At 36.1% G+C, this 72,089-nt stretch overlaps 2 protein-coding genes across 2 annotated transcripts; both read right to left on the bottom strand.

Annotated features, from left to right (window-relative positions):
• Window positions 1-17,459: 17,459 nt before the first annotated feature.
• Window positions 17,460-32,893, bottom strand: LOC135153579 (uncharacterized). The gene is made up of 7 exons (XM_064096855.1): window positions 32,782-32,893; window positions 32,405-32,515; window positions 31,894-32,021; window positions 24,034-24,229; window positions 23,630-23,773; window positions 23,214-23,329; window positions 17,460-22,251 (listed from the first exon to the last, which is right to left on the bottom strand). Exons 3-7 carry the CDS (start codon window positions 31,957-31,959, stop codon window positions 22,156-22,158), a joined length of 618 nt encoding a protein of 205 aa, XP_063952925.1. The 5' UTR covers window positions 31,960-32,021; window positions 32,405-32,515; window positions 32,782-32,893; the 3' UTR covers window positions 17,460-22,155.
• Window positions 32,894-58,400: 25,507 nt separating this feature from the next.
• Window positions 58,401-70,785, bottom strand: LOC129283916 (fibropellin-1-like). The gene is made up of 9 exons (XM_064095961.1): window positions 70,058-70,785; window positions 68,734-68,872; window positions 67,227-67,384; window positions 66,933-67,101; window positions 66,507-66,603; window positions 64,902-65,898; window positions 64,435-64,601; window positions 61,254-61,514; window positions 58,401-58,474 (listed from the first exon to the last, which is right to left on the bottom strand). Exons 2-9 carry the CDS (start codon window positions 68,860-68,862, stop codon window positions 58,401-58,403), a joined length of 2,052 nt encoding a protein of 683 aa, XP_063952031.1. The 5' UTR covers window positions 68,863-68,872; window positions 70,058-70,785.
• Between the last annotated feature and the right edge of the window lie 1,304 nt (window positions 70,786-72,089).

Genomic DNA, 72,089 nt, shown 5'->3' with positions numbered 1-72,089 from the left:
CAGTCCTGATTGTCTCCTCACCATGTTCGCTACAGGCTGAATTAACATTCACATTGGACAGGGGTCAAGCCCAGGGGTCAAGGTGGCCAAAATGACCAAGGTAGTCAAAATGCTTTGGGGATGTTCAATTTCAAGGTTTCTTACACAAATGTTAGATCCTACAGCACACCCTTGTTACGATTCTGGTAACATCCGAAGTATTTTTTGATAAAATGAACTGATGTCATTGGTCATTTTGAGGGCAATAAGTGGCCAAAATGACCATAAGCTGTTGAATAGGGTAATTAGGATTGACATATTTGGAATCAGCATAAAATTTTACAAAGGTTAGAACCTTAAATGCATTCCCATCTTATAAGAGAAGAATATAATACACGCTGAAGACTTCAAATCTTTGCCTATTTGAACAGTTTATTACGCAAAACTGAACGAATGGTCAGTAATGTCTAAAGTACCCAAAATGACCCTCAAATGTCAAAACTGATGGAATTAGTTACATGAGATCAAAATACTTTTGAGATGTTCAATTTAAAGAATTAATACACCAATATTTGGTGTCACAGCACACCCTTGTAACGATTCTGGTAACATTCAAAGTATTTTTTGATTAATTGAACTTATGTTATTGGTCATTTTGAGGGCCATAAGTGGCCAAAATGACCATAAGCTGTTGAATAGGGTAATTAGGATTGACATATTTGGAATCAGCATAAAATTTTACACAAGATAGACCTTAAATGCATTCCCATCTTATAAAGGAAGAAAATAATACACGCTGAAGACTTCAAATCTTTGCCTATTTGAACAGTTTATTACGCAAAACTGAACGAATGGTCAGTAATGTCTAAAGTACCCAAAATGACCCTCAAATGTCAAAACTGATGGAATTAGTTACATGAGATCAAAATACTTTTGAGATGTTCAATTTAAAGAATTAATACACCAATATTTGGTGTCACGGCACACCTTTGTAACGATCCTGGTAATACTGAAACATTTTTAGATAACTTGAACTGTTATTGGTCATTTTGAGGGCCATAAGTGGCCAAAATGACATAAGCTCTTGGATAGGGTCATTAAGACTGATATATTTGGAATCAGCATAAAATTCTACACAAGATAGACCTTTAAATGCATTCTCATTTTATAAGGGAAGAATATAAAACAAGCTGAAGACCTCAAATTCCTTCCGATTTGCAGTTTATTATGCAAAACTGAGCGAATGGTCAGTTATGTCTAAAGTACCCAAAATGACCCTCATAGGTCAAAACTGACGGAATAAATTACATGAGGTTGATTGTTATGATCTAGCGCACATTTTGAAAATAAATGTGGATTTCTAAAGACATCCAATCGTAGTTCTGATCAATATTTGTAACACATTTCGGACAAAAAATTCATGAAAATTGTCAATTTTGGTCAAAACATGGCCAAAATGACCACTTCTATTGTGATTTGGCAAATGAAACCACTTTATCTGGAATCTGGGTGAATTTTTACTTAGGATAGACCCTTTTAATTGGATGTGGGCACATAAGCATTCTGTTAAGGGACCATTTTCCAAAGCGTGGTCAAATTGGTCATTTTTGGTCAATAATTGGCCAAAATGGATAAAATGTCGTGAGTACGGTCAATAAGACTGACATTTTTGGAATCAGCACACAATTTTACCCCAGATAAGCCTGTCAAACCTTCCCCACCAAAAATTCTGAATAAAGCCCCCCATCTCCTAGACTAGTCCGATTTTGATGAAATTTTTAATGCTATGCTTGTTTAACATGTTTAATGTTTCTCTTTTTATTCAAAACAACTTTTTGTTGGGGTGGACTTGTCCTTTAAAGTGAATTTACCCCTAGAGAGGGGTAAATTTGAGGGTAGCGCGATCAGTGGGTAAGTGAAGTGTGAATGAAAAGCGTGTAGTGGATGGGGTGCAGTGAGAGTGGCGGGAAAAATTAACGACTCGAAGGTCTAGCATCTAGACTAATGGGGGGGGGGGCTTGTGGCCATAAACCCTCATTTTTTTCATGACCATGAAAAAAAGGAAGAAAATGAAAGAAAAAAGAAGGGAAATGGCGTGAATATCTTAGTTTCAGAATGTTATGTCATAATCTATCACAAAATGATATTTTTGTATTTAAAAAATGTCAAATTTTTAGCTCGCTTTGTAGAAGGTTTGTCCCATCAGCCATGTCTGGTTCCGTCAAAATGTTTGGTTCATTACGCCGTACTGATTTCGTCACCCATGCACGTTCATAAGATTTATTCTCCAGGCTTATTGTTCGCACATTGAATAAATACATAGTTTCTATTTTGGTAAATTTTTATTTACTTTGCGATGTACAGATGGAGTACTCGAAATGATATAGTGGTAATAAACATTCAAATACGCAACCCACGCAAAGAACTATTGAACCAGTTCATGAAAAGCAAGCATAAAACTTTTGAGAAAGACTCTGCCATGTTTGAGATTATAAGAAAAATAACACACTTTGGAAAACTAAAGATGAAATTCGTCGTTCTCAACAGGTCATCCTTCTCCTCTCCCCTTTTTCAACACCCATTCCTCCCCTTTCTCCGTTTTTTTCCTTATTTTCGTCCCTCCTTAAAACAATCTTCCACCCTTCATTCCCCCATATGCAGCCGTAGACTATTTCCTTCCAACTCCTCCTCCCTATCAACATGGCCACAGTCGCGTCATCATCTTCTCCATCACTTACAAAATTTCAACATAATCTCAAAGCAAATGTGATGTTCTATCTTCTTCTCAAACAATTTCCATATTTGTCTCTATTTTAATTACGCATTTAGAAATTGGAAAATCAATCCATTCCTTCAATAGAGGGAAGTCGAATTATGTAAAAAAAATATATACTGCTACTTCAAAATGATAGTTCATGAATATTTTATTTTGTCATCAGAAGATAGAATATGTGATTTTGGAATACGTTTAATCCAGTCGACAGACTTGATTTTGCCTAGCTTAATTGTCTCTACCGATGAATAAAAAGTCTTCTATATAATTATGTCGACTGGATCAAGGTAATAATAGCCGGTTTAGAACACCCGCCCCGCCCCAAATAGACCCAGGGGCGGTGCCAGGATATTTTTGATAGGGGACAAGAAAATCTTTATTTTATTCTCAATTGAATTATAAAGGTTATCTGGAGTTACACGATAATGAGTATGTGTTTATGCTCTTCTCTCTTATTTCTTCATCTTCTGCGTCTTTTTCATCTCTTTTTTTCACTACTTGAAGAATCATAGAGGGCTCATGTAGTCATTAGACCATTGTAATTTATTTCTATTACATTCGCTCTACTTTCTATTTGGAACCCCCCCCCAAAAAAAAAAAATGAAAAAATGAAAAAAAAAATAACGGTATAGATTTTTAGGTGAATGATTGTCATTCTAAAATATGATCGACTTTCACAAAATAAATGATTAAAGTATGGTAATGTTATCACGACTATCATGATCACAATAGCAATCGAAGGGTTTTGTTATGCTTTGTGTTGTCTAAACATTGAAATACAAGGGAGAGGCATTGGAGAAAGAAACACGCCGGGGAAAACATATCATTGTTGAGAATTTCGTTATCATTGTTTTTAGTAGATGTAATTGTCATTATCAAAAATGATATCAGAAGTAATAGTACTAGCAGCAGCAGCATTGTGGCATGGATGATCACGAGATGTTCTCAAATTCGATTTGTGCCACAAAAAGTTACGATCACATTAAATAATTCCAGATGTCAATGGAGCAATTAAAATAAAGAATTGCAATACAATTAATTGCAATATGACTTTTTTCCATTAACATGAAAACTGTTTTATAAACATCGTTTTAAAAGGATGGTCCCGGCTGGAAATATTTATATCTCAATAAATAGAGTAAAATTCACAACGCAAAATGCTGAAAATTTGATCAAAATCTGATCACAAATAACGAAGTTATTGAATTTTAAAGATTTGCATTATTCCGGTGAAACAGTTCTAGGCATGTCTTTATGAATATTCATCAGGTGGGCTGATGATGACATATCCCCACTTGTTCTTTTGTGTTTTATTATATGAAATTTGGTTTATTCAAAAATTTTCTACCAAGAACTATAAAACAAATGGATTGACAACTGATTAGGTGTGCTTGCCGCAACTTATTTCATCATAATGGAGACACATCATTAACATATGTGCATGAAAAAATGAAACATTTATGATTTCATGTAATAAAACATAAGAAAAAGGAAAGTGGAGATGTGACATCATCAGCCCACCTAATGGATATTATTTTCACAAAATATTGATAAACTTTAAAATTCAATAATTTCGTTATTTGTTATCCGATTTTGATAAAATATTCAACATTTTGCTCTGTGAATTTATTTAGATATAAATATTTTCAGCTCGGACCATCCCTTTAATCAATTTTCACGTTAGATTAATGGAAATTCATTTTTCTCAATGGGGTTTACTGCAACACGTGTAGGATTATGTCCATCATCATCATCATAGTCATGTTTCATCAACATGTTTTCGTTTGTCAAGTTGTCAGACTTAACAACTTTTCCTCATTGTGATTGGCTGCAGACTGAGTAGAGTTAGAGTAGAGCTACGCGAATCTTTCTTTGGTATTTCTTTTGGGAGCATCTTTCTCCCACTTTTAATCATAGGCGGCGGAAGCGGGGGGACGGGGGACGTGTTCCCCCCCCCCCCCTAAATTGTAGGTGGGGGACGATCCCCCTAGATTTTTGGTTGATAACTTTTTTTTTTTTTTTTTTTTGCTTGTCAAATTTTTTTCTGCGTCCCCCCTAAAATTTTTGGTTGATAACTTTTTTTTCCCTTTTTTTTTCTGCTTGCTTGTCAAAAATGTTGGTGGTCCCCCCTAAAATTTTTGGCTTCCGCCGCCAATGCTTTTAATTGTATCCACTACTGGGAAATGCACGGGGAGTAATTGCCCCCCCCCCCCCCTCTTTCCCGTATAGCGCCGCCCTGAGAAGTTCACCCTATAATGGAAACAAAACTTTGTTGTAAATATAACAGAGAAAATAAATAGATATTGGTAAAGGTGTGAGGAAAATATATCACAGATAGAATTTTAAGTTGATTTGTGACGTCATACAAGCAGTAGCCCCATGCAATATGTAAAATGCATACATTTCAATTTTTTAAATGTTCTTGATGACTTTTTTTTTTGCAGTAGCGGGTGTGAATATCATTTGTTTGTTGACTTACTGAATGTACAATAAAAAACATTTCCATTTTTTTTAAATTACTTTTCAATTATTTTTTTAACTTCACAATATGACATCACAAAAAAATGATTTAATCATTTTTGATGGATTATCCTGAAACCGTGACCGATATGTTTTATCATTTATTTCTGGTATTTTTACTACAACTTTGTTTTTGTTACGGTGAACTTCACTTTAATGCCACGTTCTTTTCCAGATTGTAATGACACTCTACCATCATGACCATGTACATATTGTGTCGTGATCCGAATAGAGTGGCAATAAGAATCAGACGAGGTGCACTCAATTCCACAATATATCGTCCCACATTATAATCGACTATAAAAGAAATGAAATAAAAAATTCAGTCAACAGCAGCGATATTTGGGGCGGATCAGGAATGCCGCATTGTTCATATCAGAACCACTCATAGTATTTTGACCTTGAACTGTATTTAAAGCTTTAGAGCAAAGTCAGGTAATGGCAAGTTTCTATCAACTAAACAAAGAAAGGTCAAGACGACGATTTCAACGAGTATTTTGTGAAGATTGTTCAATCGAAACAAATGACGATAGAGCAAGGTAATTAATGCATATTCGATTGTTTTCATTATGATGTCAATGGAAATTTCATCGTCATGGATTGTAAGTCAATGGAATCATACATCATAACAAATTTATATCATGTATAGGCTTATGTATTTAATTAAAACCCGGTTAGGGAAGAGTTCCTTGAAGGCAATTTTGATAAGACTGATTAATCGGGATATTCCTAACATAATATCTGTACAATGTTCGCAATAGGCCGATATCCTACTCCATCATGTCCATCATGTCCATAGACATAAATATAAATTAATGTAGTGCAATATAGAACTACCCAGAAGGAAATGAAATAATCATAACCAACAAATCAATATCAAACGGTGGCGCCCATGAAAGAAAAATAATGAAAGCCATTCTTATTATGTCTTATAATTTTAAAATAAACATTATGTCATCTACCATTAAGTAGCTATACATACATGTATACATACAGTTATGCAATGTTGATATGGGTGAAAGTATATAGATCTTCTTACCTGCATTATAAACCCAGCGAGGAGAAGGCCCCTCAGTACTGCGTAAACCCACATCATCTTGAGGTCTATTATGGAACAAGTGCGAGTAAAATGAATTTGAAGGACTAATTGGAACGAGTGCAAATGAACATAATCGACTCGAGTTTTTCCCTTTCCAATGAATTAGTTTCTACAACAGCTACAGTTCGCAGGGTGTGTTTCACCATAGACGGCATTGAGCAAAATGAACTACGATCGAATCCGAGAACACAAACATCATGAAGAAAAGAAAAACGACTTGGACCAATGCACACCTAACAAATCCCCTGTTTTGTGTTTCCACACGGGGAGCATGGTCCGCACTGCGTCACCCTGGACTCTGACAGTACGATTGAAGCCACTACTGTAGAATGACAAGGTCGTATTAAATAGAGCCCCATAACATAGGCTAGATAAAATGTATACACTGGGGTTGCATTGATGTGGTTTGTTTGTTGAACATGATGGAAGGTTTTGTTCTTCTCTCTTACTTTGTGGTTAAATTGATATTTATATGATTATCCCTGGGAATCAGTCTATATACGAGTGGACTCCGGGGGTGGACTGAAGCATGCAAATAGCCATGTCAGAGAATGGATGAACTTCTCCAAACTGTCATCGCCCCCCCCCCCCCGACCAGCTCACTCTCAAAGTTGGTTTTTAAGAATTTTAAGGCTTTATCCCTGAAATCCATAAAACTTTTCCTTCAGGTAGCACGCATAGTTTCAGAGATATTCTCTCATAATTTTGTTTTGTTTTGTCTGTTATTGTTATTGTTATTGTGTTGAAGTGTGTGGGAGATATGACTCATCCTATTGTCGATCCGTCGGCCAGTGATCAATGATGTCACATGTCTTTGTAATGTCCCATGATGTCCGAAATCTTCCCATCTTCTCATGAATTACCATCATCAGTTTCGACACGTTTTTGTCACTTGCTTCGTCGTCGTCAGACTCGCCTTTTCAGTTTATTGTCTTCCATTGGCCCGAATATTTTGTTATTGTTTTGTCTTCAATACAATGTGAGAACTCGAAGCCCCGAACATATATGATTCATGTATTTGAAGAAAAAAAATCACCCATCTTTGTAAACAATAAACCCTAGGCCTACACTTGGATTTTTTTTTTCTTTTTAAAAGAAAATTTGATATCAGCATTTTTTTTTCAGATGATGAGTTAGTTTTTTTAGGCATATTTAGAATCGAAATATATAACAGCAACATTAAAACGAACATTTTTTTAAATATAATTTTTAATATGTCAGTCACGGTTATATGATTCAAGGCACCTTAAACAAGCTGTTCTGTTGGTTTTAGGATGGTACCGTAGTATTTATAGTGGAAATCGTTATAATATCGGTTTTTCATTTTCACTTTTTATACTCATTCAGTTTTTATTTGATTAAATTGCTTCGCTGCAAATCCGTTTTATGTTATATTCTGCATTTTTTAGACTAGGTATTTACCTAGTTATAGAATACTTGAATGTTATACTATGGAACTTTTATAACCCACCGTATGCTTTTGCTCAATTGCAATTATGTTCTTTTTTAATGTTCCATCAAATTATGTATATTTTTTTTTAACTGAATGATCAATAAAGACTATTAAATATAAAAAATAACAAAACATGAGCATGTTATTCATGTTTATGTCGTATAAACTCCACGGATCATGAAAACCTTGTCAAAATGTATGTATATTATGTAAGCCTACATCATTCTACCTAATACACCAATCCATAACATGTTCACCGTATAGGCGTATTTGATTTGAGTAGAGTGAAATATTATACGTCAAACAGGTTATTATATTTTGGGGCTTGATAAAGGGCGTACGTGGCAGTGACATGTTTGCCAAGTTTTATTGTCGTTGCCGAGGTCCAGTAATTAACTTTATAGGCTGTTTGGTGACGAATACCGCACTCACAATGGTCCTAAAATAAAATCATTCCAAGTTAATTCATTATGGTTTAATGATTTTAAATGGAAACTCATTTCAAATCTCTCTTTGTTAGAGACAGCAAATTACGGAACCCCCGCCCCCCCAAAAAAAAAATATTGGACCATACCATGATTGAGCAAAAGATATAATAACATAAAATCACGTAATTCAAAGTGATTTCCGATCAAGATCATCTAAGAATTCTGAGCAATGGCCATTAAAGAGAATTATTACTATTCTTAGAACAATAGGACTATAAAGTCATCAATATGAACGATGCCATGAATTGTATCATGACACAAAGGTTTTATCACGGTAATCGTAAACTGTTGCTTATGGCGCAATAAATTGATATAATTATCATTGATTATTTGAATTCCAAAGAATAAAAAGGGTTTTAACTTTTATTAAATATTGAATGTCAAAGTTTGTTATACTTTTAGATAGTGGTGACTCCTTCAAGTGACTTGGCAATTAGACTCAAAAGGGTTTCTAGAACATAAATCATCCATCTTATCAACTAGAAAGTACTCTCACCGGAGTTTATCTGGAAATATGAACTTAGTTTTAATAACATTACGATAAGATTATTTTACAAGTACTACCATACCCCCTCTCTACCTCTCCCTCACACACACAATCTCACATACTTTCTCTCGCTCTTTCATTCATTTCTCTCTCTTTTACACTAGCTCCACTCTCTGCCCCCCCCCCCCCTTGTACGTTTAAGCAAAGTGATCATGATGATACAGCATGCGATCACCACAAATCATTTCAGTTGTTTGAGTTCCGGGTTATTTTTTTTTCAGCACGATCTGTGAACTTTGATTGTATACAAATTTGATGGAATATATCGTACACTGTATGAAAAACACAATGAACAATTTCTCGTATTTGGTTTCTCTTTCAATACCTCTTACACGCTTTTTTTCATGAGCACTAACTTTCATACTGTGTTTCAGCATCACGGCCCCATCACGGGCAGCCATCACGGGAGATAGGGAGTGCCCCCCCCCCCGGAAATTTTGGATCTTGTACACCAACCAATGAGAGAGTGACGACTCACCCCAACCCCATGGTCACCATATCTCTCGAAAGCTTTCGCCTTGTCTCTCCTTTCTCTCCCCCTTCTCTTCCCTACCCATCCTCTCATTAACCATTCATCTACATCTCTCATCTCTTTCTATTCTCTCTCTCTCTATCTCTCTCTATATATCTATCTATCTATCCCAAATTCAGTTTTCAAGGGAATAACACATGCGTATATATTATATATATATATATAAGAAGGTTTAATGAGTACCCATTAAATGATTTATGAACCTAAAAATTTTGATTCTGATACGTGTTTTTTTTTCCTCATAGAAGCGTGTACGAAATGCAGTAATGTGTTGTTTTTTAAGATAAATGAAAAGATTTCCAATTTTTCTGAGAGAATTACGCGCTATAGAATCGATATCACATAATGCATGTAATGTATAGGAGGTTGCTCGTATATATATGCAAATACATTGAAATACAAAACAGAAGAGAAATTAATCTATAACATTGTTTTTCTTTGATGTAGGTTTGCCAAACCCTCATTCGAGTGTTTCTCTCATGCCTCTCATTTATCAAATTTTATCTTCACTTCAAAGTGTACTTCCCAAAGGTGTGGTCATTAAACGTTATGGCTCGAATTCACAAAGGTGGTTTTTGCAAAAACCATGGTTTTAAATGAAACCGCCTTTGTGAATTCGGGCCTATATTTTTTAAACGTCTTTGATTGGCCCCTATTTTACCAGGAAAAACATATATATTCTCTCTCTCTCTCTCTCTCTCTCTCTCTCTCTCTCTGAGGCCCCTTTGAGTTTGCGCGACAGTTTTGACCGATCATGCTGGCCACACTTTCAGATATAGTGTCAACACAGTATCCCTACCTTCCCCCCTTACTAGCAAATCAACTCTGAATTATCAACCCCATGTTCCAACATAGAATTCGAAAGAGGGAATACTTGGGGTAATATGATGTGATGGTTCGTATTTTCTTTTATTTCATTTGTACAATAACATAGCCATTGTTAAAAAATATATTAACTTATTATATAATGTACATTTATAATCTTGATCAAAGCACATCATCTACTTGTTGTGTTAACTAATATCAGTGCAATGCTTTTTCTTAATGACAATATTATTTACAACCCGGTCTATGTGTTAATATGAGTATCCTGGCAATTTCTTGATAAATACGACAAAGATCAATGTGACTAGGCACTCACCTCACGATCAATAAAACTTCAGCAATGAATTTTATTGTTCTTTCATTCATTTTTTTTAAGTCTACGGAATATCAGCAGATTCACCTCATAAAATTTCCTATTTTGTCAACGAAACGTAAACAGAGTAAAAAATAAAACGATGGGTGCTCATGGTGATAAGCATTTGAATAGGTCCATATTTTTACAAAATACACTTCCTTCAATCTGCGATGCAATCACATCTAAGTTAGTACTTTGGACACTAATGTAAGTAGTTCTTTGACAAATATTAAAATTAACGACAATGAGACCATTATGCCTTGGCTTGATCACCCCGTTATCAATATTTACAGCAGGTGAATGATAGCAACATAATATCAACATTATGTTCCACACTTACCTTCTGACAAATTCACGTCATGACAAGAAAATGCAGATCTCAAACTAGTAATTATACACAAACGAAACCAAGCAATATCATTGAGTCAACTGTTGATATATAAGAGAGACTAGTTATAGGGTATATTTCACAATTTCTGAATAAATATGTTGATACTTGTTGGTAAAAAATATTGCAAAACATAATTAATCTTGAAATACCTCAAGACAGCAATGATTTATTTTTTTAATGACATGAACTGAGATTCCTTAACTTCAGTTAGTACTCTATGAAATAAATGAAATGATTTAAAAGACGTCATTTTCGTGCCCTAGTCCGTTATTCTGTACCATCTCTATTGTCTTAAACATTATTGCCTTAAAGAAACCACCATCGTCGTTACCATCACAACCACCACCACCATCACCATCACCATCGTCATCATTATCATCATGACTACAACCATCATCGTCGTCATCAAAGCTGTTACCAGTATATTTTGATTGAGGAGAGTGGAATACATTGCGCCTGTCTCATTACCCTTTAATCTAGTATAAGTGCAAGTTTTTCCTTTTTCCTATTCCATTTTAAAATATTCATTTTCCCCTTTTTCATCTTCAGAAAACGTATTATCACCGCATCAATTCAATTCGCGAGAAAGGTTTGTTGACAGCAAGAATGTTCATCGGTTCTTAAGTGGGAAGGATCCTCCCTTCTTCATCCGGTAAAACTCCTCATTTCTCCATGTCCATTTCCACTTGAATCTCAGTTTGCCAGCAAGTTACATGAGTATTTAAAAAGCTAAATTAGCAATGAATCAATTCGAGCATAGCTCGGAATCCGATTCAGGAGGGCCTTTGATTGTGCCAATGTTTGCATTGGAAAAGTTACTTCCAACGAAGCAAGACCCTCTGCTTCTGAACACTACTGTCTAATGTTCCTGGATTAATCCAGGAACACTACTTCTGTCACCATTAGAGCGCCATCTACTCTCTGTTGGACGTTATTTGCGGGGTTATTTGGGCATGTTGGGGGTGAACAACGCTGCATTGATGAAGCGAATGACTTCACGATCCAACTCTGTATGCTCGTAAACTTCGGATTGTTTTCTCCCGAGATCAAAAAGAAATTTCAATAAAATTATAAGATAAAGAATAATAATTTGAGAAATTAATCACTTAATTGGAAGATGATGAGGAATCGTTCGTCCACGTTAATGCAAAGTATGCATACCTGTGTATCCTTAAAGGACAAGTCCACCCCAACAAAAACTTGATTTGAATAAAAAGAGAATAATTCAACAAGCATAACACTGAAAATTTCATCAAAATCGGATGTAAAATAAGAAAGTTATGGCATTTTAAAGTTTCGCTTCATTTCACAAGATAGTTATATGCACATCTCAGTCGGTATGCAAATGAGGAACTGATGACATCACTCACTCACTATTTCTTTTGTATTTTATTATCTGAAATATGAAATATTTTTATTTTCTCGTCATTGTCATGTGAAATGAAGTCTCATTCCTCCCTGAACACGTGGAATTCCATTATTTTAACATTTTGTGCTTCAGGCAAGGAGGTCCTAATCGTCAAATTCGTAAAAATTGAAATATTGTATAATTCAAACAATAAAAAACAAAAGAAATAGTGAGTGAGTGACATCATCAACTCTCTCATTTGGATGTAACTGGCTCGTTCATATAACTATTTTGTTAAAAATAAGCAAAACTTTGAAATGTCATAACTTTCTTATTTTACATCCGATTTTGATGAAATTTTCAGCATTGTGCTTGTCTGATTTTTCTCTATTGATTCAAATCAACATTTTTCTGAGGTGGACTTGACCTTTAAAATTAGCAGGCAGTTTATTATTGACTTACAGGCTTTATGCCACTTTTCAACTCTCCAATGTTACAAAAAAAATCTATCCCAACTTCAAACTAAGCAAGGCTTTGTTCTCAAAACACACAAAGGAGGTAATTTAGGAACGTCTAAAGCCCCTTTCACAATTGACGTACGACCACTTGCGACCTTTTGGTCGTGCGACAGGCTGCAACAGGCATCAATCGCCAGTCATCTCATAATATCGCACATAGGCTTTCACAGTTGCAACAGCTGTCGTACAACAAAAACAACCAGTAAAACCCGTTGCACGAGTAAGTCGATTATGATCCTATTGTGCTCGTGCGATCACATGCGAGTGTTGCACGAGGGATTGCGAGGGGAACGGTCGCACACAACGGTAGTGCAATGTTGTAAGCCGTTGCGATCGGTCTTGCAACAGTCTTATGGCACATCATATTATCGCACCCAGTCGCAAGACAGGTCTCTGTACATGTAGGTCGCTAGCACATGTGCAAGTGTTGTACGACCTCCAGTCGAGTAAATGCGACTACTTAGTTGTGCCACCTCTCGCACCAAGTCGTGCAACGTTGAACAACACTCCCACGATGATCGCCCGACCGATGGTACGACCCCGGATACGAGCTGATGCGAGTGAATCGGTCGTATTTGATCGCGTTCGGATTTTGAACATGTTAAAAGTTCAGATGTGACCAGTCACGACCACCTCGAGTTCGTGCGACCGTCTACAACGACTGCGAGTGCTCGCAAGTCACCAAGAGATCGATCGTGCAACAGCAGAAAAAAACTGTTGCAGGCGGTCGTAAACTGGTCGGATGTCAATTGTGAAAGGGGCTGTACGGTCGCATACATGCGAATGCAACGGTAGTGGAATGTTGTAAGCCGTAATTTCGATCGGTCTTGCAACAGTCTTATATTATCGCAACCAGTCGCAAGACTGGTCTCTGTAGGTATCTAGCGCATGTGCAAGTGTTGTACGACCTCCAGTCGACTAAATGCGACTATACGTAGTTGTGTCACCTCTCGCACCAAGTCGTACAACGTTGAACAACACTCACACGATGATCGCCCGACCGATGGTACGACCTGATGCGAGTAAACCAATCGTATTTGATCGCGTTTGGATTTTGAACATGTTCAGATTCAGATGCGACCAGTCACGACCACCTCCGACCACCTCAAATTCGTGCGTTCGTCTACAACCACTGCGAGTGCTCGCAAGACACCAAGAGATCGATCGTGCAACAACAAGAAAAATCTGTTGCAGGCGGTCGTAAACAGGTCGTACGTCAATTGTGAAAGGGGCTTTAAGCATAACAATGTGGATGTGGGCGCTGCAATACCATGGAGCTAACATTATAGTCCTAAGTTGCATCAGCGTGATTTACAATTCTCCCATATCGATCTAATTAAAACTTCATTAAAACAAAAGCCAGGTTTACGTGCTCTCAATTACATTTATGCTTCAGACCAGTGGCGTACCGTGGGTCACGGCATTGGGGGGCATCAGCAAATTTGTTTAGTCACTCAGTCTTAGTTGCCAGGTATACTGACCTAATAGAAACATTTTAAGGAAACACTTGTAGTCACTTCATGAATAACATACGCATCTCTCTAATCAAATAATGCGAGAGCAAAGCTAAAGCTGATTTTTTTTATATTCAGAGCTAAAAATGGACATAATTAATTTTTTGTAATTATGATACGTACCTGTCTCGCAAAACAACGCGAGCGCGAAGCGCGAGCTGATATTATTGTATATATTGACCCCAAACAGGGATATTTTAAGGACTTTATTTTAGGAATCCATTAATAGTATACATATCTAACCATAGTCATGTAATACGAGTGCCAAGCGTTTGCTGATTTTGTTAGAATTACATTTAAACACATGAAGCACTTTTTGTAGTCACTGTATTCATGATTATCATACGCATCTCACTAATCAAATATTGCGAGCTGAAAATTTAGATAATTCAGACCTGAAGTGGGGCATTCTAAGGCTTGTTTGTAGGAATTCACTATTAAGACCATAGGTATTTTACTTAACCAAATGATGCGAGCGCGAAGGACTGATTTTAGGAAGTCATGGAGAGCAGACATATCTCACCAATCCACTAATACGAACGTAATCACGGACAGGAAATGTGTTATATTAAGATCACTTTAAGGTAAATAAGCATACGTCACTACACAAAACAATAACTCGAAATGCGAGGAAATATATTTGGTGTATATTGACTCAAAAACGGGAGATTTAACAGGATTATATATCTCGTTAAACAGACAATGCGAGCACCAGGAACAATGAAGACACAGGCCCTGAGCAAATTATGTTTCATAAAGTTATGATAAAAATGTTTCTTAAATAATATAACATAACATAATTATGATATAATATAACAAAATGAATAATAATTTCTTCTTTCCCACTACGTTTCTCTTCCTTTCTCCCTCTTTTTCTCCTTTTTTTGGTCAGCTGATGGGGGGGGGGGGCACGTGCCCCCCCCCCCCTCCCCGTAGTTACGCCACTGCTTCAGACGGGAGTTTTGGTTTGATCGGATTTGAATTTACTTACTAATATCATTAATTAGGAATTAGAGTTATGATTCTTCCACTTACCACGTGCGGACAGTCCAGATTATGTATGCTGACTCAGGCGCGTAGCCAGGGGGGGCGGTGGGGGCGGTTGCCCCCCAAAAAACGTCCCCAAAAAGAAAAGAAAAAAGAAGGGAAAAAAGAGAGGAGAAAAGGAAAAGGGAAGGGAGGAAAGGGAAGAAAGGTAGCTTTGTGTTTTTTTTTCTTTTTATTCTTTTTTTTTCTCAAAAGAGAAACTCCTTCACTCTTGCTCTAAATTTATATATGAATTTTGCTTCCGCGCTGCGCGCGGTTAAATGACAATACTGAAGTTCTCCATTGTTTCCCAACACTGTTTTTTCCACCTCAGCTATATGTGTTTCTTCCCAGTTAAAGTTCAAATGTATACATTAGGGCATGGAATTAAAGTAAGGTTAGGCCGAAGTATATATGAAGTTATCTATTTTTTTTAATTGATCGCGCAACTTCTGGTCGGGTCGGCTCCGGGCGTGTAAAATCTTTATATCTATTTCTGCCGTCACCTCCATAAAGTCAACTTCTCCCGCTTTTCAGCTCATTACTAAACAATCATAATTTTGGGGCAAACAGGTTCCTAATTTTAAAAGAGTAAGGTATAAAATTCGTGTCGTATTAAAAAAAAAAGTACAATATTTTTTATCAAATTCTATTAAACTTAATGACATTTCCCTGCACATTCATCTCCTGTCCTGTTTTGCGCCCTCAGTTAGAAATTTTGAATGACACTTAAGTTTCTTTATATAAAATTATAATTCAAAATGAAGCGCTTCAGGATAAATCAAAGAAATTAGGCATCCTTTTTTATATAATTTCAATAAATCACAGAAGTTTCAACTTTTTGCGCACTATTTTCCTTGTAATGAAGTTCAATAATCTTAGAAAATCAATTGAATTAGAGCCGATGGGGTATTAGAGATATCTGCATTTGATGAAACGTCCGCTCTTTGAAATTCCAGAGTTTCATTGCTCTGCGCAGGGAGGAATATCTTCCTCCCGGCATATAAACCTTTTCTCCTCTGTTTTGCGAGTTAAATATGTGCACTGTCGCTAAATTGTTTGTAATGAAATCTGATCTTTCCAAGTCAAGTATTCAATATAACATTGAGAATACCCTTTTCTCTGGACCCTTTTCATGGCAAAAAAAAAAGATAAAACGCTTCAGCTTCTGCGCTTCGCGCGGGATTATTATTATATTAATTTCCTCCATTGTATTCCTTTTTGGGCGTTCACAATCACTTTTGAAAACAAGGTTCATAAAAAACAAGGTTCAAAATCACAATATAGTCAACTGAATTGGAGCTGATATAGGTACTAGAGACAAGAGAGACGGCTCCTTTTCATTTTAATTTATGAAATACCAAAAGCTTCGCGCTTCGCGCGGGAGGGGGAAACTCCCCCTCCTTGCACCCACCCCCAAGGGAGCGCGCTTCGCGCGCTCTGTAAGTGTTTTTGTTGGCCATAGAGTTATATAAACCTAACTCTATGGTGTTGGCACGCTTCGCGTGCATTTACCGCCCCCTCCAAAATGAAATCCTGGCTACGCGGTTGTGCTGACTTGGGCGCAGATCGGCTAAGCTAATTACTCGAGTGTTTTTTTTTTTTCACATTTCGGTAGTAATAAATGTTATTTACGATGTTCGCGAAATCACATAAACTGATAACAAGTGGAGCGCCTCCGGCAATCTCGCCTGCATTACGCGATTCAATGTGGAAGCAGTGCTTACTTTGAAAATGAATATAAAATGATTATTACAAAAACACCATTCATATAATAATATACTACGTTCATTGACCCCAAATGGCATTTGGCCTTGATCAAGTGACCTACGACTTATGGAAGATGCTCAGCGATAATTGATTACTCTTATGCCCTAGTTTTATGAACTAGATTCATAAACTTTCAAAGTTACGATGACAATTCAACAAATACCCCCAACATGGCCAAAGTTCATTGACCCTAAATGGCCTTTGACCTTGGTCATGTGACCTGAACCTCGGGCAGGATGTTGTCACGTGGGAAGTGACTTTTTTTAAATTATTTACTTACTGCTGCTTGACACCGAATAAAGAATACGTAGAACTGATGAATACAGTTATTAAAAAGATTTAATCAAATCTCTCTTGTCATTCTGTGGTTTTCTTTTGATTCTTTTATAATGATTGTACATGAAATATACATGGTTATAACAAAATATAACTTAACTTAAACAATAGTTGAATAGAGCCCCAGTCATCTGTTCTGGCTTGACATGCCCCACTCGGCCCTGGTGGTCGGTCCAGTTCCTGGCCTCCGCAGCTTGCGATGTCTCTTCCACTTGGCCTCGGCCTCCGCAGACAGTTACCCCCTGATGAGTAGCCCTCAGATCAGAGATGTGGCTTCAACGAATTATTGGACGAGATCGAGCCCCCAATGATGACATGAATTTTGACCAATCATGTCGGTGGAGAACCGGCGGCAGCTGGGGTCGTTATCTCGTCACCGACGTAGTCCCTCAGTTATAACTTAGACTGCCTACACGAACATCTGTAGTCTATTCTAGCTTAAGTGGTTCTCTCTGAATTACCTAAATTAACCTCCTAATATACCCTACCGTTACTAGGACTAACTGTAAGATTTCTATAAAGTAATCCAAAGTATTTCGATAACAGATGAGTGCATAAAACAACACATTCCTATTAATAAAAGACACTTCCTGTGTATCTATACATCTACACTCATCAATGCTAGATCACTTTTGGTTATTTACGACACCTGTATGAAAATGCTTCTCATAAAGAAATATTTCGAACACCTGTATAAAATATGACATAAACCTGGTACACTTGTACTCTAAGGGGGGGGGGGGTATCAAGCGTTTCCAATGCTTGCTTTCAAAGTATTCGAAACATATGTACATGCTTGTCTACATGCCTACCCTAACCTGGACCAAATAACTATTTTAAACACATGTTTGAGCTCTAACTGAAATACATCTGTAATTAAATTTCTATCCTGACAGATGTTCAGTTTTACTTCATTACCCTTATGTGTAAGTTTCATGAACTATTATATAGGTCCATATACTTTCTGAGTTATGATGACATTTCAAAAACTTAACCCTAGGTTAAGACTTCGATATTGAATCCCCCAACATGGTCTAAATTCATTGACCCTTAATGACTTTTGACATTGGTCGTGTGACCTGAAACCAAAGCAGGATATTCAGTAATACTTGATTACCCTTATGTCGAAGTTTCATGAACTAGGTCCATATACTTTTTAAGTTATGTCATTAATAACTTAACCTGAGGTTAAGATTTGGTGTTGACGACGCCGCCGCCGCCGTCGGAAAAGCGGCGCTTATTGTCTCGCTTTTCTATGCAGGCGAGAATCCAGTCATCCAGTGCACTTAAAACAATAACATACATAATTATGATCCAAGGGGAAAAAACAAAGTAAAATAACAGCTCCACACAGTGGCGTACCGTGGGTCACGGCATTGGGGGGCACCAGCAAAACAAGACATAGGCCCTGAGCAAATTATGTTTCATAAAGTTATGAAAAAAATGTTTCTCATGTAGTGTAACATAATTATGATATAATATGACATTATTATGAACAATAATTTCTTCTTTCCCACTACGATTCTCTTCCTCTCTCCCTCTTTTTTCTCCTTTTCCCCTTTTTTTTTTTTATTTGATGAGAAAAAAGGGAAATCAGTCAAAATGTTGGGGCATTTCGTCCTCAAAAAACTTTTCCTTCCCTATTTTTCTTGCTTTGGAAATTTTAGGGGTTTTGATTGAACTCCTTTGGCTACGGGCTTATATAGGCACATCCCCTCACTACCTTACAATATGTTCAAATTGAGAATGAATTACAGGTTCTGTTCTTTAACCCTATCCAGGCCGGTAGGGGCCTCGGTGCCCCCCCCCCCCCCACGATTCGGGCAATATTTTCGCCGCGCGATTTTTTTTTACCGCGCCGCTTGCTGACTTTTTACTTTTAAGTCTTGCGCAACTTGACCAGTTTTGCGTCACCCGGGTACGCTGTTCCGAAATTACGCAACATTATGTAAGTGTATGTCAGACCAAAAATTACTCAAAAACGTGATTTTGTGTACAAAGTCAATGCAAATTGTGTTTTCAACCAAAAGTCATAAATGTATGAGTATTTTTAGTTTTGCTGGTCTAAATGTATATATTTTATGTTATATCCCTTACTTAAGATTGTTGTATTGAGAGTGTACACAAGGAGAAAAAGAAAAGTTTTACTACGAAAAATGTTTGCCATGAAATAGTTCATTTTCCTTGCTGACGTCACGCATAGTCCATTTTTTCCCTAGGGAAAAAGTGAACTATACGTTTTTTTGACCCCCCTGCCTCGCGATTCGCGAGCTGTGCAAGGCGATGCGAGAAGAGCGCTGCTCAGCCAAACGGTACTCTCCATCGCGTGCCACGTCAAACTTTCGGCGAGCTGCCCTAACCAGGTGCGCTCGCTGAATAGACGATCCATATACGGCAAGACTTTATTATTTTCTCGTTTTCTCAACGATTGTTCTATATTGACTTATTAAAAACCGTTTCGCTGTAAAATGGTATGAGTGGAAGGGATATAAAACAAATATACAATGACCCATTCTCTGAGATGGCCCTCGGGAAAATAGTACTAAGTGATGTTCCTTCGATGCGAATAGTTTTAGCCAGATCCTCGAGTGTCATTATATATTTGTATACTCAGAAGAGTCCCCAACAAATTTCATTAAAAACAAAGACAAACAAGAGTTAAAAAAAAAACAAGGAAATACATAAGAAATTGCATAAAACAATATAATATATAAGAAATTGATCTGATATCGCAAAAAAAAATTTCATGTACACTTGCTAAAAACACCACAAAGAGTTTTTATACCAAAAATAAAAAAAAATTGAGCTTTATTTAGGAAGTTAGTGGGAAAAGTATGATTTTGCATACTAATTAGCATAATCATACAATAGCATTTTGCATGAAATAAATTACTATACAATTTTGAAGATTATGTCCCAGACAACCTGCGTGCCAATTTTCGGCGCAATCGCGCGGCCAATGGCCGAGATCTCAAGGGGGTCTAGGAGGCCCCCTCCCCCATCCCCCGCCATATGAACTCCCGAAATATCCCGGCCTAGATAAGGTTAAGTATCTCCATGATTAGAATTCATATTAAGGGAGGTAAACATAAATAAATCCTAATTGCTTGTTATTTTTAAATCTCTAAGACATTTACCCTTCATATTTCATGCGAAATATGACTTATATATAAAAAAAAAAAAAAGATAATTCCTGCAACATGCCAATAACTTCTACTTCGCAAACTGTTAGAAAAAACAGGAAAATTTACAGAAGAAAAATTAAAATACAGATTTTACAGAAAGAAATATTCAAATCATTCTGTAAATCGTTGTAACAGGAATATTTTCAACACATTTTCTACAATTTTACAGAACAGGTCTGTTTTGAAAAAGGAGAAAAGTTTTGTTACGATAAATTTGTAAGGTTTCATACACCAAATACCAATTTTCTGTAGTTTTACACAAATGTATGTAAATTTATACAGTACAGTAAGATTACAGGTGTCCTCGAGACTCTGCCGCGTGAATGTTGTTAACTATATGCAGCGCGAATCCTTGGCTGAATTAAAACGTTATAGTATTTGCACTTCAAGGCCGTACTTTGTCTAAGTGACCAAATCGTTCGGGTTTAACTAGTGTCGAAAGAAAAGGCAATATTAATATAACTCACAGGATGCAACAAGTTGCTTGTTGCCGGATTAAAAGAATGCTATAATTACAACTGTTTGGATATATCTGCAAATTCATTCCACGAAGATTTCAAAACATTGGTTATTTCATAAAAATTGGTCAAAACGAGCCAGATATTCTATCACTTAATGTTGGTTCACTCCCAGTTGCCATATACGGCCTAAAGAAGTGGTCACTTTCTAAGGAGTATCGGGTATGAGCATTAGAATGGTGTTTGCGTGCATGTGAGGGCACTTCACTACGGCTGAAAGCAGATCGATCATCCTCATAGGCCATCCTTAAAGGGGAATCCAGCCTTGGCCATCAAATGTTGTGTTGGGAAGGAGAAAAATAAATTGAACGGAATGGTGAAAGTTTGAAAGAAATCGGACAAGCAATAAGAAAGTTATAGCTGCTTTGAAATTGAGATCACTAATACTATGTAGATTTCAAATTGGCAACTGGGTAAGTAAATTATGACAAGGGGCAAGGACAACTTTCTCATAGGCCACGTACTTTATTTCTCCTAAGTACCCATTCCCCTGGGGCAGTAATCTAAATATAACCCTGGTAGTATATTGTTTTATGTCCTCATGAAAGAAAAATATAATTTGAAATAAAACTTTTGGGAAAAATGACATTTTAGCCATAATATGTATTGGAGTACATGGAAGAGTAGTCCTTGCCTTACATCACTATGACATCCCATATGGGGCCAATTTGAAGTCTCCATGGGTATAGTGATTACCAATATTTACAACTTTTAAAAATTAATAACTTTCTTGTTGTTTGTCCAATATTGTTCAAACTTTCAACTATCAACTTGTCCGATTTTTCTTTTCCTTATAAAAACAAGTTTTTACTTGGGTTGGATTCCCCTTTAAGCTATCAGCAATGGAGTGATGAGATTGGTTTCTTCTCGAGGACCTTGGGTGTTTTGAATGAAATATTTTACTGGGCATCTCTATCATGTCTATGCTTCTCCGCAGTGAAACGAAGTGATGGCTTTCTTTTCGAGGACTCTGAGCGTCTAGAAGAGGTCATGTTCTATGAACCGTGTGCCGCTTTTCGAGTGTGGTCGACGAGGCCTGTATAAATCGTCAGGTGTTTGGCTATCATAGAAAATCTAGGATTAGAAACAATGAAATCATGATTAAATATCACTGAAAATATAACAGTGGTGCATTCTTATTATGCCAAATTGTACAACACCTACTTAGCATGTTGTACGCGAGCAAATGAGAGGCTGAATGTCAAACATTTGTAACGTTGCACATGTATACAGTCCAAAATGTACCGTTAATAATGTACGGTTGCATGGGTTAGGAAAAGGTGACGTCGCAAAAAAATGTGATCATCGCAATGCAGGTGCAGGGATCCGGCTTATAATAGCTGGGTCCTATTTCATAAAAAAGTTGCTATGATAACAAATCTTGTTGGAATGTCAACGTACATTGGAAGAGCCAATCAGGAAACATATTGTGCACTATTGTCATGGTAGTTGACATTCCAGCAAGAGTTGCTATCATATCAACTTTTTTATGAAATGGGACCATGATGGGCGGCTGAAAGGATTTCCCTTTCGCCTTCAAAATTTTCTTCCTTATTTTCATAGATTAACGAAGGAAAAAAACAGATTATTATTCGTATTTTTGCTAATATCCGAGGTGTTGTATAACACAAATAACAAATATTCTTATTCGTGCAATGGTGCGACATTTCGCATTCAGTGAAAAAATGAGACAATTAATTCAACTCGGCTACGCCTCGTTGAATAGAAAAGCTTTCTTTCACATTATGCGAAATCTCGCACCATGTCGTTCATATGTCTATTCGCTAATTGTATACTGGAAGATGTCACCAAGAAGGAATAACATATTTTCTTCCATAACATTACATTCTTCAAGCCGATGCATATACTGAACCTTTTACTAGCATGACTAGTATGAGGATACAGATACATATTAATCATGCTTTCCTATTTACATAGTTCGGAATAATTGTTACAAAAAAATTTTTTAAGTCAAGGGCGACTTTTCATGTTTTTCACAGGAAAAGTAAATGGAAATGTATGATCAAGATGCTTACAGATATGTTTTGTTGATATCTAGACCAGCGACAACACAGAGCACCACAGCAAACAATAAATAGAGTGAAGCCAACGGCGACACATATCATAGCGATCAGAATACCTCGATGAAAGACTATAACGAAATAAGTACAGAGACGAGCATTTTAATAATTGGGTAATACAGTTACGTTCATTAATGCATCATCATAAACCATCATTCATCAAAAGTTAAAACAAAAGTTACCTCATGAAGGAATTGAACGTAGTTATTTGTTAATGTAAGTATAAATATTTCGTTTAAAGGCATTTTGCACAAGACCCGGTAGAGACAATTGAGATTTCTCTATGATTATGACTTTTTAAGATTCGTTAAAGTTGTGTTATGTTTATTCAATTTTATTACTTTTATAACAGGTTACAAGTCAATACTTACCGCATATCCTTCCGCTGCCACTCTGTCCAATGGACTCGTCATTATAATTTGAATAACAAGTGCACTCATAAGATCCAACTGTGTTCCTACAATTGGCATTTAGCGAACAGTCATTTGTTGTGGCATCAGCACATTCGTCAAAATCTGTATGGAGAAATTGAGAGAGAGAAGGGAAGGGGTAATACAATAATGCGGCTTTCTTTTCAACAAGCTTCTTGGAATATTCATGGAATAACAAATCTTTTTTTTTAATCGTAATAATCGTCGGTGTAATTTAAGCAAGCACAATCCGTGTCAACATGGTTTCAGAACAGTATTGTCCGTGTTTAATATATGGTTCCTCAAGATAACGATTATGGCACTGAATTATGAGTGGCATTGACTTATTCTAATAATTACCATACCTGAGATTTCTGGAACTGTGTTTGGCGAGATAATAAGGTCGCTTGTGCTAGAACTTCCTAGCGCTTCCTGGAAATCCGATAGTACGACCGATTCTCCAACTGAGACGTCGACAAAGCTATCGAAAGTAAAGATGACGCTTCCCGATTCAAGTTTAACGACAGTTATATCGTTGATAAATGAAGTGATTGAAAGAACCTGATGAAATTGAAAAAAAAAACAATAATGTACTCAAGTTTTATATCCTTTGAAACCTTATGATCGCCAACTCTTACCCTTAGGCTCAATACACCAACCTAGAATTTTTTTTTTCCGATGAAGTTTTTTCTTGATTCGTGTTCCTATGGGATCCTAGAACAAATTCAGCTTGTTTGCCTAAAGTTGCCGTTTGAGCAATTTTGCTAATTGCATAAATCCAAAATGACCGCCAGATGCCTTCTTGAAAACCTAACTTTTGAATCCCTATGATGAGTAATGTCTCTTTTTAGGGGTTTATAGGGGATGTGTAAAACCGATTTCTGTTATCATTTTTGCAATATAAGGTCATCTTCAGGTCAAATCCAAGATGACCGCCAGATGCCATCTTGAAAAATTGACTTTTGATCCCCTTGCCCCAGAATGACGAGTAATACTCCTGTTTAGGGGTTTGGGGGTGTGTTGAATCTCGTTCTGTTTTCTATTTTGCAATATAATGTCAACTTCAGGAAAAATCCAAGATAGCCGCTAGATGATGTAATTTTGAAAAATTAACTTTTCAACCCTTTCCCAGAATCATGAATAATACCTGTTTTCGTGAGTTATTTGATATGTTGATTCCATTTCTGTTAGTATTCTTGCAATATAGGATCATCTTCAGATCACATCCGACATGTTCAAGATGGCCGCTAAACGCCATTAAAAAAAAAAAACTTCCCGAGACTATTGAACCATGAAAAAGTACTCTCCCTAATAGCGTACACGCTTTAAGTTACTATTATGTATAGGAGCTGATGTATTGGGGATTTCAGTAAGAATGATTCATTTCTTTTAATCACTCCATTGTTAGCTCTAGGTCAAGTCATGTCTAAGATGGTCAGATGATTGATAGATTTAGTTATTAACCGCTCAATTTTAGAATAAAACCATTCAAGATTTGAATGATTTGATGATCTATCTGCTATTTCGGGAGTTCTAATCCTTTTTTTTATGTCCAACCATACTTTTCTAGTAAAAGGACTTCAAAGTATTATTTGAATTAAAAAAATGATTTATCCGTATTTTTCAAAAATTACTTTACTTCCTTTATATATTTATCATTGGACTTTTCGTCCTGACAAGAGCAATTGACTTGGTCAGCAGGAGTGCACTATTTAGCCTCCTGCAGAAGATAGGCTCCCCAAGACTGTTCCATGGTCATATCATTCCATGAGCACAGTTTGCTACAACGCTGGAACATCTGGAAGCTTCCCTCAGCAGCGGCGTAACAGGGGTCAGTGGCCAGGGGGGGGGCAAGAGCCAAACATTTCCCGGTCATATCATGGTATGAACAGGGGTAATGGTGTAATGAGGCGACTATTTTGAGAAGGCCAGATATTGCGTATCGGGCAGAATTTATCTTTAAAAGAAAGTTGCGAGCGAGCGAAGCGAGCGAGCAAAAATTTTGACCTTTTTAATACAAAAATCCAATTTTGTGACAGATTTTGACATGATATCCAGAGAATAATATATTTCACTCTTCTTTTCGGCAGTAGCGTGAAGAGAAAAAAAGAAAAACGAGGGGCGCAGTATAGCATATGAGCTAAAAAGCTGCTTTATATAAGTCCAGATCAAGCGAAGAGAGCGAGAAAAAAAAATCACCTTTTCATAATAATAATAATACTACTAATAATACTTCTCTTATATAGCGCATAATAAACTGAAAGTTTCTCTACGCGCTTTACAATAAAGGAAACAAATACACATACTGCAAACAAAGAAGAATCTAACTTTGAGCTTTTTTTAAATATTATATTCAGTAAATAAAATCATATTCTACACTTTTCCTTTGCTTTTCTTTCCTCCTTCTTTTTTGTTCTTGTTTGTAGAACTTTTTGGGGCCATGGCCCAACCCTTCCATACGAAGTGCTGTGCGGTTGGGGTCCGGGGCGGAGCCCCCGGAACTTCTTGATATCAAAGCCATTTAAACCTCGCAGATTGCCGCTATTTTAATCAAATCGCGGGCATGTACAGGATATAGCTTTTACACAACACATTTATTCAACCCAGTTGCGTAATGAACCAAATATTTTGAGGGGCAATATATAGTAATGTGGGAAAAATCTGTAAAAATGTTGAACGTTGTGGCCCAGTGGATTAGTCGTCTGACTTTGAAACAGAGGGTCGTGGGTTCGAATCCCAGCCATGGCGTAATTTCCTTCAGCAAGAAATTCATTCACATTGTGCTGCACTCAACCCAGGTGAGGTGAATGGGTACCTGGCTGCGGGGCTAAAGCCAGGGTAATAATATCCAAGTCCTTTGGAAACGCATAGGGACGTTATGACATAATGTGATATGCGAAATAAAAGAACTGCGTTATTATTATTATAAAAAGTCGCCAGCGTGCAAAGCGAGCTGGAAAAAAAATTGCCTATTGAAATTACATTCTAATTACTAGTATGTGATAGATTTCCATTATATTCAGCAAATAACACGTTTCATTGTTTCCATTCATTTCATTATACGTTGTCTCCTATAATTTCTTTTATTTCCTCTTGGGTGTGGAAGCGAGACCCCCCCCCCCCCCGCCTGTGCAGTGATTGAACGTGATTGTGAACGGGGAATTAGAGCCATTTGAAGTAGTAATTTGAAGGTTATAAATGAAGAGCCCCTACTGCGTGGGGTCTGGGGCAAAGCCCCGGTAGCTTATTTGCATAACATTTAGCATGCTTATAGCACTATGTTGTATGCAGTCTATCTTTCTTCCCGCTCTTTAATTTCAATCATCGGCAGCCCAGTCGTGTTATTTTTTTTTTCTTGTCCCTTTTCTTTGTTTTCCAAAAATTAGCTTTTGACTAATTACATTCTACCTTCGTTTCCCGCTATTGTTTGCCATTTTGTCATCTTTTAATTTATTTCCCACCGTGCTATTGCATTACATAGGCCTATTTCGGAATAATTTGTTCTTTCTCAAATGTTCGTCTTTCGTACATTTTCCCGCTTTCCTTCCTTTTCTTAAAAAAAAGTTTTTTCTTCGTTTCTTTTCCCTTTTCCCTTTCCCTTTCCTTACCTCCTTTCCTTTTCCCCTTTCCTTTCCCTTTCTTTCTCCCTCCTTTTTTTTTTCTTTTTCCCGTTTTTCTTTTATCTTCCCGGTGAAATCCGCCAGGGGGGGGCAACTTGCCCCCCCCCCCCCTGCCCCCCCCCCCCCCCCCGCCTGTTACGCCACTGTCCCTCAGTTCCTATGATCAGTGGCGTGAAGCAAGGCTGCGCCTGGCCCTGACACTCTTTTGGGATCTTCTTCTTCTCCATCATGTCCATGCTTCCCCAGTATGTATTTGGCGAATGCACAGAAGGCTTCTATATCCATACCAGAGCACATGGGAAACTCTTCAACATCGACCGACTACGTGCTAAAATAATGGACAGGGTGGTTCTCATGAGATGTTGTCGGAAACGATGTCGCCCCTGCCTCTCAAGAAGCGGGAGTACAAGACCTAGTCATACAGCCGCCTGTCCTGTGCATGGAAGGAGTTTGGATCACCCATCAGCCTGTGAGACAGAAATCCTGATCGACGGAAGACACTGACTGTCCTCCAGGGGTGGTATTCTGAAAACGTTCTTATCTTTGTTCTTATCTTTTATCTTATCTCATTGAGATAAGAAGACGCTAAAATCATTGCAAATCGGTATTCTGAAAATCTTCTTAACGCGTTCTTATCTTTGTAAGGACTGCCTCCTTCTTATCTTCAACACGCCCATTTTTAGGATATTACCAATCAAAATGCGCTTTATATTGGCAATTTAACCAATAGAAGCGCTCCTTATGTCAAGAGAATATCATGGGCGCTGTGCGTACACTGTTTCTGGCGCATTGCGCGAAATAGGCATTTTATACGCAATGATTGATTATTATTTTGAGACACGTGCACAAAATAAAGAAAGAAAAAAAGTAAATAAAGCAGGTACGAATAAAGAATAAAATATGAAGAAAGAAAGTAAGTAGACAGAAAGGTGTCAGAATGAAGCAGAAATTAAAAAAAAAGATGAAAGGAACAAAGCAGAAAATAATGAAAGAAAAGAAAGAAACTTAAAGGAAAAAAGTAAAAGGACAAAATAAAAAAAGATTAAAAAAGGATAAAATGAAGTAATGGAGAAGCGAAAAAGAAAAAAGTTTGAAAAAAAGACAGTGTGAGAGAAAGAAAAAACGAAAGAATAAAAAAAAATGTAAAAAGTGAAGGAAGAGAGGAAAAGGAAAATGAAACAAAGAAATAAAGATGAGAGAGAAAAAATGAAAGGAAAATTGAAGCAAAAATAAAGATTACAGAAAGATAAAAAGAAAGAAAGGTAAATTCAAATAAAGAAAAGGAACGAAAAGGGAAAATAAAAAGTCAAGAAAAGTGAAGAATGAATAAAAAAAGAAAACGAAAAAACATTAATGGAAAGAATAAAGAAAAAAAAAATTTTAATTGATAGAAGACACAGAGAGGAAAGTAAAGAAAGAGAGTAAATAAAGAATGAACGAAAAAGAATGAGCGAATAAAGAATAAAACACAAAAAAGAAAGTAAATAAGACACAAGAGTGTCAGGAAGCAGAAATTGAAAAAAAAATGAAAGAAAGAAAAAACGAATGAACGAAAAAAGAAAAAAAGAACCCAAAAATAAAAAAAATAAAAAAATAAGGGGAAAAATAATATTAAGGGAAGGAAGAAAGAAAGAAAAAGGGGAAAAAAGGAAAAGCACATATAAGGACGAAAGAATGAAAGAAAAAAATAAGGAAGAAATAAAAAGATTACAAAAATGTGACGGAAGAAAGAAAAATGAAAAGAAAAGAAAAGGAAAGGAAGAGAGAAAGGGGAAAGAATAAAAGCAGAAATAAAGACTTATTCAAGAAAAGAAAGAAAGGGATAAAATGAAAAGGGAAAATAAAAAAGGAAGAACGATGAAGAATAAATGAAACAAAGCAAAATAAAAGTTAAGAAATTAAAATATTCAAAAGAATAAAACAAAAAATATAAAAGAAGAATGAACTTAAAGAAAGGAAGAAAGACAGACACATAGAAAGGAAGAAAGACAGACAGATAGAAAGGAAGAAAAAGAGAAAATAAAGAAAGAAAGAAAGAAAGAAAGAAAGAAAAAAGGGATAGAAAAGAGACGGGAAAATAAAGGGTGAATGAAAGAAAGGGTGGGAGGAATACTTGTGGGTACTTGTTACTACTAGTGGCCATCCATTTTAAGCAAGAAAGAACGCGGACATCGTGAGATGTGATAACCCTCTAGCTATCTTAAATATTATCATAAATATCGTGAAAGATAAGAAAGAGAAAAGATAAGAACGTTTTCAGAATACCACTTATCTTCATTTTGTTCTTATCTTTTTAGCGCGCTTTTGTATTATATGCGCGAGTAATACATTTACGCGCTCAGCATAGGATGTTTAGCAAGATAAGACAAAGATAAGAACAAAAGATAAGAAAAAGATAAGAACGTTTTCAGAATACCAATTTGAGATCGTGACGTAGATAAGAACAAAATTAAGATAAGAACGTTTTCAGAATACCGCCCCAGATATCTCTATCAACAGCACACACAGTCATGGCCAAACTCCTGTACGGAAGTAAGTCCTGGAAAACGTACGCCGACCAAGAAAATCGGCTAAACACCTTCCATGTCAGCTGCCTCGGACGTATCATGCACATTAACTGACAGGACAGTGTGAAAAATACAGAGGCCCTTCAGCGTACGTGATGGCATCCCCAGCTTATTCTCGCTCCTTAGTCAAGGGCGCCTCAAGTGGTTGGGGCATGTTCGCCGCATGAAAACTTGGCGAATCAATTCTTGGATTCGCTAAGGTAAGATGAGCTGTGTGATTGGCCTCACCCCCATCGGTAGATATAGAGACACCTGCAAACGTGACATAAAACTTGGCGGCATAGACAAGAACACTTATGAAGATGTAGATGATAGTCGCCATTCTATGGAGAGCTACTGAGTACAGAGGTCAAGATGTCAGAAAATAATCGGAATGCTAAATTGACTAAATTGACAAAGACCTATGAGGAAGGCTACGGCAGCATCTCTATCTAAACCTGTCTCAGCGCCATCCTCCTACATCTGTACAAATTTCCCCCAGGAGCTGCCACTCTGGAGCGAAGCTCTACAGTCACTCTCGAAAATGTAAGACCTACGTCTTTAGGCGAACTGATGCCTACCAATCATTGGACACATTGGTTTAGAAAAATATGGAGAAAACACTTTCAAATTCAAATAAGACTCTAAAAGCCTCTTCAGTACAAAAGTATGGATGGACATAAAAACAAATAAAAATACAAGCGAAATGGGTCATAGCCCAAACCTAAAGAGGATTCATTCTAAGGTGAGCAGTTATTGTCGAAATCTGACATCTCAGATGGGACCTAAAACTTGAGAATTAATTTTAAAAAAATGAGTATTATTACTGAAATCCCTTTACATTAGCTCTTACACGTATAAGCCTCAGAAAGTATATTTTTCTAGATGGCGTTTGGCGGCCATCTTGGATTTGATCTGACGATTATCCTTTATGCCAAATCACAGCATAAATTGAATCAACATTACAAATGACTCACAAATAGAGTTATTCTAGGGCAAAGGGTTCAAAAGTCAATATTTCAAGATGGCGTCATCTGGCGGTCACCTTGAATTTGACCTGACGATGACATTATATTGCAAAATAGATAGCAGAAATGGATTATACACACGCCAAAACCCCGAAACAAAGGAACTACTCATCATTCTGGGGCAAGGGGTTCAAATTTAATTTTTCAAGATGGCATCTGGCGGACATCTTGTATTTGATCTGACGATTATCCTTTATGCCAAATCACAGCATAAATTGAATCAACATTACAAATGACTCACAAATAGAGTTATTATTCATGATTCTAGGGCAAAGGGTTCAAAAGTCAATATTTCAAGATGGCGTCATCTGGCGGTCACCTTGAATTTGACCTGACGATGACATTATATTGCAAAATAGATAGCAGAAATGGATTATACACACGCCAAAACCCCGAAACAAAGGAACTACTCATCATTCTGGGGCAAGGGGTTCAAATTTAATTTTTCAAGATGGCATCTGGCGGACATCTTGTATTTGACCTGAAGATGCCCTTATATTGCAAAAATAATAATGTAAATGGATTCTACACAACCATAAACCCCTAAAAAGAGTCATTACTAATCATTTGGGGAAAGAGGTTCCAAAGTTAGGTTTTCAAGATGGCATCTGGCAGCCATTTTGGATTTATGCAAATTAGTAAATGTGCCCAAACGGCAACTTTGGGCAACCAAGCTGAATTTGTTCTAGGACCCCATGGGAACACGAATCAAGAAAAAAACTCCATCGGAAAAAAACATTTCTAGGTTCGGAAAATGTCAAATCGACTACTTGGATATTTCTTTTTGTTTTACGAATCGTTACAGGAGAAGTTGTAAATTGACCTAACATGAATTGTCCTTGATAAAGTAAACATGGTAAAGGATGATCAATAATGTTGCACTCTCATACTTCCAAACTAATATAAGGCAACGTTATATTGAAACAAAGCATCCTAGTACTGGTGAATTAGATGAAAGATCATGAGAACCCATTCGATGTGCATCAACAAAAACAATTATGATGTTAGAAATTTGTATAAAATAGACTAACCACTACTTTAAATTCATCAGCAATGCTCTCAAATTCATCTGATAACGGATCAGAAAAACTATCCATATATTCGAGAGATTCACCAAGTAGAGAGATGACAGTTAAGGTCAAGCGATATCTGTTGTTTCCTGATGGTAGTGATAATGGTTAAAAAAAGGGAAAATAAAAGATAGGGTTATCGGAAATGAAAAGTATTATCATAGAATCAACTGTCACTGTCATAATAACTGTGGTCAGGTAATACTTTATTTGACAGCAAAGGCTGACTCACGCAATCAATGGTAATAATCGTACTTTTTGGCGTAGCAGGAAATCACGGGGCTGATTACAAATGAAACAGTTCATACCATCATAAAAAGAAGCAGTCAAACACACTGAACATGTATATTATTTTGATCTGATTGCATCATAGAATATATCGCAAGTATCTGGAGAAATGTAAATAGACTAGGTATCTGATACTGCAGTGTTCTAAAACTAATCTGTGGAATGCAATACCAATTTTACTTACGGATACACACTCCGTTAATTCGGATGAAATTCGGACGACATCGGCAGACAGAATTTACACATTCTTCGGTAGAATTACATGCGTTTGATCCCGATTCACAAGTGACAGGTGCTTTTTGAAGGATTGAAATGAGAATGAGATAGACAATGTTAGGTGAACAACATATAAAATTCAGTTTTGATTGAAAAATGTATCGTAATTTTTTTTTTTAAAGCAGTAAGATTGTCATTCAATAATTGGGCCTTTCAAAGTTATTACCACTACAATCGTACCCTGTCTACTACATGCTTGAGCTTAGATTTAGATTACCTCTTACTTTGTGTCGGGTCCGATTTAAATTCAATTCACCCTTATCGTGGAGAGTAATAATAATTCACCTTGTTGGCATGTCTGTCCCTGGAAGCCATCGAGGCAACGGCAGGAGAACAACCCAGAGAAGGCATTGCACGTTCCTCCATTAAGACAATGGTTCGATGTACAAATTGGTGGATCTATAGAGTCGAAAGAGGGATATTTACGCTAAAATTTGCAACATTTTGCGGGGGGAAGTACTTCACTTATACAATAAAAAGATTCAGGCATAATTGAAGGAATCAATAAAGTGATAATTTACAGATAATGTATAATCATATCGCAAGTTTTATTCGTTCAACTTTGAACGAAACTAATTTCCTCTTTAAAGACAGAATAAATGTTCATTATCCGGCTCATTTGTTCTGTTTGTTTGCAAACTGTGTACTCATTGCGATATAACAGTTATTGAGAACATAATAATAATTACAAATGATTGAAATTATGAAAAAAAATCTTTGAAGGTGTGGGGGGAGTACCTTTGTCATGTTTATTTTCTTCTGTTTTTTACATCTACTTCCACTTTGAAGGCATATTGCATTATGGTGTTGGGTGTAGATACATGTAGCATAATCATGGGTGTCGATCGGTATTCTTGGTTGGGGGGATGATTGACCCAAATGTTCTTGTGGATGGGGATCTTTCAACATTACCCCCACTAAAATCACAAGTTAGGACATTTGGGAGTGGTTGATATGCATGGTGTTCTTGGAAATTCCTTCATTGTTGCAGTGTACTGTACTTACATAATTTCTTTTGAAAATTCAATTTGTGTTACAAGTAAGCCTCATCTAAACTCATACGAAAGAAAAAATTACAAAAATTGTCTGGACCATGTACAAAGTGGTCTGTTTACTGAGCATGATGTATACAACTTCTCTCTTAAATCTAACCCGACTGGCAATATATTTTTTCTTCTTAATGCATGATGATAAAATGCAGATTCGGACAAATTAAGACTAGCACAAATTACAAACTGTGTGGCTTCTCGTGCGCCATCGGGCTTACCGTCATCCCTTAGACGATTTCAGTAACCCTGGATTTTAACGTTTTAAATGCTTTATAAGCAAGTGGTCGTTTTGGCCACTTTTGGTCGCGACTATGACCAATGACATTTGCATGTATCAAAAAGGGTTCAAATGTTGTTGTCGATAAGATGTATCATATCAATCACAATCAGTGACAAATTACTTTTTGATTTCATTATAATATTACTAATAGTATACATAATCAAAATGTTGTGACCATTTTGGCCACTTTGACCATTTATCCAATGTATGAATTTGTTAAAACATGACTGAGGAGCAATTATAGAAATGCGTTCAATCCCTTTCGATTGGAAAGATGAAAAGCTCCATAGACCTACAATTGCTGCTCATTCATGTTTACTTCAAAATTCACACATGGGATAAATGGTCAAAGTAGCTAAAATTAACAAAATTGTCACATTTTTATAATGTACTGTCAATAATATCATATTGAATCAAGTATTTTGTCACTGATAATGATTGATATAATACATATTACAAAAATACAGAGCAACAAAATTTGAATCCTTTTGATACATGCAATTGTAATTATTCATTGTAGGGACCAAAATGACTACCGTACTAAATAACAAATAGTTATTCAGACTGATATATTTGGAATCATTGTATTAATCTACTTCAAAAAGTTTTGAAATATGATGCTAAAAATATCTCATTCATGAATATGCTGCCCACAATATATGAAGTTTCCATGAACATTTACAAAGTGGACAATGTGCCTAAAATCATGAAAATGACCTAAGTGCAGTGGTCAATCAACCTTACGTATACACGATGTAGTTTTTATCACCTTTATCAACACTCTTGATTATTGGTGTCGTAGCTCACGTTGATAATGATATTAAGGAACATTTGAGCACATTTTAAATCAAAGAATGTGTGGTCACTAGTCATTATTGAGGAAAAAGTGATCAAAATGACCACAGGGTCCAATAGTTAGGGCCAATAACTCTGGTTTATTTGGAATCATTGCATTGATTTTACCCAAAAAGAAATAAAATTATTCCAATTGAAAAATGATTGATGCTAATATTAACGTAATCCTGAATTGTCTCCTCACCATGTTCACTATAGGCTTAATTAGTATACACATTGGGCAGGGGGCCATGTGGCCAAAATGACCAACGTGATCAAAATACTATTGGGATGCTCCTTTAAAGGATTAATACACAAGTATAAGGTGTCACAGCACACCTTTGTAACGATTCGAAGTATTCTTGGATACATTGAAGTATTGAACAGAGGGTATCGGTCATTTTGGGATCCAGAAAGTGGCCAATGACCATTATCTGTTAAATATGGTCATTTAGAGTGATATATTTGGAATCAACACAAAATTCTACACAAGATAGACCTATAAATGCATTCCCATTTTATAAGGGAAGAAGACAAAACACGCTGAAGACCTCAAATTCATACCTATTTGCACAGCTTATGCAAAACTGTGCGAATCATGATGATCAGTTACGTCTAAAGTACCCAAAATGACCCGCATAGGTCAAAACTGATGGAATAAGTTACATGAGGTCAAAATACTTTTGAGAAGTTCAATTTAAAGGACTAATACATCAATGTTAGGTGTCAGAGCACACCCTTGTAACGATTCTGGTAACATTGAAGTATTTTTTGATAAATTTATCTGATGTTATTGGTCATTTTCAGGGCAATAAGTGGTCAAAATGAACATAAGCTGTTTAAGACTGATATATTTGGAATCAGCAAAAAATTCTACACAAGAAGGAACGTTGAATGCATTCCCATTTAATAAGGGAAGAAGATAAACGCACAGAAGACCTCAAATTCCTGCCTATTGGCACAGTTTATTATGCAAAACTGCACAAATGGTCAGTTATGTCTAAAGTACCCAAATGACCCTCATAGGTCAGAACTGATGGAATAAATTACATGAGGTTAAAATACCTTTGAGATGTTCAATTGAAAGGATTAATACACCAATTTTAGGTGTCACAGCACACCCTTTAATTTGTAACGATTCTGGTAACATTCGAAGTATTTTTGGATAAATTGAACTTATGTCATTGGTCATTTTGAGGGCCGTAAGTGGCCAAAATGACCATAAGTTGTTGAATAGGGTCATTAAGACTGATATACTGGAAACAGCATAAAATTCTACTCAAGAAGGATTTTTGAATGCATTCCCATTTTTTAAGGGAAGAAGATGAAACATGCTGAAGACCTCCATTTCCTGCCTATTTGAACAGTTTATAATGCGAAACTGCGCGAATGGTCAGTTATTTCTAAAGTACCCCAAATGACCCTCATAGGTCAAAACTGAAGGAATAAATTACATGAAGTTGATTATTATGATCCAGCGCACATTTTAAAAATGAACCTGGATTTCTAAAGACATCCAATCGTAGTTCTGCTCAATATTGTTACACATTTTGGACAAAAAAAATCATGTAAATTGTCATTTTTGGTGAAAACATGGCCAAAATTACCACTTCTATTATTATTTGGCAAATGAAACCACTTTATCTGGAATCTGGGTGCTTTTTTACTTAGGATAAACCCTTTTAATTGGATGTGGTTACAAAAGCATTATGTTAAGGTACTATTTTCCAAAGAGTGGTCAAAATGATCATTTTTGGTCAAAAATTTGTCAAAATGGCCAAAATGGCGTGAGTACGATCAATAAGAGTGACATTTTTTGGAATCAGCACACAACTTTACCCCGGATAAGCCTGTCAAACCTTGCCCATCAAAAATTCTGAATAAAACCCCCTAGACTAATAGGGATCTTTACCCTCTTCCAAGTTCATACATTCAATCTTTAAATTCATAAAATTTTATTTTGTAAACTTTTTCTCTTAGATACCGAGAAACCTCGGATCACCTGTCCAAACATGACGTCAAATACCACGCTTCATCAACGATCGGTTGGAATGGTATCTTGGATGGAACCAACAGTTGAGGAAAACTCCTGCATATTCAACGTTTCCTTGATCGAGCCCGCTTCTAATGGAGGAAAATACCCAATTGGCCTTTCAAACATTACCTATGTCGTGACCGACAATGCCGGGTTGATGGATTTCTGCACATTTTCCATCATGGTGCTAGGTTTGTATATTACAGTTCTATAATGAAGAAGTAAAGAGTTTTTCAAACATTTTCAATCGCTTGGTTTTGCTCATTGTATCATATATTTCAGCTTAATATAATAATTAACTGTTAACTGAATCAAATATTTGTATAAATTCATTGTTATGAGGCTGACCATAAGAGCAACACACCATAGTGAAGTGTAGAGGCAAAACATTATTCAACAACGGATAAGTTTCCTATCAAGCACTATCGTTGATGTTTTCTTTTTTCTAAAACAAAGTTGCAACAGAAGTTTATTATCTTGAAATATGTCGTTTAAAATTACTTGACATACTCTTCATGAATTAAATCACTTCGTATTTAGGTCATATGGAATGGATAGGATCACCATCATAATTAATTATAATCCTTGTTAGATGATGAAGATCCAATCATCCATTGCCCTGAGTCCATTCACGTCACCACGCGACCGGACCTGCCCTCTGCCCAGGGGTCGTGGGATGACCCAACAGGAAGTGATAACTCAGGCGACATTCATATTGTTCAAGACGGGTCAATTCTCAAAGACAGTGAATTCATGATTGGAGTCAGCACAATCACCTACATCGCATCAGACAGGAGTGGAAATTCTAAAAATTGCTCTTTCGCCATCAATGTTACAGGTAATAGATGTTCTTTCACATATTAAATGCCCTTTTTTCTCTCTCCATCGTTTTTTTTTTCGTTTTTTTAATTTTCATTTGTTTCTTATTGATATCCTCTGCAAAGAAAGAAGTGTGAGTATACTCACTTTAGAAGTATAAATTTCTCGTGTATTCTTACAAATTATATATTTATAAAACTCCACGACATGCACAATGTATCTCGAATCTTCGTGCTATAAAGCAAACATTTAGAATATAAATGGTCAAACTTCAAATAGAATGTTTGAGCTTACGACAGGAAGGGACGTTGGTGGTTGTGAAGTGGCAGTCATGATTCACATTTATCCCTCTTGTGAAACTTGTCATAAATTACATTCGAAATATCTATAGCAAATTTCTTGTTTTTACGCAGACATACTGTTACTTTATACAAGCTCATGATTGAACAGACAAATGAGAAATATTCTTTGACTTTTTTCTTGTTTCTATCTGTCCAGACAATCAAGATCCTATCATTCGGAATTGTCCTAGCTCAATAACAATAGTTTCTAGGCCTGGTCTGAATATGACTGAAGTGTCATGGACCCCTCCAAAGGCAACGGACAATTCTGGGCCAGTGGAACCCGTCTTTATTGGTCCAGGTACCCAAGGTGGAAACTATTATATTGGGACAGTTACAGTGACTTACAAGGTTGAAGACCTGTCGGGAAACATGGATACTTGCTCTTTTTCCATAACCGTACGAGGTACGTAGGTCATTTGCCTCACAGCATTCTCAAAATCTTGTTTACCAATTATTAAAGACAGGAAATTCACAAAATGTGGTAAATTTGATCTCACTATACAATGTTCTTTTTTTAACGCAATGAACCTTCATAATTATCATCCAGACTGCTATCATGAGTTGGAAAAAGAAATCAAAGTTAATCCCGTCAAAGCTTCAATATAAAGCTGGAAAAAAGTTATATTTGACGAAATTTTCCAATGCAAATCCACATTGACCACGTTTACATCAGAAAAATCATAATACTTAAATGGTTTTGTTATGACCATAGATTATAATGACGTTGTAGTTATCTGTCCAATGAACGTGGTCATTCCAACCGATCCGGGTAGAGCTAGTGCGGATGTCGCTTGGCCTGAAGCGACCAATCCTCCTGGATGGAGCAATATCACCATAACACTAGAAGGGTCAATGCAAAATGGTGGAGAATATCCCATTGGAGAGACTAGCATCACCTACTTTGCTGTAGATCCACATGGACTGAACAACTCGTGTACATTCTTTGTTGTCGTGATAGGTAAAGCCATAATGATCTCAATCCTAATGTTTACTCCATTGCTCTGCCATCTAACTTCAGATGTGCATTATATGCCTCATGAAGTGATAATGGTTTATATAACTTAGTCCCATAACTACTTATCACCTCTTTCCCCCCCCCAATAATTGTTTTGTTGTTTCTTTTTATTGAATGTCTAAACTGATATGATTGTAATACTAAATCCATTATTAGTTCTATGACATGTATATGATGACCTATGTCAAAAGTTGTCTTATTTGCAATAGATGGAAAACATAGAACCTTTGTAACACCGTTTCAGGTATAACCTCTGCTGTAGCCTGTACATTGAATCGATGTACTTATCTTGTTATGATTCATGCAGACGAGGAGAAGCCTAACATTATTTGCCCCGCACTGGTGAAAGCATACACTGAAACAAACGTCTCCTATGCCCGAGTATCCTGGCCAGAACCTACAGCAATGGATAACTCTGGTAATGTAACAGTCTCATTGATTGGGCCAGGGTCCAAAGGAGGTATTTTCTATATCGGCGATACAAACCTGTCCTATCGTGCCGTTGACGATGCTGCAAATCCCAGCTCTTGTATCGTAACAATTCGAGTAATCGGTGAGTACAAATAAAACCATAGGTTGTAACTTTATTCATTTAGTACACCCCCTTACTATAGTCGATTTGGTACATTCTCTTGCCCTTTGAGTTGAGTTATAATATAGTTTCATTTCAGTTGCTACGAATCACATCTATATATAATTTAAAACAAGATTTATTGTATTGTACTTGCTTGTGTCTTTTATATATATGTGTCTGCATTATCATTCATCCATTATATTTAATCTAATGCCTCATTACCAATTAAAACGATCCAATATATTGCACGGGACATCATCGCAAGGGCTATACAGTGCGTTTCAGAAAAAAAGGTAATCCAAATCTAGAGGGCTGATCATATTTAATTTTGTAAAATAATTCTGAATGGATATAAATGGGAAACTCATCAGTTTTCCATTGATACCCTATTTGTACCATTTGTGCCACGCATGACCAAATCAATCGATGTTGAAGACAACAGGTGCAGAAACCACATTTTCCGAGTTTAGGTAAAGTGGGTAAAATGTGTACTTGATAGAATAATATGTTTTCCAAAGTAATTTTTGGAAATGAAGTGCTACTTGGGGAATTCCTATGAAATGATGAGTGAAATATAATGTCTTATCATGGACCTGGTCTTGTTCACCCACACCTTCAACATGTCCTCATCTCCTTTGAAAACAAAGCCGGAAGCGTGGAAGGATATCTTGGACAGCTCGTCTCACCAATGGCAATGCCGGATCATTGTGCAAAGCATCCACCTCATATCAAATTCGGCCCTGCAAGTCATCAAGATCTTGGCGAGGAGTTGCAAACACCTTATTTTTAAGTGTCTCCAAAGGAAATTATCACAGGGCGTGAGGTCATGCGATCTTGGTGGCCGTTCAATGCCATGGTTGAGGGCAACAACTCAATGTCCAAAGAGTTCTCTGTGTTTATAACAAATGATGTTGGAACGATGGGCAAGAGCGCCGTCCTGAATCCACTAAAGATGCCTGTACACTCCTTACAACTCTCTCTCAAAATGTTGCTCCAACTGTGGTACGATCTCCTTGCTAATGGTGTGCAAGTACATTCACTTATCTACACTCCTTTGGAAGAAAAAGGGTCCAATCAAAATATTTTTGCCAGCTCGGACATCGATGACAGTATTTATATCAGCCTGTGCCTTTTCATCAAGTTTTCAAAAACTTGGAAAAAGTCGTCTCTGCACCTTGTGTCTTCAACATCAATTAATTCGGTCATGCGTAACGCAAATTGCACAAATAGGGTATCGATGAAAAGCTGATAAGTTTCACTTTTATATTCATGCACAATAATGTCACAATATTAAATATGATTCGGATATCAGCCGTTTAGATTTGGATTACCATTTTTCTGAAACGCACTGTAGTGTCGTATAGATATTTACGACACTGTTCGTAATGTTCGCCGAGGAGTGACGTGTTTTTGAGAGCTCTCGTTTTCGCATGCTAAGTACGTAATAGAAATCTAACCATGCCTATCAATCTTCGTAGCGGAACGTCAACTGCTGCCTCTGGGGCGGCGCCCCGTCAACATTCAGCTTCCGAGTTACAACCAAATCCCCTACCTTCCGACTTTGAAAACTTTGTTAGAAAAGGGATTTCTGACATTCGGTCAATGCTTTCTAGTTTTGAGGAGTCTCTAGCTTTTCAGGCTGCTCGCACAACGGAATTGGAGAAGAAGGTTACTCCTCTCGAGAAAAAAGTGAAGGAATTAGAATCACGCATTTTGACCCATGAATCCCGTCTTGAAATTTCAATGCTAGCCGAAAACAAGTTGGAGCGTTTCTCAAGGAGAAATAACTTTAGAATCGTTGGAGTACCATTTCATCCCAATGAGAACCCCATGGAAGTTGTAAGTCATTTTCTTACTGAGTATTTTGATATGGAACACCCACAGATAGAACGAGCCCATCGGGACGGCCCTCAAGTGAAGAACCTGCCACGTCATCTACTGGTAAAAATGTTGTCGTATCAGGACAAGAGGTATATTATTGTTTCACAGCAGAGAAAAAAGCTAGAAAGCTAGCAATCTAACCATGCCTATCAATCTTCGTAGCGGAACGTCAACTGCTGCCTCTGGGTCGGTGCCCCGTCAACATTCAGCTTCCGAGTTACAACCAAATCCCCTACCTCCGACTTTGAAAACTTTGTTAGAAAAGGGATTTCTGACATTCGGTCAATGCTTTCTAGTTTTGAGGAGTCTCTAGCTTTTCAGGATGCTCGCACAACGGAATTGGAGAAGAAGGTTACTCCTCTCGAGAAAAAAGTGAAGGAATTAGAACCACGCATTTCGACCCACGAATCCCGTCTTGAAATTTCAGAGCTAGCCGAAAACAAGTTGGAGCGTTTCTCAAGGAGAAATAACTTTAGAATCGTTGGAGTACCATTTCATCCCAATGAGAACCACATGGAAGTTGTAAGTCATTTTCTTACTGAGTATTTTTATATTGAACACCCACAGATAGAACGAGCCCATCGGGACGGCCCTCAAGTGAAGAACCTACCACGTCATCTACTGGTAAAAATGTTGTCGTATCAGGACAAGAGGTATATTATTGTTTCACAGCAGAGAAAAAAGCTAGAAAGGAAAGAATGTATATCATAGATGATCTAACGAAAAGAGATAGAGAAGAGAAGAAGAAATGGATGAAGGAAGTAAACGCTGCGTTCCGTTCGGGAACACGTTATCATTTCTCTGCCGGAAAATGGCGGCAAGGGCGTGGCAACTTAGCACCATTCTACGCAGCCAAGACCAGCGCCGCAGCTGACTCGCCTACACAGAACGTCTCGCGGGGAACCCAGGCAAGGCACGATACTTCCGGGAAGGAACCAGCGCTCATTGATTCTCCTATATTGGGCACACCCGCGCCACACCCCCTTCCACGCCTTCTACCGGTGTTCAGTATGACGCAGAAGGACCACCTCATATTGATCGTATTGTCACAGCGCAAGTGCATCGTGATTCCGACGACGATGATTTGGTTATTCATTGATCTAATTGGCATGGAACTATTTTGAATAACGAGTTGCGAAAGGTATGAAAAACGTTATTTATTCTACTTATGTTTAGCGAAAACAGTTCTACTGCCACAGAGTTCTTGTTCGCGATACTGAGTCTTTCGTTGAAATGTTACAGAAGTTACCTTTACTCGATCTGAGTGTCATCCAGCTAAACCCTTCAAAATTATATCAAATCTGCTGGTGAGAAGTTTTGGTGGTATTTTTCATGTGAGTAATATTGTTAACTGTAATATATACTAGTAGATCAAGAGTGAACATTATGCCTTCCAAACGTATTCTAGCAACCCCTGAAAAAGGGATATCCGAACCCCGGTGGGTCCGGTCCGGGGGAGCCGTAGGCGACCAATGTGCTCCAGAGTGGTTTACTTGCTTTCTTCAGAATTTCTCAAAGCTGGAAGAAAAAATCGACAACCTTGTAATTAAGAGGCTGGAGGTAATTGCACAAAAGGCCCAGATGAATGAGGAGAAAATAGAGGCGTGTGGTGTTCAGCTGAATGAAGTTGTAGCTGAGGTGAGAAAGCTCAGGAGGGAAAAAGAGGAGTTGGACGCAAAGTTAGATGATCTCGTGAACAGGGCTAGGAGGAACAATCTTGTCTTACACGGCATCCCTGAGGTAAAGAAAAAAGTTTGTGAGACAACCATTCGAGAGTTCTTGTCTGGTTTTGTTGGGGTGTCTGAATCTGATTTCACCATTGAGAGATGCCACCGTACCCCGACTGTTAGGCGAGAAGGTCACGATGATTCTAAACCTAGAATTATCCATATTTCCTTCACCTCGTATGTGATGAAGGAAAAGGTCAGGAAAGCTAGCATCGCCAAACTTAAAGAGGCAGATCTATACAAAGGGAGCCGAGTCTTTGTTTCTGAGGACTTTTCACAAAAAGTAATAAACAAAAGGAGAGAGAAGAAGGAGCAACGACTTCAGTTGAAGGCGGAGGGGAAAAAACCCTTCTTCATGTACCCGGCAAGACTGGCCTATAGGGATAAGGACGGGAGGCTAATAATTGTCTAGCCAGTTGGAGTGTAAGACTAAGACTGTCAAGTTCATAGGACTTTTTTACTGGTTAGATTTCGTTTATATTTGTTTTAAATATTGAACATGATTTTTACCTTTTTTGTCAATAGAGGCTTCATCTCTATACTTTTATTACTAAGTAGTGCAAATCTGCGGTTCTCTTTACAAGCTATGTTCAGTTTTTACTAAAATCATTGAACTAAACCAGGGTATTTATCATTTCAGCAAATATTAAATCACCAACTCAAGTTTTACTCTATCTCTCTGTTCTTACATGTGACATCGTAACATGCATCTAATTCTTGAAATTTTACGTGATATGGTTGGATTATTAAAAAGATTTTTTTTTATAGAAGATTCCTTTTTTCTGATAAACAAGGCTAACTATATTACTTTCATCAATGTATACCAGCTAGATTTGGTTCTCTTTTCATGCATTTATATATATTTTTTTGCTTTCAAACCGTTACACTTGCCAAAACTGTGTCCTGATATGAAGTTTTGGCACTTTGTGTTTGCACTATTTCATCTTCTGCCAGAATTATAGTTTTGATATTGTTTTTACTTTATTTTTTTCTTGTGACAAGTACAGTATTGAAAATTTTTACAATGTTTTTAGATTTTTTTAAATCTTCTTATGCAATGATGGTTTTAAACCAATATACCAGGTTAGTTGTTACTATTTGTAAGGGGTCTCTTTTTATCAGTGTTTTTTGTGAACATTAATGTTACTCAAATTATGTACTTTTAATTGTAGGGGTTTGCAAGATTTTGTAAAGCGTAGAAAAATCTTTCACTTTCTACGTAACACTGATTGTGATATTATTTTACTTCAGGAAACTCATTGTGGTAAAGATGATGAGAAATTCTGGAAATCCCAGTGGGGTGAGCATTGTTGGTTTACTAACTTCTCTTTCAATAGTCGGGGTGTTGCAATACTAATACGAAACTCTATCTCAGTGAGAATGAAGTCGTCCTTCTATGACCCTCAAGGTAGATTTTTAATTCTGAATTGTTTTTTTAATGACATACATTTGACTATTGTTAACATTTATGCTCCCAACAACGATGACCCTAATTTTTTTCTAGAGACATTCGCAGAAATGGACAAGTTTGAAAATTCGTCCTTAATCTTGGGCGGAGACTTCAATGCCACCGTTAGTGATATAGATTACCAGGGTACAAGACACCGTCACTCTAATGTTAGGGCTAGCAATATGATTTCAGATCTCATGGAAGAATACAACTTAATTGATGTTTGGAGACATTTTCACCCAACACAGCGACAATATACACGACATCAAAAGTCACCCCAAGTTCTCTCCAGATTAGATTACATTTTGGTTTCTAGTGATTTTATAGGTAACTGCGTTAAGTCGAAAATATCCCCTGGAATCCAATCTGACCATTCCATAGTATCTATACATTTCAACGATAATAGTCCCAAAAGAGGTAAAGGATATTGGAAGCTTAATTGTTACTATTTACATCATGATGCAGAAGATCTCTGAATTTAAAGAAATACATAAGGATTCTGAATGTAATCCAAACACTCAGTGGGATGCCCTTAAATGTGTAATTACAGGTAGCAGTATGGAATACTTTGCCAGGAAAAAGAAAGAAAGGAAAAAAGAAAAGGATCATCTCAATAAAGAAATTGAGATAATGAAGTCTCAACTAAGTGAAAATGTCTTCAAGAATAAACAACTTTTAGCAAATATAGCTGATCTGGAAGATAAATTGGATAAATTATATGATTTCGAGACAAAAGGTTTGATAATCAGATCCAGGGTCAGATGGTTAGAAGAAGGTGAAAAGAATTCGAAATATTTTTGTAATTTAGAAAATAGATCTTGGCAGAAAAAAACTATCAGTACAATCAAGGGTGGAGAGGGAAAGTTGTCTTCTGACCCAGATAAGATATTAAAAGAAATTCATGACTTTTATAAAAACTTGTATAGTAATTCCCAGCATCAGAATAGCTCAGACGATAATTTCCAAGATCTATTTAATAAGATAACTGTTCCTAAATTAACAGATAGTGAAAAAGAATTATTAGAAAAACCACTCTCAAAACAAGAGATAGTTGATGTCATTAAATCTATGAAAACCAACAAAACCCCTGGCTTTGATGGTCTTCCTACTGAATTTTACGTAGTGTTTTGGCCGGATATTTGTGATATGTTATCTTTTAATTTTTCTATACGAAGTGGGATGATGTCGTTGTCACAAAGAAATGGTATTATAACCCTCCTTCCGAAAAAAAACAGGGATGACCTTTTGATTAAAAACTACCGGCCTATTACGCTTTTGACGGTTGACTATAAAATATTGGCAAAATGTCTGGCAGAACGTATTAAATGTTTTATTAATTGTCTTATTCATACTGATTAATCTGCTTTTTTAAGAGGTAGAAACATAAGTCATAATGTACGTTTAATATTTGATATCATAGAGTACACTGAAGCAAATAATATACCAGGAGCTATACTATTACTTGATATTGAAAAGGCTTTTGACAGTGTAAATCATAATTTCCTTTTTCAGACATTAAAACAGTTCAACTTTGGGGACAACTTTTTATCTTGGATAAAGACTCTTTATAAGGAACGTACTTCTCATGTACTAAATAATTGCTTTTTGACTAATTGCATTTCAATGCAACGAGGTATTTTTCAAGGCTGCCCTATTTCTCCATATTTATGTTTGTTTGTTATTGAGATTTTGGCATTATCAATAAGACAAAACGATAATTTGAATGGGATGAAGATACAAGATCATGAAGTTAATTTTTTTTTATTTGCAGATGATTCTGTTTGTTTTATAGATGGGTCCAGAAAGTCATTTGATTCATTGTTTGATGTTTTGAACCAATTTGGGAAATATTCCGGATGCAAGTTGAATTTATCTAAGACTGAATCAATTTGGATTGGGTCAAAGAAAGGGTGCCAAGACTTCCCCATGAGTAATCAAGGAATTACCTGGAGAAACTCTACATAAGTCTTTAGGGATAAATTTTTCATTGGATTTGAGTTTGATATTTGATCGCAATTATAAAGAAAAACTTAAGCAAATGACACAGACCATAAATTGTTGGCGGATGAGAAATCTATCTCTTATTGGTAAAATTTGTGTGATCAAGTCTTTAGTCTTGCCTCAACTAATTTATCTGTGTTAAGTATAAAAGCACCAACAAAATATTTTAATGAATTAAATAGTCTTTTTTTCAAGTTTATTTGGAATGGTGGAAAAGATAGAGTCAAAATAAAATATGTGTATAGTGATTATATTCAATGTGGCCTAAAAATGATTGATCCGTGGGTTTTCTCTCTTGCTCAGAAAATGTCTTGGGTGAAACTTTTACTTGATGATAAATATATTTCAGCATGGAAGTCTATTAAAGTGCTGGCTTTGGTAAAATTTCATAAGGATAACAAAATTTTATGGAAAGCATTCGCCCCAGAATCAATTTTAAAATCTTTGGAAAACTCTCAAATAGCTGATTCATTGCGAACTTGGTATGTCTATCGTGAATATGCTACTTTAGAATCATATCACTCTAAATTCTCTGAAATTGGTACTTGTCAGATTTTGTGGTTTAATATACTTATTTGCTCTAAATCCAAAAGGTATTTTTATTATGAATCATGGGATAACAAGAATATCTCAAGCATTTTAGATCTATTGAACCCCCCCTTACCAAACCATAAGTTGTTTGAAGAATTGATTTTAGACTTTGACATTCCTAGATCAGATCGAAGAAAATATATTTTTTTTGATCAAACACATTCCAGAGGAATGGTTAGACGTTCCTTTTTTATATAGTGTAAACATTCATGATTCCCTAGTTTCCTCGTTACTTGCTATTAAAAAAGTACCTAAGTATGCTTATAAGATGATCAATGTACCTCATATCCCTGAGAAGAGGTATGATTATTGGATAAGTCAAATTACTGTTCCTGAAGAAACCATTTGGGAGAAGGTTCATAATGTCAATTTTACTTGTACTATTGACACTAGATTGCGCTCTTTTTATTTTAAAATATTTCATAAAACAGTAGCATTGAATGATTTTTTATTTAAAATCAATAGAAAGGAATCTCCCAACTGTATATTTTGTGAAAAGGAAGAAGAAACGATTGTACATTTATTTTGTGAATGTGAAAAAGTGACTCCACTTTGGAAATATGTTACAAATTCATTAGAACGTAAAGGCAACGTTATTAATTTTACGAATTTTGAAAGACTGTTTGGTATAAACTTACATTTTATTGATTGTGAAATATTACATATATATTTGTAAATTTAGAGGTGATACTCCAAATGTTGAATCCTTTAAGAATTTCATCAAATCTCAAAGGGAAACTGAATACTATATGGCCAAAAAAGAAACAAGCTCGCTTTACATTTAAAAAAATTGAGATTTGAGCTTTGAAGAAGTTCACTTGTAAAACATTTGATTTTTTTTTATACCCCGCAAGTACAGGTTAATATTCTGCCACGGCTCATTACCTGATATATTGGTTGTATGTATGTGTTTAGATTTTTATTGTTTTAGTTTGTTCTGGATTATGTTACTTGTCACTTTTTTTTCTTTTTTCTTTATCAATGTTGTTATTTTTATTTTTGTTTGTTTGATTACGATCATGTCTAATTATGTAAATATTGTGATTTCTTGTAATTGATTATTTATGAAAACAATAAAAACATTAAAAAAAAAAAGAAGTTACCTTTACTCATTCACGGAAAAAGAACCGATATTGAGGCAACGTTAGAAGTTGATCTTTCGAACTTTTGTGTACATAGACACTTTAATCCATTTTCATGTTATGATGGACAAAACGTTCAAATTCAAGCTATTAATAGTACGATTGAAACGAACCCATTTGTAATTCCATGTAAACACGCTGTAGGTTCACTTTTAGGAACTATTAATGAATACTATGACTGAGACAGGAATTAATTATATGAATGCTGAATACTATGACTGAGACAGGAATTAATTCTATGAATGCTGAATACTATGACTGAGACAGGAATTTATTCTATGAATGCCCGTGGTCTAGGTGACCGATTTAAACGGATACAGATGTTATCTTGGCTACGCAGTAAAAATGCTAGTATTTTCTTTTTACAAGAAACCCACTCTACCATTGCTAATGAGAAAAGATGGGTAGAGGATTGGGGAGTGGGTTCAGTTTTCTTTTCGCATGGAACCTCCAATAGTCGGGGAGTATGTATTCTTTTGAAAAACGTTTTAGATATTACTGTTAAAAAAAGAATATCATGATGAGTTTGGTCGTTTTGTAATATTAGATACCATTTTAAATCAACAAAAAATCACACTGATAAATGTGTATGGTCCTAACGATGATAATTATACATTTTTTGATGAAATACTTCATAAGTTACATGAATTTGATTGCGAATCGATTCTTTGGGGTGGGGATTTTAATCTGGTTTTGGATGTAAATAAAGATAAAAAAGGTGGCCGCCAAACCACACATTTGCACTCGTTAAATGCAATTGATATAATAATGGATGAATATAATTGAGTAGATATTTGGCGCTTTCATAATGCTGATGTCCAGCAGTTTACTTGGCATTCAAGAAATGTATTCTGTCGCTTAGACTTTTTCTTAGTATCGCACAACTTGATTACACAAATTGATAATTGTGATATCCTACCTGGTTTCAAAACCAACCATTTGTCGATATTTTGTAATTTACATTTTAAAAATAAAACTAGGGGGAGAGGTTTTTGGGAATATAATACTTCATTATTCCAAGATGAAACATACAATGAATTGGTTCGAGATTGTATAAAAGAAAACAAGAATATGTTTTTGAATAATTTAGATCCTAATACGTTCTGTGATTTTCTTAAATGTCAAATTAGATCATTGACGATTGGCTATTCAATAGAGAAAGCCAGGCAAGGTAGAGCTCGAGAAAAAAATATCATAGCTAGACTCAATTCCCAGAATCAATCTGAATTGGTTAAAAATGAGATAATATCTTGTATAGAGGATCTTGAGATGTTATATGAGAGAAAGACAGCAGGTGCAATTATAAAAGCTAGAGCTAATTGGATCGAAAATGGTGAAAGAAACACACGTTATTTTATAAATCTTGAAAAAAGGAATCAACAACAGAAAGTAATAACTAAATTACAAATTGATTATCATATAATCATGACTTCACAAAAACAAATATTAATATTAATTGCTCTTAGAGACTATTATCAATCTATATTCACATCATCTCATCCTCAAAATGATCTTTACGATATTTTACCTCATGATGATAAATGCAATATTTTATCACCAGAGTTACAAAAGAAATGTGAAGGTGTTATAACAATGCAAGAATGTGTTAATGCTCTGAAATCAATGAATAACAACAAAACTCCGGGAACGGATGGGTTCCCGTGTGAATTCTATAATTTTTTCTTTAAAGAATTAGGAGATGTTTTAATCAATAGTTTTAATTATTGCTTTATACAAGGTAAATTGTCATTGGATCAGAGGAGAGGAATTATACACCTCATTCCTAAAAAGGACCAAAATCCTTTGCTTTTAAAAAGTTGGAGGCCCATCTCTATTTTAAACACCGACTATAAACTTCTTGCAAAATGTTTAGCTTTGAGATTGCGAAAGGTGTTAGGAAGTATTATTAATAATGACCAGACAGGATTTTTACATGGTCGGTATATTGGTGAAAATATTCGCTTAGCCTTAGATAAGATTGAATTTACAAATGAACATGATATTCCAGGTTTTATGTTAATGGCCGACATAGAAAAGGCATTTGATAAATTAGACTGGTCCTTTTTACTTCAACCTTTGAAATATTTTAATTTTGGTGAAGATTTGATAGTATGGATTAGAGGTATGTACAATGATATATATTCTTGTATTTTGAATAATGGACGTGCTTCAGAATTTTTTTTCAAATTTCATGTGGAGTAAGGCAGGACTGCCCTTTAAGTCCTCTTCTTTATATCATTTGTGATGAAATTATGTGTTTATGGATAAGGGGAAACGGTGATATTAAAGGTATAACAATGAATGGAATAGAAATTAAGCTTAACTCTTATGCAGATGACACAACATTTTATATAAATGACGTCAAGTCTCTTAAAATCATCATGTATATTTTGAATGAATTCAAGGTATTCAAGGTTTTTTCAGGGCTTTGCATTAATCAAAATAAATCTGAAATTGTGGCACTTGGTTATAATAAAGCACATCCTCCAGACATATCCTTTTCCGGATTAAGATTTTCTAATGGCCCATTTAGATTATTGGGAGTATATTTTTCTCCTGACTTAAAAGACATATTTGAATTAAATTTCATTCCAAAAATTTAATGTTTTAAGAGTATGGAAAATGAGAAATTTAACTCCGATAGGGAAAATAAATATTTTGAAGTCACTCGGCCTTTCACAAATTATATTTCTATTGTCTGTATTACTAAAACCTCCAGAAGATTTTTTGAAAGAATTAGAACATTTAATTTACTCTTTTATTTGGAATGAAAAACCGGATAAAATCAGTCGTCTTACAATTATTGGAGACTATAGTCAAGGTGGATTGAAAATGTTACATTTACCTTCCGTAATTTCTGGCTTGAAAATTGCGTTGGTTAAACGTTATATGAGCACAGAAAATAAAGGAAAATGGAAATGTTTTTTCAAACACAACTTGGTCACTTTTGGAGGAGAATTGTTTTGGACATGTAATTTAAAATACGATGATCCCAAAATATTACAAATAAAAGAATAAATTCATTCGAGAAATCTTAATTGCTTGGAGTTATTTAACTTTCTCTCCTAATTTAACTGAATTGAATATAAAGAATCAAGTGTTATGGAATAACTCATTGATCAAAGTAGATGGGAAAGTTATATATAAACAACTTTGGCTTAAAAATGGGATCATTAGTATTAAACATTTAATGGATGAACAAAACAATTTTCTCTCACATACAACTTTTTTACAAAAATACAAAATTAATTGTAATTTTCTTGAATATTATTTATTGATTTCTGCAGTACCCAATGAATGGAAACATTTTCGTCAACATCTTGTTGAGAGTAGAACAACTCAAGAAGATTTGTTGTATAATTTAAATAATGTTTTTAAGGTATGCAAGTTTATCCATAGAATGTCTGTTGATAAAATCTTAAAGTCCCCTACTTCGCAAACAAAATGGGCATCCATTTTAAATGAACCGGTTAATAATTGGAATAGATTGTATATAGTTCCTTTTAAATGCTGTCTTTCAACAAAACCCCGCTACTTTCAATATAAACTTTTCGATCGGATAATGGGGGTGAACAAACATCTTTACGATATTGGCTTGTCTGAATTTAATTTATGTACATTTTGTTCTTCCTCTGTTGAAAGCATTTCACATCTGTTTTGGGACTGCCCTGTAACTCAACAATTCATTCAAAACTTCCAAACCTCTTATTTGAACAATGACGTGTATTTGAATAAGAATTTATTTTTGTTTGGTTGCCCTGACGCTCAATACTCTACTATAAACCATTATATTCTTTACGCTAAATATTTCATTTTTTCGACACGTTGTAAGGGAGATCGGTTGTGTTTTAGTTCTTTTAAGAACGTATTGTGAAATTGAAAGGGTTCTTAGTCAAAAACATCATAATTTTGTTTTATCAATAGATAATAGTACGCATGTACAGTTGTTGTAAACATGTTCGCTTCATGACTTTTCTGTAAATTGAATTGCTTTCGTGTTTGATTTTGAATAAAATCTTTCTATGAAAGAAAAAAAAAATATTTACTAGCGGGAGAATCTGAAGCTCAAACTACAGACATGGAAAAAACACACCACCGATCTACTCCACAATGGTTGTATTTTGAAGACCATAATGAATATTTTTCTCTTTTTTTTCGAGGATTCATAAGTTCTGTTCTTCAAAATTTATTTACTCTTAGATGATGAACCTCCTGTTCTAACCTGCCCCAATAACATCTCGACAACTACTCAACCAGGATCATCTAGATCAGATGTAGTCACGTGGTCTAAACCTACCGGAAGTGACAACTCTGGAACGGTAACCGTTTCGCAAATCACCACCGAGCAAAATGGAGGAAACTTCAAAATCGGAGTCACCAATATTTCTTACCAAGCTTTTGATGACTCGGAAAATAATATTACATGTGTTTTCTACATTCTAGTGAAAGGTGAGCAGCAATGTTTCTTATTCTTCTTCCTTCAAAGGTATTGCTGTACACATGCGTGACCGAATTATTTCCAAACACCCCCTAAACGAGTTTATCTTTGTGTGCAAAATAACCCCCTAAAAAAGTTGTCGCCAGAATATGACCCCGGGGGAAAAGGGAAAATCACACCCTAAACATGTTTGGCTAGTCTTAAAATAAGCTTTGGAAAAAAACATACCGTTAATACGTTTGACCCCACAATCGACCATTGACCAGTCTGTCAAAACCACCTTTTTGTGAAAATCAGTGTTTTTTGATACCCTTAACGAGTGCACGCGAGGCCCGCGTCCAAAACTGAATAAAAAACAACCCCTCAAACAAACGCGTTTTTTGGTCACGCATGTGCACAGCAATATATTTGACTGCCCCCCGCCCCCGCCGGGCCAACCAGGCTCTGATAGTGCATATGTCACATGGAGCAAAGTAAATGCAACAGACAACTCGGGGATTGTGACTATTTTGCTCATTGGACCGGGTTATAATGGTGGACTTTTCGGAATCGGTACTACCAATGTAACCTATCCGGCAGAAGATGCTGGTGGAAACAATAAAACGTGTATTTTCACTGTTGAAATCAAAGGTTTGTGTTGACGTTAAATCTACTACCATTATTTTTTTCATTGCATTTTCATTTATAATACCTTCCACCTGCAAATGACCGATAGAAGGAGATTTCATTGGCATGATTTTGTTTTCAAGATTCATAGGGCCTAACGCTGCATTATAGGACTATGATTATTAAATTGACATTTTTATACAAACGAATAAGAGTACGAGGAACTAAATACTTAATCTGATGCTCAAATGCATTTGTTTATCATGAGTAATACATCCCTCCCTAACTATCCGTTTACTTCGTAGACAATGAAATACCATTTGTAAATTGCCCTAGCAACACATCATCAACGACACAAGCAGGATCACCTTCATCAGGTCCCATTACATGGAGCGAACCATTAGGTGCAGATAACTTATTTTAATTCCATAGTCTAACAGAATTGACAAATAGAACTAGACGCAGACAAATTAGGATGCATGCGGAGGGGGGGGGGGGGACATATCTGACCTAAATCAGTATCATGTCTTCATATTTTCTTTTCCCCTATGTCATTTCAAATACCTTTACCATGATTTTACTTTGTGTAAATATTTATGACATTTGACCTTCATAAGAAATTTCCATCAGTTTCAAAGGCAAACCTTTGCATGTCAAGTGCTTTCCTTATCAATGTGTGACTGGCAATAAAAAAAAAGCTGTAGAGTTAAACATAATTCCTATTGAAATACATTGTCATGTTCTTTACCCGATATAATCATGTGATAAAGCCATATTTCTATATTATTCTTCTTATTTTAATCCACAGATGACTGGCCTCCAGACATAACTTGTCCAAATCCTATTTCAGCAGTCGCTGAGCAAGTACACGGTGTAGCTACCGTTACCTGGACAGAACCTGATGCCCAAGATAATTCTGGCACGGTAACAGTCACATTAATAGGACCGGGAGCTAACGGTGGAAACTTTAGCATCGGTATGACGAACTTGTCCTACCATGCAGTAGATGAGACAGGAAATGTCAAATCGTGTGATTTTTCAATATCAGTAGAAGGTACGAATCAGGCATTTATCCTATTTTCAGATAAAACGTATTTTATCTCTATCAATTTCTTTCAGGCTTTAAATTTTTAGGCCTATTTTTTTAGCCATATACTCAAGGCATGTTATAATTATGCTCATGGGTGTCGATCACGGGGGGGGGGGGGGATGGGGGGGATATATCCCCCAATATTTCAAGTGGGGGGATGGCCTGTTATATCATCCCCTCCAATAATTTAGGGTAGAAAAATTATAATAATGATGATGAAAAAATGAAAAGTTTGATCATGATGATTGTAGTATGCCATCAATCAGTTTGTTTCCCTCGCAATTTGTGTATATTGTTATTAAATTAAAACATTCTTTCCAGGACTTTTAAACAGATGGGTGGAGGTTCAAACACGCCTCAACTGCGTTGCAATGTGCCACACCCATCGTGCAATCCTAGACAATCTGAACATACAGGAACTCTGCGAGGAATTTGCAATGAGGTCTGACATGAGTCGAAATATTTTCGGACATTATTGAGACTACCTGAAGTAGATGTTGTTCTATTTCACCCTTTTTCTTATTCATTCCCAGAAAATTCAAAGAAAAAGAAAAATACCTTTGCGTTTCTATAGAGTATAGGCTAATCACTTCATTTATTTGCCTGGTTATACACACTTTATCGATGTATGTCATGGTAGTATTGTTATATATTAAGTTCGGCATTCAGTAAACCTTTGAACAAGAAAATATACCAAAAAGGAAGATGTGCACAAAACGAAAGTCATCCCTACTTGTATATCCAAATACCTTGACCTGAACGATTAAGTTTTGGTCAAAAATATTTTGCAGGAGAGCATTGATGTCCTCATTACCTATCTATGTGGAAATGAGGTGCCTATAGCACGTATACAGTGCGTATCAAAAAAAGTTTACACTTTGAAAAAATCCTGTAAAATTATACATTTTAATATCCTGAAGATTTTTCCACATTTTAACATTGGTACAGATCCATTTAAGCAAATGACGATATAACTGTCGAAAAATATTTCTGCTTGAGTGAGCACCACTTACTTTTGAAAAGTTAGTGAAAAATGATTTGCGCAGAACTTTGAAATAATTATGCGAATAAAAGTAGACCTTAATCATGAAGAACACGTGGAATTTAGCTAGTAAAATTGATTTGAAGATATCTTTTACCTTTCTTGACTTGTTTCTTTGCCCAAAACACTTCAAAAAGTGCATTTCACCCCACCCCACTCCCCCACACACCGAGGCCATCGTGATGATATTTGCTTTACACTGAGCTGTGATTTACATGAAATGGCTTAGGCTTGATTTTCATTTTGTTAATCATTGTCAAGCTTGGGAAAAGTGTGGAGAAACAAGTATTAAATGAAAAATGAAATGTAAACCCACTTTAAATGATAAAAACTTAGTAAAAAAATGCTGGAGATGTCTGATATAAACATTTGTTCAGATTCAGTTATGTCCTAGGATCCAGCTGGCACAAAAAGGGTAAAGGTTGTGCTTACTAAGTGTTGAAATTTCAATTTGGGTGGCAAAATTGTTACAAAATGCTTGAATGCATCCGTTTTATTTCAATTGACTAAAAGTGCAAGGGAAATGTATGAGAAATGTTTAGCAGGGTAAGTTTGATTTTGCCCTTTCCCCTTGACACAGCGGTGAAAACAAGCATTTCTGCGCAAACAGATTTCTGCGAGCTTTACAAAAATGGACAGTGCTCACTCAAGTGTAATATTCCGTCAAAACTTTTACTTTCATTGGATAGATGAGACCCAAACCCAAGATTATATGTGAAAAATTACCCACATGTTGTATATTTCTTTATTCCCAGGGCTTTTTCAAAGTGTAAAGGTTTTTTAGATACGCACTGTAGTCATGAAAGGATGAGCCCATATCAAATGCAAAAATATCACTTTTAAAAAGTCATAATGGTCGTTTGGTGATCAGTAGCTCATAATTATGTATGGTGCTTTTGTTGTATGCGGTTGGATGTTATTAATATTAAACATTTTATCATGTGACACCATCAGATACCTCTCATGAAAATATTGAGGTTCAGGTGAGCTCAATATAATATGATCATATTTTTACAATTTTTTAATAAGTGAAAGCAATTAATGGTTTTAGAAAGAATAATCATTAATTTCTCTCTAAAGTGTATCTTCGGATATGAACATCGGATGTTTTTTTTCCATGTTATTCTTGTTATTGTTATGGACTTGAATAACTTATCTTGATTTATTTTTTCTTATTTTGGCAAAAAGAAATCTCTTTTGAGTTTGAAAAGGGATGACAATTTTGCATTCTATGAGCACACTCATGCGGTAATTAAATTTCATTTTAACACATATATTAGCTGATATTACACACTGATGGTTCAAGAAAATGTCGGAGAAATATCATAACATGACAGTTGAGTTTTGATTGTTTTTATGTTTGTTTTTGTTTCATGTAGTCAGGCAGCATATGTCATGATTTACCGGCTACTTCGACAAATTGGCTAAGTCTGATTTTTCACTTTTATTTGATTGGTGACATCACAAGGAACAACTTTCAACTTGGTGACAAATTTCTAATGGTCATCTTAACCATGTTAGGGGTCAAAACAAGGTCAATAGGGGTCAATTTTTTAAATTGCCCCGATTCTGTCGAGTGACACATCAAATTATTTGTCTTGTTATACTGAACAAAAAAGTGTACACAACCATATACTCTTGACCTCCCGTTAAAAAGTTATGACCGGACATGTCAAAGGTCAACGAACTTTCATTAAATGGCAAATTACACTGAAGGTGTTAAGGAAGCTCATTTTTTCCGTGTTTTTATGCATGTGTGTACTTCTTTATTTTCGATTTTGATAAGTCCATCGTCAAAAATCCTTATCCAGAAGATATAAAGGGTCAAGACAAGGTCAGGAAAAGGTCAAAAGGTAAAAAAACTTTCATTGGAAGCCAAAATACACGTCTAAAAGCGGTTAGAAGTTTAGAAGTCTTATTTTTCGTGGGTTCTTTATTTTGAAAAGTCTATATCTAAGAAGACATTATATATAAAGGGGTCAAATGTGCTTATGTAGGAACAAAATAGATAAACAGAGATAGACGTCGAATACAGTCAGTGTGGTATCATCGTATTGCAGGAATACCTTGAAACGACTTGACAAACCCTTATGCCCTTAAAATCTTATCATCTTCATGGTGTGATAATTAAGTGCAACCAGGGAGTTTTTTTATTTAGGAATTCAATTCAAGTTCAATTCATTTTCAATTTACTAGTCTTTGATATGTAAAGAAGTATTTCCTTCATTTGCTTTGTACAGAATATTCTAATTAACATAAATGATTGTAATGTATTGGGGTATAATAATAATATTATATTAGCAGAATAAACACATCGATTGATCAGTGCTCCCAGCTCCTAAGAAAGTTGCCTAACATTTCATTTGGATTATTTTACGAATAAGATGCTCGATCTCTGGAGCCAAGAAGGACTACACATTTCTGGTGCATGTGCTGTTCTGAGCTTACCATTGGGGCCCTTTTGCATTTTGTAAAGTGAAATTTAAGGATTTCGTGCATACTTTTGGTCAATTTTATTCATTTTTCAGTAAAAAAGCAAGTCTTCACAATTTCTGGGGGCAGCTGCGCTGCGGTATGGCCGTGGTTTACTTCAATGACATATGTGATTATTCTTTCTAGTAACATCCAGGTAGTTCAGCAAGGAGGAAAAAACAAGAACGACAAAAGAACAAAAACAAAATCTGCATCTAGCATCTATGCACATCAATATCGTGAGATCTGGTATTAAGTTTAGTTTACGTTGTATGCTCTGGAAAAACACACTTGATAAAATAGTGTAAGCCGTGTTTATGTCAGCACATAATCAGGAATGTGTAGTCCTTCTTGGCTCCAGAGATCGAGTAATGGTCAGAATATATCACATCAGCATGACAGACACACATGACTGACTACAAACAGCATGCTTGCACGATATTGCCTCATTGTCAGAAATAATAGAAATAATATAACCGTCACACATTTTGAGGGGCAATTGGAGTCCAACTTATCACATCATCCTCAATCCAAATAAGATGTTAGGCAGTTTTCTTAGGAGCTGGGAGCACTGATCAATCGATGTGTCTGTTAACATAGTGCACATATTATATACCCCAATACATTACAATACTTTCTGTTGATTAAAATATTATGTACAAAGCAAATGGATGAAATGTATCTTTGCAAATCAAAGACTAGTAAATTGAAAATGAATTGAACTTGAATTGAATTTCTATATCAAGAAACTCGGAAAGAGCTGGTTGCACTTATAACATCATGAAGATGATACAACTTTTAAGGGCATTAGGGTTTGTCAAGTCGTTTCAAGGCATTCCTGCAATACCATGATACCACACTGAATGTATTCGACGTCTATCTCTGTTTATCTATTTTGTTCCTAAATAAGCACATTTGACCCTTTTATATAAAATGTCTTCTTAGATACAGACTTTTCAAAATAAAGAACCCACGAAAAATAAGACTTTCCCTGACCTTGTATTGACCCTTTATATCTTCTGGATAAGGACTTTTGACGATGGACTTATCAAAATCGAAAATAAAACGCACACATGCATAAAAACACTGAAAAAATGAGCTTTCTTCACACCTTCAGTGTAATTTAATTGCCATATAACGAAAGTTCGTTGACCTTTTGACATTTCCGGTCATAACTTTTTAACGGGAGGTCAAGAGTATATAATTGTGTACACTTTTTTGTTCAGTATAACAAGACAAACAATTTGATGTGTCACTCGACAGAATCGGGGCAATTAAAAAAATTGACCCCTATTGACCCCATTTTGACCACTAACATGGTCAAGATGACCATTAGAATTTTGTCACCAAGTTGAAAGTTGTTCCTTGTGATGTCACCAATCAAATAAAAGTGAAAAATCAGACTTAGCCAATTTGTCGAAGTAAATTACATATGCTGCCTGACTAATGCACTTATCAGACTAGCTCATAAATGGTCATTAAGACTGATATATTTGGAATCATTTAATTAATCTACTTCAGAAAGTTTTGAAATATGTCCTAACATCAAATGATGCTAAAATGTTTCATTCCTGAATTTGCTGCCCCATTGAAGTTTCCATAAACATTTACAATGTGGTCAAGGTGGCTAAAACCATGAAAATGACCACAGTGCATGGTCAAATAATCTTATGTATGCTCGATGTAAAGGGTTTTATCACATTTATCAACAATCTTCACCGATAATTGGTAGCTCATGCTGATAATGATACAGACCAACATTTGAGCCCTTTTTTTTTATTATCACAGCATATGTGGTCACTGGTAATTATAAGTGGTCAAAATGACCATAGGGTCCAATAATTAGGCCAACAACAATAGTCTATATGGAATCATTGTATTGATTTCCATCCAAAAGCATTCAAACTTTCCCCATTCAGCATTAATTGATACTAATATTAACGCAATCCTGAATGTCTCCTCACCGTGTTCGCTATAGGCTAAACTGAAATACACATTAGGCAGGGGTCAAAGTGGCCAAAATGACCAAGATACATGTAGTCAAAATACCTTGGGGATGCTCTATTCATACACCAGTATTAGGTGTCACACTACATCCCTGTAACGATTCTCATAACATTTGAAGTATTTTGGGATAAATTGAAATTATGTTATGGTCATTTTGGCCCCCAAAATGACCATAAGCTTTTAAATAGGGTCAATAAGACTGCTTTAGTTTGAATCAGCATAAAATTCTACACAAAATATACCTTAAAAGAATTTGCATCTTATATAGGAAAAAGATAAAATACGCTAAAGACCTCCAATTCTTGCCTATTTGCACAGTTTATTATGCAAAACTGCGCAAATGGTCAGTTGTGTCTAAAGTACCCAAAATGACCCTCATAGGTCAAAATTGTTGTAATAAGTTATATGAGGTCAAAATACTTTTGGGATGTTCAATTTAAAGGATTAATACACCAATGGTCGGTGTCACAGCACACCCTTGTAACGATTCTGGTAACATTGAAGTATTTTTGGATAAATTGAATGGATGTTATTGGTCATTTTTAAAGGGCATAAGTGGGCAAAATGGCCATAAGCTGTTAAATATTATATTTGGAATCAGCATCAAATTCTACACAAGATGAACCTTTGAATGTATTCCCATTTTATAAGGGAAGAAGATGAAACACGCTGTAGACCTAAAATTTTTGCCTATTTTAACAGTTTATAATGCAAAACTGCACGAATGGTCAGTTATGTCTTAAGTACCCAAAATGACGCTCATAGGTCAAAACTGAAGAAATAAATTACATGAGGTTGATTGTTCTCATCCAGCGCACATATTAAACATGAACCTGGATTTCTAAAGACATCCAATCGTTGTTCTGCTCAATATTTGTAACACATTTTGGACCCCAAAAATCATGTAAATTGTAATTTTTGGCCAAAACATGGCCAAAATGACCACTTCTACAATTATTTGGCAAATGAAACCACATTATCTGGAATCTGGGTGCATGTTTACTTAGGATAAACCCTTTTAATTGGATGTGGTTGCAAAAGCATTCTGTTAAGGGACTATTCTCCAAAGAGTGGTCATAATGGGCATTTTTGGTAAAAAAAATTGCCATTTTTAGAATCAGCACACAATTTTACCCCGGATAAGCCTGTCAAACCTTCCCCACCAAAAATTCTGAATAAAGCCCCCTATTTCCTAGACTATACATGTATGGTATTCTCCACTAAGATTAAATACTTGTAATGAATGAGCTACATTGGCATTTTCATGGAGAAGTGAAAAACCAGCTAATTGCAACAAAGAAATACTATTAAATATCTCGCTACAATGGGCATTTCGAAAATATCCATATATCTGTCTTACCTATGACGTCAATGAAGAATGAACAATTATTGGAATTGCCTGCTTCATCGATAACCAAATATGTCAAGACATGAGCTCCGATTTCGAAGTTTCCTCCATTACTCCCTGGACCAAGAAATATGAGCTGAACTGATCCAGAATTATTAGTGATGGTGCCATTGGAGATGGACGGTTCTTCCCAGGAAACCGTTGCGTAAGATTCACCTTCCTCGGTTGGTAGTATGGGTATAACTGGACATGTTATCATGGGTTGTTCCATGTCTGAAATACGAAATAAATCAGTTTCATAATAAGTTACTTTCATTGCTTGATGCCACGATTAAAACCCCTTTCACTATTGACGTACAACCATTTGCGACCTTTTGGTCGTGCGACAGGCTGCAACAGGCATCAATCGCTAGTCATCTCAGAATATCGCACAGAGGCTTTCACAAATGCAGCAGCTGTCGTACAACAAAAACAACCAGAAAACCCCGTTGCACGAGTAAGTCGCATATGCTCTTATTGTGCTCGTGTGATCACATGCGAGTGTTGCGCGAGGGATTGCGAGTGGAACGGTCGCATACATGCGAATGCAACGGTAGTGCAATGTTGTAAGCCGTTGCGATCGGTCTTGAAACAGTCTTATGGCCTATATATTATCGCACCCAGTCGCAAGACTGGTCTCTGTACATGTAGGTCGCTAGCACATGTGCAAGTGTTGTACGACCTCCAGTCGAGTAAATGCGACTACTTAGTTGTGCCACCTCTCGCACCAAGTCGTGCAACGTTGAACAACACTCAAACGATAATCGCCCGACCGATGGTACGACCTGATGCGAGTGAATCGATCGTATTTGATCGCGTTTGGATTTTGAACATGTTCAAAGTTCACATGCGACCAGTCACGACCACCTAGAGTTCGTGCGACCGTCTACAACGACTGCGAGTGCTAGCAAGACACCAAGAGATCGATCTTGCAACAACAAGAAAAAACTGTTGCAGGCGGTCGTAAAACGGTCGTACGTTAATTGTGCAAGGGGCTTTATTTATTCATAACTCCTATTTTGTAACACCGAGGAAAGGTTGCATACATTCGAATGCAACGGTAGTGCAAGGTTGTAAGCCGTGTTGTGATCGGTCTTACAACAGTCTTATATGGCTTATATATTATCGCACCCAGTCGCAAGACTGGTCTTTATAGGTCGCTAGCACATGTGCAAGTGCTGTACGACCTCCAGTCGACTAAATGCGACTACTTAGTTGTGCCACCTCTCGCATCAAGTCGTACAACGTTGAACAACACTCACACGATGATCTCCAGACCGATTGTACGATCTGATGCGAGTGAATCGATCGTATTTGATCGCGTTTGGATTTTGAACATCTTCAAAGTTCAGATGCGACCAGTCACGACCACCTCGAGTTCATGCGATCGTCTACAACGACTGTGAGTGCTCGCAAGACACCGAGAGATCGATCGTGCAACAACAGGAAAAAATTGTTGCAGGCGGTCGTAAACAGGTCGTACGTCAATTGTGAAAGGGGCTTTAGTTCAAGCTACGACATTATGCGTCGGACGCTCTTGGCATAACGTCATTTCCTGCGATATTATGCGTTGGTGCGACATTATCGGTTGTAACAGAACTCTTAACGCATAACGTCGCAAGTCTTAGCGCATAATGTCGCATCGGTATTTTCTTCAGGACTCGAGTTACAGACAAGATATAAAATATGTTTCCACTCAGTAATTTGTTCAATTTCTGTCATCTGAACGTTTTAAAAGTGTGTTTAGTGGGCCAGGCGCGGATGCAAAGGCCGTGGAGGCCAGTATGAAATTCATAAGGAGGAGGGGGTGAACTTAAAAAAAATTGTATTGTGTGGACTAGTGAAAAGCAAGTATACGCATACCACCATTCATCTGCGCATACCGCTATATAGTGAAGTCATCTAGTTGAAAAAATAGCATGTTCCCTTGTTTTTTTAAGACAATTCCAAATACAAGTTTAAGTATTGCTGTTCATGACACTTTAATAAAAAAATTATAATTCCTATTTTTACTCGAAATCTACCATCAATATATCAAAAATTCAGCGCGTGATTCGCGCTTGCATATCTACTCGGTTGCCAAAAAATGCTCAAAATGTTCATTTTTTTGTCTAAATGCATCAAATATCCAAAAGGTAAAGCTCCAGCAGGGACTCAAAAGATGGATCCAGCGCCTGAGTCACTAAAGATCGCGCTTCACACTCGACATGCTCGACTTTCTGAAACGTGCAAAGTAAACCCCTTTTGCCATTCACCAGTTTTAAAATCATTATGCCGCCACTGCTCGGGGGCTCCCGTTATTTCGGAACGAAATTAGGTTGTCAATGCATATAAAACATGGGCATGCCTAGTGATTTTTAAAAGAAAATACGAACGCAGATTTTTATTTTTATTATGAAAACGAATTTTACGTGAAATTCATTTATTTACTGCACACTTTTAGCGATTTTTGTGCAAATATTTGGTAAAAGGGTACGTTTTCATTTTTTATTTTTTGGGGGGACAACGGCAACTCCCCTCCCCCTCCGCTAAAGTACGACCATTTATAAATTTATCACTTGCTCTCCCCCCCCCCCCCCCAGTGAAATCTGTGTAGGGTATACCGCTTTGAAATTATTGTTTCTACGGTACATTCCGAGTAACAATACGAATGGTGATGAACAATTATAATTAATTCAATACTGCCCCCCCCCCTCTGCATCTGCGCCTGCCTCACCAAATACACTTTAAAAACATAAAAACATTAATTGTATCATAACACCACTTTGTCTCCAATAAATTTTTCCTCATTCGTATCATTCCATTCTACCACACACATTAATCCCTTTCGATGTGATCATAGTAAACCATCCATTTTTTTTATCAAGGTCAAATATCGTTTTTATACTTAAACGTTAAAAACGTCCAGGATTTTTTCAAACAGTTTTAAAGAAATTTCAAAGAATTATTACACGCAGCATGTCTTCTTAAGGACTATACACTGATATGTTTCCACCAAACATATTCCTCATTAAAACTACTTTAGAAAGTAAACACTCTCACTCCATTATACCATGCAGATGCAGACAATCATTTAAGCATTACATTTCACTTTGTATGTTAGACATGATTTATTTTTATATACTGTAGCTCTCAAAGATAATAAGATACTCACTTCGACAATTTGTTCCGCTATACCCCTCCTGGCAGATGCATGTGTAATACACCGAGCCGTTACCCGCTGTAAAGACTTGGCAGGTTCCATAATTGCATGTATTTTCGGCACAGAGTTCTGTGGGAGTCTCACAGAATTCGCCAGTAAAGTCATCTGAACATACACATCTGTACATGGCAATGAGAACAAAGAACAATGCAACCGATATAATCATATTTAGACCAATAGCCATTATCTAGAAATTCTAGAGTAAAAATAAGTCTACATTGGTGCAATAAATGCCAAATAATACTAATCATAAAATTGAAAAGAGCATATCATATTTCATTACCATCAAGGCACGAGTGCCAAAAAACTTATATACAGAAGGAACAGCTAATACTTCTTCACAGTCGTCTTTATTTTGTATGCCTAATTCCTGCTATTTACCCCTATTCCTACGAAATCTACATATTCCGGTGACTTACTGGTAGCTTCCATTGACGAGTGAACATATTCCATCATTATAACAAAGTCTGGTCAGACACAGTCCCGGGATAGAAGTAGGTTCCATAGGTATGGCGTTACAATTATAACTTCCGTTTACATTATCACAAATCGTGTCGGATGGGCATGTACTACTATCCTGGCATTCATCAATGTCGATTTCGCAATATTGACCTTGATATCCCGTCGACGCGCATTGGCATGTGAAACTGTTGACACTGTCCTGGCATATTCCATTATTTTGACATGGTGAGCTCGAACATTCATCTATCTCGGCGTCACAGTAAACGCCTGTATACCCTGCCATGCAAATACATGTGTAATTATTCACATGGTCTTGGCACGTTGAATTATTATCGCACATGTTACCCATGCAGTCGTCTATGTTGATTGTACAATTCTCTCCGGAGTAGCCAGGCAGACATTCGCAGGTGTATCTTCCCACTCGATCGGTACAGTTACCATAAGAACAAGGATTCGGATCACATTGATTGATGTCTTCATCGCAGTGGTCACTCTGAAAACCAGCTTGACATACACAAATATATCCACCAACCTTATCGACGCACGATGCGTTGTTTTGGCATGGGTCAGATGCACACTCGTCTCGAACATCCAATTGACAAAATGTTCCTCCATACCCATCTGTGCAATTGCATGTAAACTGATCAACGCCATCATGACAGGTGCCATTATTTAAACAGTCTACTCCGATACAGTCGTCGATATCTTGGGCACAGAAGACACCTGTATAACCAGCAGCGCAGGCGCACTCAAGAAGTCCACTGTCATTTTCGCCCAGACAAGTTCCACCATTTTTACAGGGGTTAGATTGGCAGAAGTCAATGTCCAATTCGCAGTTAGCACCGCTATACTCCCCGGTACACTGACACTCGTAGTAGTTCAGTCTGTCCAGGCACGTACCGCCATGTTCACAGGGGCTAGAAGAACATTCGGTGATGTCAACGCAGTTCTTACCTGTAAGAAAAATGTAACCGTTTGCAAAATGTTACAGCAAATCTGAACTGCATATGATGTCGCTTTGTTTTCTCCTTTTATTTCGAGGGGGTGGGGTAATTGAATGATAATGGCCAGATAATACTTCTACTTATACTAGCACTACTATTAATAGTGCTACTACTATCAAATTCTATTACTACTCATAATAATATTTCTACAACAACTTCACGTTCACTGTTTTATAATGGTGATGGTGGCAATGGTGGCCAATAACCATGATAATAATAAGAATGATAATTAAAATACTCAGAATTATTTTATTATAATCATTATATAAATCATACGTTTGCGAACTGATCTGAAAGTCATTTTACAAATTAGAAATCCCTTACATTTACATGGAATAGCTACAAACTAAGTATAAAACATATTCAGTGTGCAAACATATATCATTGCATAAATCTTGATTGATATATAAATTCTGTGATTCAACAAATTTCAATATAATTGTACTTTTTAGTATCAGGAATAACAAGTCCCTTCGCGTTTTCATGTATATTTTCACATGGAAGTTAAAAAATGAATTCTGAAGCTTACATACTCTAATTAATGTAGCTGCAACTTACCTTCCGTACCAAGTGGGCAGTTGCATGAATAATCATCCAAAAGATCTGTGCAGACTGCGTTCGATTCACACGGATTCGACTGACATTCATTGATTTCCTATCAATACAGAAATAAAAGAAAATATGAATACATAAACTTTTACTGGATAACAAACATATACATTTCAGCTATCTGTTCATTAATTTGTTTTGTAAGATAATCTTCTTTTATGATTATTATTATTACTAAAACAAATGCTTAATATATCTAACTTTCATGTTAGAATATAAAACAACATTTCGGCTTCGCTTCGAGCCCGCCGTTGACTACAATACATACCAATTGTATACCAGTATAGAAATCTAGTATAGCAATCGGATACATGTTGTTTATCATGATGAAATAAAAACCCTAACTCAAACAAATATGTACATAATATTGCTTACAATTTGGCAGTACGATCCAGTCCATCCGGCGTGACACATTCTAGCTCCTGTAATATCGTTGCAATCATAATGGCCCTGATTGTTGTCTCTTGCTAAACAATATGTGTTACAGCCTGAAGATGTTCCGTAGTAGTGCACATCACAATAAACCTTTACACCAACTCTCGTTCTAAAAGAAAAAAAATATACATTTTTTCTAGTTAACCTAGTTTTAACTGTCTTGTTGTTTGTTTCTAGAAATGTTACAATCAATGTAATCCACAGTTTCATTTCTTTCAAATCAAGTTTACTTACAGTGAGGTCCCGGCTCCATTCAGGGTCACAATGTGTTCTGTTGCCAGAGCTGATGTTCTAGCCGGAACATAGTTGTAATTGTATCCGTAATAATCGATCTTGTCGTCACTGTTCGATTGGTCATAGTCCCAAACTTCAATCTTGGATCTGAATCCGGTCTATAAGAAATTTAAAGTAGACACACGCATTAAAAACAATTTTGGCTTAATTCGGTGCAGATTGACGGGGAATGGTATCTTGAAGCGAATGAACTAGATGAGATGTTTGAAACCAAGTAAATATTTTAGAATAGCTGTGCAATGGACCTCAAAACTTTCCTTTCTGATTTCAGAAAAAATAGGTAACAGAAGGCAGGCGATTTCAAATAGTCAAGTCTTCTACCCTGATGACATAATGAGCTGATAAAAAAAGATTTAAAAAAAAGTATTACCTTAATTTGCATCTGAAATCTACATCTGTGAGAGGGCTTGCCGGGGAGGACGTCACATATCAGTCCAACGCGGATCAAGGGGGGGGGGGGGGGGTAGGGGAAAAATCAACATGATCGTGCACCTCGTAGAATGTTTTCATAGCACACCAAGTAAATTGAGCGATAGCCCCCTTTTTGGGACAAAGTCGCACCCGTAAATGTCTGGTCTGACACTGGATCTGCTCCTACAGTCGGTTTGATCATGGATCTATTAGAGATGGGCATTCAACGCCATCATTTCTTTGATCGAACGAGATCCGCCGCCTAGTGATTATGCGCATCTTAATCATGTTAATGAGAACATACAGGTGTTTTGACAATAGCGACTACCCCTAAGGCGTATCTGATTATTTACAAATGCACAGCTCTCCTGGTTTTAGTTTTGTTGGCTGATGCCTTGTGTTAGATAATAATGTTAAATCAACATGCTTTATATTTGAAGCAGCAAAATGAAAAAGCAGACGAGTTATTATTTGATCCGCACGCACCTAATATCCCCTACAACATTAAGAGACAAATGCCGCTCTCTACGCGATATGAGCCATGTATCTCAGGAATATTAGGCAGAAAATATGAAAAATGGGATTATAAATAATAGACAATCAATTACAATATTGCCTCTAACTTAAAAATATGCACACATTTTCAAAATAAAACACATGGAACTAAGATTGCCTAAGGTAATCGAGAACTGCACGTCGATTTTTATAGGATTTAAGTGATTTATCATCTTCTGCGCATACAGTTTGTGCAATATCAATGTCTTATCACGAACTGCTTCTTTCAACTCATGGCCTAATTGACAGCGGGACACGGTCGGATAAAAGTAGAAAAATATGAAAAGAATGTTATTCAAAGCACAATGACGGTCACATGTTAGTGAATTCATCTCTAATTGGTCTATGGTTTGATATAGTTTGTTGTAATGATAATAACTCTTATTACACAGGGTAGCCACTTCAGCTGTAGGCCCTATACTATTCCTCCAGTAAGCCTGCATTACATAACATTAATCACCTTCTGAATTCTAATACTCACCGACCATTGATTGATAGTCAATATGATTGGGTTGACCAAATTGTCATTTAGGGTACTTGGAAAGTTGAAATCGTCATTGTTTTCATACAGGCGCTTAGTTACATAGTTTCCATAATCACAGTGGGCCATGTTGTTATTTCTAAAGAACAGAAAGATAAAATGAATAAAAAGAAGAACAGAATCGAAATTATATGTATGAGGAAAAAAATAGCGTCATTGAGATATTGAAAATACCGACACAAGTTGAATCTTTCGGGTATGTAGAATTTTTAACGTAAATAATTTTAATTTTTGGGACAAAAAAATATTTATTCATCAAACAGTCTCCAAAACAAGTGTAATAGATTCTGTGCAACTCTTTATTAACACGGATTAAGTTGAATTCAAATCGGCTGTGATTAGTGACTATTTAAATTCTGGTGTTTTTTTTAATATTCAATGTTTATTTCTAAATTCAAATGATTTAAATTCAATTTGTTTACAATTTCAAACTAAATCCAATGTTCCTCTGTTCATAAACCACATTGATCTGTATTTATTTCAAATATATGTCGTACAGACACCAAAATTACAAACCATTTTTTTTTCTCGTCGTCGTCATCATCATCCTCTCCACCACCACCATCATCATTAAAATCATTACCATTAATATCATCATATTAACTTTACCGATTTTATATATTTCAGTATCTCGCAACTATCAGGTGAAAAAAAATACAGCTCAAGATACTGCCAATATAATGAAAGAACACGACATGAACGCAAAACTGTACTGTGTCAAAGTCAGTAACTGCAATGAATGGATCCCGATGTCGATGAAGTTATAATCCTTCATAAGTTTCAGTAAAATTCATTGCAAAATGCGTAATCTAACAAGAGAAAGTTTAATGAACACTCTTGAATATCAATTCTTATATTAGTATTATCTTTTCAATGTATTTTGCAACGACTCTTGTTTGTAACCCTGGGTATTTGAGAAATAGATACTTTTTCAGGACATTATAAAACATTATTTTGTTTTCATGTCTTTTGAGATACAGAGTGTTGGTTCTTTTCTGTCCGATACACTACTTACAAATAAAGTTTGTTATGAGGTCGTTCCTGTTGATGTTTTGTAATTTAAGTTTGGTATTTTCTTTCCGTTTTTTAGATGGAGAGCAGCGCCATCAATAGAGAATGGATCTTAATAAGCGAAAACATTTGCGTCCTCATCGAAAAAGGGCGGTATTGCCTTCCGAAATAAAACTTAATGTTTAAATATTACCTTGCTCATGTGTAATGAATCGGAAGGATGACAGAAATTCTTTCATATCACTTTACTTACCCTCCATATTCATCAAAACAGAGATTGAATCTGTTGTCACAAGCAGAGCCACAACTGAATAATACTAGGTCGCAGCACCCACCGTCAAGTTCGTTGTGAGATGGGTTGGAATAGTCTATTAATCTAAATGTAACCTTTACTTTCCCTTTAATCTGTGGTGGCAGAAAAAGAAAATTGAGAAAACATTTTTTTTAATGTATATTCCGTTTCGATAAAATATGCATAAATAATGACAGAGTTTGATATAATAGGGGTTCAGTATTGATCTAAGCTTTATCAAGTATGGAAACGATTCTCTCTTATCACTGAATAGGTATAAGCCTCTCCCTTTTAACAATACATTTTAGCCAACTCTTCTTCATTCCACCAACTTTATACCGACTTTGAGTCGTATAATGATGTCCATTAGCTTCAGGGAAATCATCGCCCAAAGTTTGTTGGTCAATAAAATTAGAACAAAAGTCGGATTTAGACAAATGATCAATAAATTGAATTTTACATTAAACTCTTTTTCAACAAACTATTTATTCCAAGCAACTTTGTGGTAAGAAACATTTGAAGAATTATTACAGTCTGACAAAATTTTAGAAAAAAAAATCGTGTTCAACCCAGGGTAACAAACCAATAGAACTTTATCTAGTCATGATATACAGTGCGTAGAAGAAAAAAAACAGATTTGAAAAGTCTATAAAATTTTTGTTTCAAATTATGATGTCTATATTTTGGTGTTAATAGGTGCTCTGAGGTCTTATCTTTCAAATGCCATTAAAAAAATTCAGTTTTGTTCATGCTTGAGCGAACACGGAATGTTTTTGTATGGGATTAAAAAGGAGGCTTGCGCCAGATTGGCATAAAATGATAAATATAATGATCGGACTTTTTGCTAATCAGCAGACTTCCTCTTAACCTTTTCATTATCTTATATAGCTCCTTCAAAATTGACTCAATACACCATTGCCATTGAAAGACATGAATCCCTTCCTGTTTGTTCTGTCAAGCATATAATTAAACTTGGTCAAGGAATCAGTAATACCTTGGTCACATTTGCTCTACGGCGGCCGTACGGCGAGTCGAAAACAGCCGTTTTATTAATTTTAATTCAAACCACCTATATGCAACTGGTACAAAAAATGTTAAAACGGCTGTTTTCGACTCGCCGTACGGCCGCCGTAGAACAAATGTGATCATGGTATTACCCGTTGAAAATTGATTCATGTCTTTTAAAGGTACCATAACATAATTTGTTTCATATAATAAAAGGATTTGAATAATTACAAGTTTTCCCAATCAATAATGCAAATCTTCTTGCTTGGGTTGACAAAAAGTCTTTTTTTCTTCCTTATGTGGGAAAATTCAAAGGTAAAAGAGATTTAATTGAAAAAAAAATAATAATTCAAGTAAATAAATAAATAAATTTGTAAATAAAATTTAACAGCATAATTCGAAAATTATGCCACAGATAATGAAAAGATTAAGAGGAGGTCTGCTGATTAGCAAGAAGTCTGATCATCATATTACTCGTATTCTGCCATTCTGACGCAAGCCTCTTTTTGAACCCCCGACAAAAACGTCCCGTGTTCGCTCAAGCATGAACAACATTTATTTTTTTAAATTGCATTTCAAAAATAAGATTTCAGAGCATCTATTAACATCAAAATATAGATATTATAATTTGAAAAAAAAATTGTATAGACTTGTCAAAACTGTCCCGTTTTTTTGTATACGCACTGTATAGGGGTACAATTCCTAACCAATTTTGTTAAGAACGAGTGATCTTATTTCCCGGGGGGGGGGCACTTACATTGACGAGTGGATACCATACGCGACCCCAAAAACACGTAAAAAGGATGTCTTTTTCAAGATAGGGCACGTTACGTACGTAACGTAATAAGGGTGTAAAAAACACTAAAATAATGAAAAAAGGGTATCTATTTCGTTAGGAAAGCTATACGTGTTTAGGGTCAAATTTGAGGGGTATAAAAATTAGGACTAAAAGTTTTATGAAGGATGTACTTTTTGCCCCAACACTACG

This window comes from Lytechinus pictus, chromosome 3 (genome assembly GCF_037042905.1).
Source record: "Lytechinus pictus isolate F3 Inbred chromosome 3, Lp3.0, whole genome shotgun sequence".
In the NCBI taxonomy this organism is placed as follows: domain Eukaryota; kingdom Metazoa; phylum Echinodermata; class Echinoidea; order Temnopleuroida; family Toxopneustidae; genus Lytechinus; species Lytechinus pictus.
This window is presented reverse-complemented; position numbering and strand designations above follow the sequence as displayed.

Excerpts from the sequence above, each read along its gene's own strand:
- LOC135153579 (XM_064096855.1), bottom strand. The coding sequence starts at position 31,959 with ATGGATAGTTTTTCTGATCCGTTATCAGATGAATTTGAGAGCATTGCT. Across the intron at positions 23,774-24,033 it reads CACAGTTCCAGAAATCTCAG|ATTTTGACGAATGTGCTGAT; the intron begins GTATGGTAATTA and ends TTCTCCATACAG. Across the intron at positions 22,252-23,213 it reads GATATCAACAAAACATATCT|ATTTTCTATGATAGCCAAAC; the intron begins GTAAGCATCTTG and ends TTCTAATCCTAG.
- LOC129283916 (XM_064095961.1), bottom strand. The coding sequence starts at position 68,862 with ATGGCCCACTGTGATTATGGAAACTATGTAACTAAGCGCCTGTATGAA. Across the intron at positions 67,385-68,733 it reads TGACTATCAATCAATGGTCG|ACCGGATTCAGATCCAAGAT; the intron begins GTGAGTATTAGA and ends AATTTCTTATAG. Across the intron at positions 65,899-66,506 it reads CTGCCCACTTGGTACGGAAG|GTAAGAACTGCGTTGACATC; the intron begins GTAAGTTGCAGC and ends TTTTTCTTACAG.